The sequence below is a fragment of the Agelaius tricolor genome, unplaced genomic scaffold (genome assembly GCF_023055355.1).
Source record: "Agelaius tricolor isolate 1412-34295 unplaced genomic scaffold, bAgeTri1.0.p SCAF_29, whole genome shotgun sequence".
Taxonomy (NCBI): Eukaryota; Metazoa; Chordata; class Aves; order Passeriformes; family Icteridae; genus Agelaius; species Agelaius tricolor.
The window spans coordinates 7,310,783-7,371,730 of record NW_027269289.1 but is presented as its reverse complement, the minus strand read 5'-3'; the positions used below and the strand labels follow the sequence as shown (position 1 = coordinate 7,371,730).

Below are 60,948 nucleotides of genomic sequence, written 5' to 3'. Positions count from 1 at the left end.
TATGCTAATGTTAGCGGTATATTAATTATTATAGAGTGCAATTAACATAATGACACACAACATATTAAGTACGTATTGTATCATGGAGTATAATTATATGGTATAAAAATAGTGCATATTGTGTAGGTGCTATAGAGGTTTATATACATTATGTATATTTTTATATGCTATATATATTTTATAGAGCATATATATTTATATGTGCTATATATATATTTATATATGCTATATATTTATATGTGTTATATATATTTGTATATGTTATATATGTTTATATATGCTATATATGTTTATATATTTATATATTTATATATGTTATATATGTTTATATATTCTATATCTATTTCTTGCAGCAGAAAGCCAACCTTGCCCTGAGAGTATTTGGGATAAAAACCTCAGGAAGAAACACCTTTCTATCCTGAAAACAATTAGCTGATTTCTACATATTAGATACATTTTTTATTATGAAGGGTACTGAGTTTGCAGCAATTATTACCCAACTTTTTGAGATTAAATCTCCATGAGCTTGGCTTGAAAAGAGCAACCCCAGAAGAGAACAAAGCAGGGTTTCACAAGGTTTTTGTTTTTATTTGCATGGGCAGATGGTGGCAGGACAAGGGCGCTGGTTTCAGGCCTACAGAGGGGATGTGTAAATGGAATTTTGGGGAGGAATTCCTGCCCCATCCCTGGCAGTGTCCAAGGCCAGGCTGGAGCACCCTGGGACAGTGGGAGGTGTCCCTGTCACCTTGTAAAAATGACCTTGAGCATCCAGAATAAGTTCACAGACTGGTATTGACACCATTTTATAAACAATTTTATATCCCAGTCGTGTTCTCCACAAAAATCACCCAAGGAGTCAAAGCCTTGCAAAGCAGGAGTATTCCTCTGTGGTAAACAATAGTCTTGGAGAGAACATCACATCAATTAAGGCAGCTCCTCTTCCCTGCAAGCTGACATCCCCAAAAATTGGAACAGAAGGATCTGTGAAGAGAGAATATTGCACACAACAGATACCGCGAATTGTTGTGTACTGTGGGGGAGCAGTTGTTTGTGTTGGAGATATCAGCAGATCTTTATTCCTATTTAACCATATTTTAGTCCCTGATGTGGGAGTTTGAACTCCCGGGGTGGATCAGGGGAAGAGCTTGCATGGAAATCAGCAGAGGAAAAATCACCCCAAAGCCCCTCCAGCTCAGGGATGGGGCAGAATAAAGGAAAATCTGGGGACACCATTTCACCTGGAGCAGAATTCCTGAAATATGAGCTTTTCTCCTCAAAATACTTCACAGAGCAAAGACATCAAGAGTCTAGCCTGAATTTAGGCCTCCAAGTAATTTAAAAGCAGAATCATGGGTTTTATGATGAAAATCCAATGGAGACGAGTCCCAGGCATATCCAAATGGAATGAGGTGCTCCAAGTACATTACCTGACACATTTCCCTTTTTTTTGGCCATTAACAGAGGTTTATGGGCCATGCTTGTGCATTTAATATATAAAATAAAAAGGGGAAAAAAATCCCATCAATCAATAACTGAAGTGCAAGTCTCAGTTCCTGACTTCACTGGGTACTTGGCATAAAAGTGAGCAGGAAATTTGAAGTTTTCTGCCACATTTAAAAGCAGCAGCAGTGGAATCTGTCAAATTAATTCCACTTCTGCTATGCAAATATCATAAAAGTGAATTTTAACTATACAGGCATTTCACAAATATTAGACCCAGATTTTTAAACCACAAAGCAGAGTCCTCCCTTATTTGGAGGCTCTGGAAAAGGGGCAGAATTAGGGAATGCACCTCAGAATTCCTCCTGGCCAGAGGGGGATTGTTCTGTGCTCTGCAGATGTTTATGGTGATGGATAACAACACTATGCAAAATGACCTCAGATCAATATTCTTCACAGCCAGGCAATAAAAGCTGAGACAGTCCCTTGAAACATCCCTCTCTTTGCCACAGATTATTTTTAAAAGTCTTAATATAGAAGAAAAGTAAGAGTATCTCCCTCTCCTTTTTAGACAAGGTGGCTCACAGAGATATTCCTGTGCTCTGGTGATGTCACAAACCAAGCAGTGAGGGTGAAGTCATCAGAACCGGAGAGGTGAAATTACAGCCCAGAAATTCAGAATCTGAGCACCCAGAACTTGGACTTTATGGACTTTATGTCCATACCTGGAGCTCCAAGCTTTATCCTGGATTTCTCCTGGAGTTCTGCTGCCCACAGCCAGGGATGGCTCCTGCCCAGAGCTGGGAGCATTTGGATGTGGAGCTGTAGGTTATAGAAATAGCCAGGGAAGGGATGTTCCATTTCCTGGCCATGCCCTGTCACTCTGACTCACAGCTCACATGTCACCCAGCTGATGGCATCCCTGGGAGTCACCTGGCACTTGGGGGAATTCGGGAAATCTCCCATCCTTGAGCATAAAATGTTAAATTTAACATGCAGGCTTCCGTGTAAAAAACCATTCCACACTGCCAGTGTGCACTAAATGTCTCATTTTAATATTTTTAACCCACCCAGTCAGCTCTGGTGCTTCAATTCAAAGGAACAAAGGATTCTCAGCTGAGCAGAATCACAGAAATTAAAAGGAGTGTACAGAGTATATGAGGATTAATTGACTGTTCTCTTCCACTCTCCCCATGATGTCACTGGTCTCTGTTTTAATTTAAAATATTAAAGGTATTTAAAGCACCTCCATCACCCAGTGCCTCTAAATAACAGACACCAGCATCACTAATACCTGGCTATTTTAAAAGAACAGCTGTTCTAGTTGCTGCTTTTATTTATAATAATATTTATTCCAAGCCTCACCATCACATCATGCCCATTAATGCAAGTGTAAAACCAGTGTGTGCAAAATTAGCATAGAAGAGACTAAAACAAGAGGGTGTCTCATGGTAGCAAGCAATACAGGATTGTTTTAATTGAAAAAAATCCATCCCTCAGGCTGCTTTGATTTAAAAGAAGTAGGGATCTGCCTGGCAGGAATGTTCAAGCACACGTGCAAGCTCTGGGGAGCCACATTCCCTGCACATGGGTGCCCTGCCAGAGCCACACTCAGCACATCCACCCCCAGAGCTGCCTCTAAAGCATCAATGACCACTGGACTCACTTTGAAACTTAATAAAGGCTCCCCCATCCCCCAGAAGCAAAGAGCTGTCCAAAAAACCAACAAAAAAAAGAGCAATTTACAACTTTTTGCTCCTCTCTTTCCTTACCACAGGGAGCTCCTTGCCAGTCAGGGCTGCAGAAGACGAATCCACTGGAGCAGAACTGTGCTTTAATTTTCCTCTTGCTGAGAGGCAACTAAACAGGATTATGCTGATTGCCCACCAGGCAGGCAGGTAGGCAGTCATTCCAAGGGAAAAAAAAAAGGAATAATTCCATTTTTAAATCAGCCCAGAGCAGAGCTGAATGTTTCCCCAACATTCTTTGGTTGTGACTGGGTTTCAGGCACAGAAGAATAAAACTTGTAACAGAATCTCACTCTCTGACTCTGTGTTATGTCAGCTTCACATTTCTCCAAAAATATTGTGGAGAGGATAAAAATATGAGTAAAGGAGTGTTTCTATTTTTGCATAATGGTCTTAAGATGGTGCTGAAATGCAGTGAGAAAGAAAAAGATCCTGGAAAATTCTTGCTGTTGAGGCAGAAATCATTTTTTTTCTGGAACTGAATCCATCCTCTGCTTTGTTACCAAAGCTGGGATGGAGTCTCTGGGATTTACAACACCCAGGTTGTTTTGAGGCAGCTTCCCAGGCACATCTGGATGCTGAAATTCAGCCTTGAAACCTTTGGGCACCACTTTTGGAATGTCACCTTTGCCATCACCAGTCTGGGGGCCTGAATTCACTGGTGAGCATCACCCCCGGTCCCCAGGGCAGCTGCTGCCCCTCCAGGCCTGACCAGGATTTTCAGAGCTCTGCCTCATGGACCTGTCCTTGGTTTTTAGAGTTTTGATTGCTGCTGCCCTTGTGCTGCAGTCCGAATTAAAGCGATGTTAAATGATTTAAACACAAGATGCTGCTCCACAGGCAGGTTCTTCATGTAAAGCACTCAGCAATAAACGATGTGGGGGTTTTCATCTCCACATCAGGGTGAGGAGGCCCCAGGTTGGCCTGAATGCCACTGAAACCCCCCAGGTGGGACCAGGAGAGCATCCTCAGTGTGGCTTTAGCTCTGCTCACCCAGGTTCCCTCTCTGAGGAGGAATTTTTGGGTGACAAAGCAGCGGCTCTGTGCTGCCAGGAGCGGTGCCAGATGATGGAAGATGATGCATTTCTCTGGCAGATGTCTGCCATCTGCACAGCTGCTCCAGCCTCTCTTGGAGAAGGGCTGTGCTCGTCATGGAAGGGGAACAAAACAGCACAAAAACCTTTGCTAAGGCTCAGGGTCCTCTTTGAGGGCATTTTGATCCCAGTCAGGTGGGACAGTCGGGGACAGACACTGCCTTTGGCAGTCAGAGGGGCCCCCAGGGCCTGGAACTTGTGATAAATCCAGAGACAAAAACATCATCACCCTTGAACACAGCCCAGCTTGTGCAGCTTCCCTGCAATCCAGCAGCACCCCTGGCAAGATGCTGGAATTCAGCACATTCCCCCATTATTTCATATTTCTCATTTTGCAGAACTTGGTTTCCCCAAGTCCTCATTGTTCTGTAACCCCAAACTCGGAGCGTTTTCCCAGCACAGCCCCTGCTGAGGACACAGCCCAAAAAAGCTGAACAAAGTCACCTTAGCCGAGCACAGTTTGATTTAGTGATGTGTCTGTGGGAAACCTGTGGCCAAAGGGAGCTGAAATCAGAGCTCCCGAGCCTCAGCTCAAACCGTGGAGCACCAGGCCAATCCCGAACCAGCAGGATGGAAATAAATGCAAGAAAAACAAAATATCCCTTCCCCTCTCCCTCAAGCCCCTCTCCAAAGCTCCATTGCAGCAATGTGAGTAATTAACACCTAAGCTGGGATTTTTCCTTTCAAGTATATTTAATGTTACAAAGCCTCTGGAACTGTGGGATCTTGCCCCCTTTTTTTTTTTTTTTTTTTTTTTTTTTTGCCATTTCAAGTTTTGTTTCTTGTTATTCCAGTTCCAGATGAGAAGGGACGTAAATATTTTCCTTCTCAAAGCCAAGCTATTCTGCAAAGATGTTTTTCTGAATGAAAGTCACTGCCATTCCACAGCCCACACTCCCTTTGTGCTTCCCATCATTTTTTTTTTTGAAGCCTAAACCAGCCCCTTGGGCACGCTAGCACTCAGCAGTGGATCAGAGGAAATGACTCACAATTCCAGGGCTAATCAATATCCACACTGTGCTTCATTCCCAGCATGGCTGGGAGTCAGAGCCACCACAGCACCAGGCCATTAAACACAGCCATTTGAGCTGGGGTTAACTCTGAGATCAGCTTTTATCTTAGAAACAGTCAAACGCTTAACAGGGCTGCTGCACTGAAGGAAATCACTTTCAGTATTTCAAATCACTTGCAATATTTCAAATTTCCATCTTAGGTGTCTGACCAAGCCTCACTCCTGAAATAATCCCACCACAAAAGACCCTTCTGGCCCTGCAGGAAAGGATCCAGTCCTAGTGTCAGGCTGGTATTTCCTATTTTTGCTACCAAGATCAAAATATGCAGCAGAGGGAGCAAAGTTGTTTATTTGTAGGACCTTTAAAATGCATGTGGAACGTGCATCTTCCTGCAGGACTCTGGTTGAACACGTAAATTGCATTTTTAAACTCCATGAACTCCTTTTCTTCCTCCTCCCACTCTTCCCCAAGCTCTGTGCAATGTCTGGGAAGTCGCTCACACCATGGAAGATGGAAATGTGAGAAATGGTTTTTTCCCAGAAATGTTTTATATGATATAATCAAAATATATTTCAGAATTGGGAAATCTACATAAAAAAATAAAATCCTGCTTAATCACAGGTTCATCTTCTGCCCATTGCCCCTGTTTATGATTGAGCAGCATGGGAAAGCTGCAGAATAATTCATCTTGGCATAAAGGGAGTGTGGTCTCACTGCTGGCACAATGCAATCCTCCAAATTGTGCTCTCCATATAAATCACAGCACAAATGGAGCAAAGAGGAGGAAAATCCAATAGCAGAAGATTCTGTTTCATGTTTCTGTGCTGTGTTTCCGGCTCATTTAGGGCGTACACAGGGTGAGGTGAGCTGGGCTCATGTGGGGCACCTCTCCACAACTGGGGGAGAATCACATTTCTGATCAGCCAGGTGACAACTTGGTTATCTCTTGGGGTTTTTCCCTCACTCTTTTCTAACTTCATGAGGAAAAAAAAAAATTTCAGCAATAAGTTATTATGGAATTTGTCCCTGGATTTTTAGTTTGCAATCTGCTTCATTTAAGCTAAAAGTACAACTCACCCTATTTTTTCCTGTAATGCAGCCCCAGGGTTGGGGTTTTTTTTGCATAACAATCCTTTGTACATCAAGGCCTGGTTTCTACTTTCTTAGCTGAGGAGTAATTTTGTATTTCTGGCCTTTTTGGAATAAAATCCCAGTTGGAGATTGGTGCTTCCCCATGAATAGAGGCATCATTTTCCCTGCTGCCCCCCTCCACCCCCAGCAGCACAAAGTGCCCTTGTCAGGGCAGAGCTGGACGTAAACAAATCCCAGATGGGGGCTCCAACACATCCCTCCCTGCAATACTGATCCTGGAGCAAAGATGGCAAAAAAAACCCACCAAGGATGTTTTTATAGAAGGAAAGGGGGAAACCCTTCAAGGCGTGGGGTTTGTGTTTGGCACTGAGAGCTGCCAGCAGCCCCAGAGTGTCCCAGGCCCACAGGGAGGCTCAGGGTAATTACCTGCCCTGGGCCCCTGCCAGGGAAGGGATCAGCACCACCCTGCTCATGTAGGACATTAGGGGAGCTCTAATGCCATTAATTTATGGCAGAGGCCCAGGGTGGGAGGAACAGGGGGCTGTGCTCCATCAGGGTGACAGCAGGGACACAGCCGGAGGCAAAAGGTGGCACTGCCAGCACCACCAAAAGCTCTGCAGGCTCAGAGAGGCTCTGTCCTTCTGCTGGGAGCTTCACCTGTGAGAACCCACAGCTCCAAGCCCGGTAGAATTCCCTTCATTCTGCCTTTAGGAATTTGGAATTCCCTTTATTCTGCATTTAGGAATTTGGAATTCCCTTCATTCTGCATTTAGGAATTTGGAATTCCCTTCATTCTGCGTTTAGGAATTTAGAATTCCCTTCATTCTGCATTTGTTCTCCCCCCTGGTTTGTGGTTTGCAGTGGGGGCTGCAGTGCGGGCTCCCTGTCCCACTGCAGGGTAAATCCAGCACAGAACGTGGTGAATTCACACCAAACCAGGGCAGGTGGTTCTCAGCTCAGACTGGCAGCTTTAACCTCTCCAGAAAGAACAATTGTCATGGTCTCCTGGCCACAATAATCATTATTCACTTTGATTTGCTGTGGTTACAGGTGGGCAGACGGGGCTGGGGAGCTCGGGCTGTGGGATCTCAGAGGCTGAGCAGAGCTGCTGAGTCCTGGTGCTCACTAATCCATCGCTGCTGCCTTCTGCTCTGACCTTCTGCAGCTCTGCACAGAGCCCCAGCCTGCAAAATGTCCCCAGACTAATTAACCAAAGTGTTTAATAAGGAACGGGGCTACTGCTGGTAATTCAGCGTCTCATTTCTGATGGATGGCGTTACCGAGAGTATTCCTGAAATCAGCCATTAATTCAGGCAACACATTTTCTGCCTTTGGGAAGATAATGGCTCCCAATTTTCCTTGGTTTAACCTCCTGCAAATCTGCAAGACTTTCTGCAAGAATAATTTCCATTCGAACATTCCCTGTCTTTCCAGAAAAAACAATTAAAAAAAAAAAAACCAAACAAACAATAAAAAAAGCCCAAAATGGAGTTGAAAATGGAAGGTTTCTCTCTCCCAGCAGAAAATGACAGAGGCCAACTTGGAAAAGTGCAGGATTTGTTACAAGCAAGCTGCATCCTGGCAGTAAAACTCCTGGTCCTACTTGCTGCTTGCATCTGTCCCAAGAGGAGCTCAAAAGAAAGAAGAAAACTGAGATTTTACATTTACAGCCTACCTATGCCCCATTGTGTCTTTGTTGTTATCTGTGAGGGAAAAAGAATCCAATAAAATTTGGAGGTGGGAGATAAATAAATGCAATTATATTCCTGGATATCAGCAGCAAACTCCTGACAAAGTTTCAACCTTGTTTTGGTGCTGGGGATTAGCTGATAGTGTTAAAAAACAAGGCTGAAATAAAGAAACCTTTAACTGACAAAACACAGGCTCTCCCTTCCTGCTGCTACCTAATGTTTGGGAATAAAGGGTGTAAACTGTGATTAGGAGGCAAAATATTTGGCTCAGAGCAGCTCTGAAATTTACCAAAGGCACGGGTGAAAGTTGGAGTGTTTGAGTGCGAGTGGTGATTATGGTCAGTAATTACAGCCTTTCAGCCTGACAAAACACTGAAATTCCATTAAATTCTCTGATTTAAGGTGGGCTGGGCCAGATTTCCCATCCTGTTCATCATCTGGAAGCACCTGCAGATTAGGAAAAAAAAAAATCCTCACTTGAGGAAAACCCACAGCAGCACCTGGGCTCGGAGCTCTCTCAGAAGAGAGGCTTTTTTCTCCCGTTTTTTTATGATATTTACATTTCAGTTGTGGTTTCTTTTGATGAGTTCATTTGCCTTTGTGTGGTTTGTCTGATTGCGAGGCATTCCTCCACTGAAAGAACATAAATATTTACAGAGCACCCAACATCAGAAATGCCTTTTGTAGCGAGATTCCACCACTTGCAGCCTGCAAGGAAAACTTGCAATTAACTGCCACGGGCTGCTGGCATTTGCATCCAGGAGACAAACCCAATTTATTGGCTTTGAGAGCATCAGGACTGGAGGTTTTCTCAGGAAAAAGTGGAGCTTTCCTGCTCCAAAGGCAATTCTGGCCTGAATTCCCCACTGACCACGCTGTGATCAGGCAGTGAGAGGATATAAAAGTGAGAGGATATGAAAGTGAGCTCTGGAAAAAACTTTGATTTGGTGCCAAGGCGTGGCAGCTGATGGGACAAAGGGAACACCTGCAGGAGCCCGTCCCACACACCTCTGAGGCAGCTTCAAAGGCTGCTGCCTCCAGCTCCTGCTCCTCCTGCCACAACAGAGGCACCCAGGTGTGACAGCAGCTCCATCCTCATCCTCATCTTCGCGCAGCCCCTCCAAGCCCAGCCCAGCTCACACCAGGGGCATTTCACAAACCCAAAGCTCTCAGGGACAGGGTGCAGGACTCCCTGAATGCCTCTGGGTCTCCAAATATCCCCTCCCATGTCCCCATCCCGCTTTGTTGTCACAGGAGGTTTTGGGGTTGGTGAAGATCTCCAGGGAGGTTTGGAGTGCCCAACCCTGAAGGTGCCCAGGGAAGGGCTGGAGGTGGCACTCAGGGCTCTGGGCTGGGCACAGGTTGCATTCAATGGTCTCACAGGACTTTTCCAAGCTCAGTGATCCCATGGAAAAGTGATGCTTTAACCTGTCAGGATCTCTGGCTGCTCACAGTGATCCCAGATGTGTCACAAAGTCTCTTTTCCCAGCCCGGCACTTGAAGAAGCAGTCAGAGCTCTTCATTTCTCGGTCTCAAGGTTGTTCATTGTTTCTTATCTATAAAATTCTTTCTCCAGTCCTGCTGAGGTCCACTCAGCACGACAGTCAGAGGCATTCTGATACCCTCAGGGTGTTGTTATCTTTTTGTACTAAAAACTACCTGTACAATATTTACCATAACTTCCCAATACCCATCACCTGTGTTAGACACTGAGCTTCTACTCTAAACCAATCCCAAAGTGCCACCAGCACAGCAGAAGATGGAGGCCAAGAAGAAGAAGGAGAAAGGCTGGACACGCCCAGATTCCTCCATCTTGCCCCCTGAACCCCCATTCTAAAAACCCACAAAAATCTCCTTTTTCACCCTGTGATAAATTCACTGTCATTCTACTTAATTTGTCTGGCTGGACACACCCAGATCCCTCCATCTTGCTCCCCTGAACCCCCATTCTAAAAACCCACAAAAATCTATTTTTTCACCCCGTGATAAATTCACCATCATTCTACTTAATTTGTCGTGGCTTGCAGATCTTCACCTAAGGTTGGTGACTCGCTCCAGGGGTGACAATCAAACCTACAGGGGCATCCTGGGCTCCGTGCCAGGCTCTGGGCTGCCCAGGACGGACAGAGGGACGTGCAGGGCCTGCCATTCCCCGCCGGGCCGGAGGCTGCAGAGCAGCACGGCCGTGCCCAGCAGGCCCTGCTGTTGCCATGGCAATGTGGCACCGGGCTCCGAGCTAAAGTTCAGCTCAGCTGGGCTCGCTCTGGGCTTTCTCTGTGGGATCTGCTCGGTGTGGGTGGCTCCTGCCAGGGAGGGCACCCATGGCTGGGGGCAGCAGCGCTGCCAGGGCATCCTCCCCTCTCTGGGGTGAGCCTGTACCTGTAATTCATTGATTTAAGCGCTGTTCAAGAGCACATTTCTGGTAGCTCTGCACATCCCAGCCCCTCCTCAGTGTCCTTCACACCCTGCCCTGCAGCTCCTGCCTGCCAGCTCAGGGTGAAACCTCTGCAGCTCCTCTCTCCCCTGGCCAGGGGAGGCTGAGAGGGACAGGGGGTCCCAAAGCCCCTCTGAGGAAATTCCCAGTGCTGGGGTCCTGCAAGGGGCTTGGAAAAGGTTTGGAGAATTCTCTTTTTCAAAAACAAACAGAGAATTTTCTGCTTGCTGAGTGGAACAACGGGTCACAAACCTCCCCAAGGAAATCTGGGCACTCCAGTGCTGGGGTCCACAAGGAGGCTTGGAAAAGGCTTGGAGAATTTTCTTTCTCAAAAAAAAGAGAGGATTTTCTTCTTGGAAAAGGCTTGGAGAATTTTCTTTCTCAAAAAAGAGACAATTTTCTCCTTGCTGAGGTGGACAAAACCACCCTGAGGAAATTCCCAGTGCTGGGGTCCACAAGGAGGCTTGGAAAAGGCTTGGAGAATTCTTTCTCAAAAAAAAGAGAGGATTTTCTCCTTGGAAAAGGCTTGGAGAATTCTCTTTCTCAAAAAAAGAGAGGATTTTCTCCTTGGAAAAGGTTTGGAGAATTTTCTTTCTCAAAAAAAGAGAGGATTTTCTCCTTGCTGAGTGGGACAAAACCCCCCCCCCGCCCCATAGGAAATTCCCAGTGCTGGAGTCCAGCAAGAGGTTTGGAAAAGGTTTGGAAAATTCTCTATTTCAAAAATAAAGCACATTTTTTTCCTCCTTGCTGAGTGGGATAAGGGGTCACAAACCCCCCCTCCAAAGGAAATTCCCAGTGCTGGAGTCCAGCAGGAGGCTTGGAATAGGCTTGGAGAATTCTCTTTCTCAAAAAAAAAGAGGATTTTCTGCTTGCTGTCCACCCACCTGGCCCAGAGAGGATCCGATGTCGATGTGGTGTGGGTGAGGAATGCAGGGCCAGGAAAACAAACAGGCTCTGGTGATTAAAGCCAGCCCTGGGGGGGACACAGGGGGGGACAGGGGACAGGCTCTGGGAAGGGAAGTGGGAGCTGGCTCCTGTTCCTGGCCACTGCTCTGCTCTGTGACCTGGAGCACATCCCAGATCCTTTCTGGGCTGATTCGCTCTGGGTGGCGAGGGGAGCTGGCCCTGCCCAGGTTCCCAGGCTCAGAGAGGCACAGAGGGGCAGAGAGGGGCACAGGGAGGGTCAGAGAGGCTCAGAGAGGCACAGAGAGGCTCAGAAAGGCACAGAAAGGGACAGAAGGGCACTAAAAGGCACAAAAAGGCTCAGAAAGGCACAGAAAGGCTCAGAAAGGCACAGAGAGGGTCAGAAGGGCTCAGAAAGGGTCAGAAAGGCACAGAAAGGCACAGAGAGGTTCAGAAAGGCTCACAAAGGTACAGAAAGGGTCAGAAAGGGGCAGAAAGGCAGAAGGAGGCACAGAAAGGCACAGAGAGGCACAGAAGGGCTCAGAAAGGGTCAGAAAGGCACAGAAAGGCACAGAAAGGGTCAGAAAGGCAGAAAGAGGCACAGAAAGGCTCAGAGAGGCACAGAAAGGCTCAGAATGGCACAGAGAGGTTCAGAAGGGCTCAGAAGGGGCAGAAAGGCTCAGAGAGGTTCAGAAAGGCTCAGAAGGGTTCTGGAGCAGGAGAAGGGCACAGCTGCTGATGCGGGCATGCAGAGGTGCTGGCTCACACCCGTGCTGGGATGGGAGAGCTGACACCCGAGCTGCAGCAGCCACAGGGCGCTGGAAGGTGCCTGGCAGGGACATCCCTGCTGCTCAGAAGAACCAGGGCATTGCAGGCCTCTGTTTGTGGGAAATAAACCCAGAAGGGACCAGCAGAGCAGGGTGGGACCTGGAGGGTGTGTGTGTGTGTGTGTGTGTGCCCCATCCGTGCCCCTTCTGGGCCGCATTCCCAAAGCTGGAGGTGCCACCATGGGCACCATGGAGCTGGGAGAGGCCCAGCAGTGCCAGGCCCTGCAGGAAACACCTGAGAGAGCAGCAGAACATCCCTGGAGAAGATGGAGAGGTGGGAGGGCTCAGCCCTGGGGTGCTGGCCTGTCGCTGTAGGACACAAACAAACACGAGCACACACTGCTGCTCTCAAGGTGAAGGAAAGGGCAGTTTATTTTCTGATTCTAACATTTATTGTTTTCCAAGGGTGACAGTGGGTTGGAGGGTGACAGTGCCACCTCTCCAATGACACTGCACAAACCAACAGCCCATCCAATTTCTCCTCCTCCATAAAAAAATGCAAAGCAATGAGTTATTTACAGAAAGCGTGTGAGAAAGTTCACCACAAGAATGTCAGCATCAGAAGGCTTAGAAAATCTTAAAAAACCAGGGTGACACTTAATCCTCCACACCCTGAATGGTTCAAATACCTGACAAGTGACTGCCACACCTCTGGGGCTGTTTTCCATCTGCACACAGAGATGCTGGTTTGATAAAGGTTTGATAAAGGTTTGGATATGCTGGTTTGATAAAGGTTTGATAAAGGTTTGGATATGCTGGTTTGATAAAGGTTTGGAGATGCTGGTTTGATAAAGGTTTAGTAAAGGTTTAGAGATGCTGGTTTAATAAAGGTTTGGAGATGCTGGTTTGATAAAGGTTTGATAAAGGTTTGGATATGCTGGTTTGATAAAGGTTTAATAAAGGTTTAGAGATGCTGGTTTAATAAAGGTTTGGAGATGCTGGTTTGATAAAGGTTTGATAAAGGTTTGGAGATGCTGGTTTGATAAAGGTTTAATAAAGGTTTAGAGATGCTGGTTTAATAAAGGTTTGGAGATGCTGGTTTGATAAAGGTTTGATAAAGGTTTGGAGATGCTGGTTTGATAAAGGTTTCAAGGTTTCTTTTCCTTGTCTGGCAGAGAGTTTCCGTGGGAAAACAGCCCAGCTGCCTCCTGCACGCTGAGATGAGCACAGGGAATTCAGACCCAGGGGCAGAGAGGAGCCTTTCCACTGGAAATGCTTTTTCTGAGCCCAAGTCCTTGCTCTGCACCCCTCTCCTGACTGGCAGTGATGCCCCATTGAGTCCAGAGCATCCCTCAGCCCCTCCTGCCTGAGGAAGCAGCAGGGAGATCCATCTTCCCTCTCCTTAGCTGTGTTTTATAGCACCAATGCTCACCTCCACATTTTAATTGCCTGTATTTTAATTGCCTCTCCCCCCCACATGATCAATGCAAAGCTCACAGAACCCATTCAGGGGGGAAAAAACAAAGGACTGGCAATAAAACTGAAATTCATTTCCTAACGAATTCCTCCTCCCAGAGACTCCTGGCCTGCAAAAACTCCTCTCTCAGTGCAGGCAGGATTTGGAAGCATTCAGATCATGCACACCTTATCAGTTCGGGAAGTAATAAATAATAATAGCAATAATAATTAGCAATTACTTCCCGGGGTAATTTAGATTTTTAAAGAGGAGCTCCAAGAGCCCTTCCTGGTTCCTGAAGAGGCTGTGCCCCGGGCCCAGAGGGACTGGCAGGATTTAATTGTGGCACTGAGCAATTTCTGAGCTGCGCAGCTGAAGTGGAGCAGGCTGGCAGAGCCAGCGCTGGCTCAGGACCTTGCTGACACTCAGCTCTTGTGCCAGTAATTGTGGAGCAGGGAGGTGACTTTTTACCTGTGCCTTTTTACCTGCCCAGGGCTCACCTTGAGGGGTTTGAAGCCCCATCCTGCAGGCTCCCAGCCAGGCGGTAAAATTGCCAATTTCCTGCCTTTGAGAAGGAGCAAAGCAGGTGCTTTATGAGCTGCCCTTTGCTGGGAGTTTGGGGGAGGATGTGGCCTCCCCCCTCCTTTGTTTTTCACTTTCCTTTTCAGCAGAGGAAGCAGGATTGGCCTCTGAGGCATTAAAACCTAAGAGATTTGATATCTAGGGCTGCAGCTGCACCAACAGCCACTGCTTGAGCCCATTCTGAGTTAATTAATTTAGGGGTTGGCTTCTGTCCTGAGCCAGAAATGAGGGAGCCCCCATCTTTTAGGGGATTAGATGGGGGTGTCTGACAGGAGCTCCTGATTTAAGATCCTTGACCTTCTCTTCCTCCTCAACCAGAGACCAATCAATCCTGCTTTTATAGGAAAACTGGCTTTGCAGCTCTCTTCATTTGATTGCATTTCTCTATTAAAATGCGACATATCAACAAGATAAGATGAAACTCTTTTCTTACAGATGCCAAACTAAGGTTTCCACACAGCCATGGAAGACTGGGGATGTCTGGGGTTTAAATATCAGTGCAAACACTTCCTAGAGGCTTTCTAAAGATCTGAAGCACAAAATTCATCCTTAACTGCTCTGAATTTCTTTCTTCTGTCAGAAATGAGCCCTTTTTGCCGGGTGAATGCTGTGCTGGCTGCGTTTGTGAAGGGCACACATTTCCCCAGGTGAACACGAGGAGCACAGGGAGTATTTCTTCCCTGTTTGTGTGAAACTGGGCAAACTCCCCTCTCCCTTCCCACATCTGAGCAGCTCCTCCCCTGCTGAAGGTTGAGTGTGTTTGCAGCCTGACAGATTCACCTGCGTCCCTCAGTCCTGGGGAGAAGCTGGACACGCTGCAGAGTGAATAATTTTTCCTCCCTTCAGGGCCTCCTGAAGGCTCCCAGCTGCCATCAGACACCATTCCCTGAGATCCTGTCCCTGGTGACCTCAGATTTTTTATGGTTTTCATGATAGAAAGGTGGGAGGGCAGCAGAGAAACTGGGCTGCCAAAAACTGGGAAGGGGAAGAGACACGAGGAGTAAATTCTACTTTTGTGTGAATGTTCAACCCTTTCTTTACAGCATCACGGATCTTGGCAGGTGATCAGCTTGATGAATGTCCTTGCTGGATTGACAGATGATTCCAGATCGTTCTCTGCACTCCGCTGACCCACGGCAGCTGAAAATTCAGGGCAGCTGTTCCTGCCCAGCCTTGCTCCCCTCCCTGCTCCCTCCCCATCCTCATCACCCCTTTGGCTCCCAGGATCCTCCTTTCCCTGCTTTGTGGCCCAGTTTGCAGCACTATTTTTGAGAGCAAACCCTGCTCCACTCCCACGTTGGGATGGATTAAGAGCTTGTAATTGCTGCTGCTTTAAACTCCTCATTAAGGAGCTGCCCCGAGCAGGTTTAATCAAGGCAGCAGCGCTGGTGACAAGGAGCAGTGGCAGCTGGGGCCACATCCCTGCTACCTGGGGCCACATCCCTGCTACCTGGGGCCTCCCAGGGCACAGCAGGTGTGACAACAACGCTGCTGCCCACGGAGCTGCTGTCCCAGAGCAGCCTGAGCTGTGCTGGGCTTTTTCCTGAGCTTCCCTCCCAGCCCAGAGCTCTCCCTGCCAGCATCACTACAAGGGCTCCCCCAGGCTTGTTTGGCCACAAACACTCCCTCGGATTTTCCTGAAAAGAGAAAGAAAAGTGAACTAAAAGAAAAGAGAAAGAAAAGAGAGAGAGAAAGAGGAGAGGAAGAGAAGAGAAGAGAAGAGAAGAGAAGAGAAGAGAAGAGAAGAGAAGAGAAGAGAAGAGAAGAGAAGAGAAGAGAAGAGAAGAGAAGAGGCGGAAGGAAGTGGCGGAAGTGATGGAAGGAAGAAAGAAAAGAAAAGAAAAGAAAAAAGAAAAGAAAAGAACCCTTAAGACATTCTCATTCCAAATCTGCAGCTCTGAGAGATTTGAAGCCCTCCCACATCTCACTCTGCCAGGCTGGGAAGAGGCTGTGAAACCATGAATTCAAACAGGCCTTAAAGAGTATTTCTTCCCAAAACTCTTTGCCTGTGCTTTCCTTCCGACAGGACAATGCTGTGGATCTACACTAAGAGTAGCAGTTGGGTAATCTATACATCAAAGTCATCACCCAAAAGTCCAAGAGTGGGATTTGAATTTCCTCCCCAGATGCTCCATTTAGAAATGAAGATTCCATGCAGACTGGGCTGGCTAGAGATTTTTGTCCTGGGACATCAGTTGTGCAATAAGATGCCCAATGCTTCAGTCAATGCCCACAGTATTCAGACTTTCAGGAGCAGAGCCCTGCCAGCACCACTCCAAGTGCTCCCCCAGGCTCTGCAGGCTCCTCAGAGGAGGGGTTTGGCCACAAACACTCCCTTGGGTTTTCCTGAAAAGAAAGAAAGAAAAAGAAAACCCTTGAAACGTTCTCATTCTAAATCTGCAGCTCTGAGAGATTTGGAACCCTCCCATGTCTCACTCTGTGAAACTGCCCCAGGTCCCTGCAAGCAGAGCCCTTCCCCGGTGATTTCTGCACTCCCCAAGCCTTGTTTGATCCTTCCCCTGCAAGGATTTTTTGGCAGCTGCAACCTGGATTTGTGGCTTTAATTTCTGCTGGTTGCTGCTGCTCAATGTCTGTCTCCAGAGCAACCCTCAATTTCTGTGTGGCTCCAAATCCAGGTCTCTTGGCCAGCAATGAGAGAGCCCCAGGAATCTCTGCTCCTTGAAGGGCACAAAGTGAAGGAATCCCAGAGGATGGAAATGCTGCTCTCACACAATATGCAGATAAGGAACTCCTCACACTGAGTCCCAAATATGGCAAATTTGGCAAGGGAGCTGAGGCAATCCCACATTGGAGGTATTTAATGTCCTGTTTAAAAACAGAGCCTGACTTCCAGCCACTCTGAGCAGACTCCTCTCATCTCTCCTCCCTCCAAAACGAGGATTCTCATCCTTTTCCTTGGGCACAGGACATGAGCTGGGCTGGCCCCACAGGGTCTTGGTTTGGGACCCCCATGCCACCTTCCCCTCAAACAAAAATCCAGTTCATTTGCTTTAAAGAATGCTTCAGTAATAATGTTTCAGTTGTTTCTGTGGGAGGAAGCAAGGTAAGGACACCCTGGAAAGCTCCATCAGGCAGATGGGACCCCCAAACCTCCACATCAGGTTTTGCCAATACCAAACCTGTCAAAGCACTGAGGGAGGCTCAGTAATTGAGACTGGAGGAGTTTTAAGAAGGGAGAAATGTGTTTGAAACGATGGGATCTCAACCTTAGGATTGTGGTAGTGGCATTTCTGTAATTGGACAATTTGCACGTGCAGTTATTTTTATTCCCTGAAAGAAAAGCTCTGTTTCCTCCTCCCCTGGCTGCCATCAGCTCCCATCAGCAGCTCCCTGGCAAGGCACAGCAGCTTTGCAGTGCCTGAGTGTCGCAGACATCTTTTCATGAAAATCCTTTCCTTGGGATGTTTTTCCTCCTGAGAAGCTGAGAGGCCTCAGGAACAAAATGCAAACAATGGTTATCTGCTGCTGTGGAATGCAACAGGTGCATCTGGGATTGGGCTCATGTGGTTGTTTCTAATTAATGGCTGATCACAGTCCAGCTGGCTCTCTCTCTGTCCGAGCCACAAGCCTTTGTTATCATTCCTTTCCTTTTCTATTCTTAGCCAGCCTTCTGATGAAAACCTTTTCTTCTATTCTTTTAGTATAGTTTTAATATAATATATATCATAAAATAATAAATCAGCCTTCTGAAATATAGAGTCAAAATCCTCATCTCTTCCCTCAACATGAGAGCCCTGTGGACACACCTGAGCACATTTGGCTGAGCAGAGAGGCAGGAGGGAGCAGCAGGGAAAGCACAGGAGACCTGGAGCAAGGACACCCAGCCAGGGCCAGGGCCAGGAGAATCCTCCTGGAGAGCTCTCAGACGGACCTGGCAGCTGCCAGGGGGAGCACGGTGTGGGAACAGCCAGGTATGCTCAGCTCAGAGGGATTTTCTTGCCCTGACTCACTGGATATGGAGTGGAAAGGAAATTGGGCTGGCCACGATGCAAATCCACAGGGAGAGCAGCTCTTGCCAGGCTGGTTCCTGGGTAAAAACAACAAACATCTGCAGAACTGGGTACCACAGCAACGATTCTGCTCCAAGCCTTTCTCATTCAGCAAAACCCAAACCAAACCCGTGGTGAAATTGCTCCTGAAATCCTTCCTCTGGAAGGAAACCTGTCCGAGCTGCAAGGGCTGGTTGGATTAGGAACAGTCTGACTTTGAAAACCCCCAGTCTTCCTGGAAGGATGGAGTTCTCAATATTCACTAATTAACCTATTAGCTTGAATTGGATACCACCACAGCCACTTATTTTCCAATCTGGAAAACATTCCAGATGCAAAGGGGATGATTTCTTTTTCTCTCGCTCATTCTTTCTTTTCTTCCCTTATTTCTTTTTCTGCTTGGCGAAATGTTTAAATGCCTTGTCAACACAGAAGAAACACAGGGGGGAAAAAAAAGTGACACGATGAAAGATTCAGGAAAATGGGGGAGATTAACAAAGCTTGATGGGCAGGCAATTAAAATCGAAGTGAAGGATCGTTAGTACTCATTACCAGCAAACACGGGCAGGGAGGATTGTGCAGCTGCTGGAAATCCCCAGGATGTGCCTGGCCAGAAGTCATCCCAAAAACCCACTTGCTCTTTTGGCTGCTGAAGTCTCCCCTGGCAGTTAAGTGGATTAGCTGCTTTTTGTTGCCTCTTCACCCTTCACGCCTTATCTGGGCTAAGGAGCGTTTGAAAGGCCTTTGCAATGAGGTTCTTGTCAGGGCTCTCAGGGAGGTGAGATGTTTAAAACTCCAGCTCGGTGACAGGCACTGATTGCACCCAGCACCTCTGGAGCAGGAGAGAGGCAGGGACAGGGAGGGAGTTTGGGATTCGGGGCTCTCACTGTCCCAGGCATCACCAAAGACATGGAGGGAAGAGTGTGATGGTGTTCCCAGGATGAGGGAAGAGACGAGAATGTTGACTCCATGGTTCAGAAGGCTTGATTTATTATTTTATATATATTACATTAAAACTATACTAAAAGAATAGAAGAAAAGATTTCATCAGAAGGCCAGCTAAGAATAGAAAAGGAAAGGAATGATAACAAAGGCTTCTGTCTTGGACAGAGTCTGAGCCAGCTGGGCTGTGATTGGCCATTAATCAGAAACAACCACATGAGCCCAATCCCAGATGCACCTGTTGCATTCCACAGCAGCAGATAACCATTGTTTGCATTTTGTTCCTGAGGCCTCTCAGCTTCTCAGGAGGAAAAATCCTAAGGAAAGGGTTTTCCATAAAATGTGTCTGTGACAGAAGAGGACAGGAGCAGAGAAGGTGAGAAGGGTGGAGCCTGCAGTCGGTTCAGGCTCAAAGGCAGACAGGATTCCCAGTGTCTGTGAGAGGAATCTGGGGGAAAAGGGAAGAGGAGAGGGCACAGTCCGGGTACCTTTTCTGGGCAAAATAAGCCCGAAAAAGGACCCACATGAACAGAGGATTAACCCTTAAAAGCAACAGCCTGTTGCATATTCATACACCTCATCCATGATGCAGAAATTCCATTCAAACACAGGATTCTGGCTGGGCAGTGTCAGCTTCTTCCTCTGAATCCTGACAGCACCTTCAAGGTGGGAAGAAGTTCATTTCTTCTGATAAGGGAGCAATAAATTCTCTTTCTCTGAAAGATTCAGGTGTCCTGTGGCTGCTATCTCACTGTGAGTCCTTTCTTTAAAAAAAGTATCCTACATAGCATCGTTTCCATTTTAACATTTTTTACAACCTAAAACTATCTTTAACACACTGCTTAAGAGAATTAACACAGCATCACTTTCTAACACAACACATATAATATTCATTTGAATATTTGGGAAAAGCCAATCATAAAATACGCATTTTTCACACCCTGAAACAGCTCAAGAGCACAGCAAAGTTGTTTTGATGCAACATCTTCCAAGATTGGGAGACTTTGAGCCACTTCTTTCTGAGGGAAGAAGTCGAAGCTGGTCTGTTCCTTGAGGAATAATGAAGTGGATTAATTGATCCTTTGGGCTTCCTGTAGGTTCCTGAAAGTCTGTGGATGGAGGGAGAGGGATTTATAAACTTGTCTTTTAATGGCTGTGAGGAGCTGAAATTCCACCTGGAGTCACCTCCATCCCTAGGACATCACCTGAACTTTTCGTGGCTCCCAGGTAACTTCAGCAAACTTGTTAATCACCAAACAGGCTCTAATCACCTACAAGGGAGCCCTTAAACACCACGGCAGGGATGTCAGAACCCTTTGGGAAGCCTTTCCTGCCCTGAACTTGCGGCTGTGCTGCCAGGAGAGAGAAAATCCTGCCCTGTGCCCCAGGGAAAGCCCCAAGGCAGGGCAGGAGCTGCCCCTGGCAGCCGGGGCAGGCAGGGCCTGGCAGTGTCAGTCCCAGCCCAACCCCTGTGTCACAGACACATTTTATGGAAAATCCTTTCCTTAGGATTGTTCCTCCTGAGAAGCTGAGAATCCTCAGGAACAAAATGCAAACAATGGTTATCTGCTGCTGTGGAATGCAACAGGTGCATCTGGGATTGGCCTCATGTGGTTGTTTCTAATTAATGGCCAATCACAGCCCAGCTGTCCGGACTGTCTCGGTCAGTCACAAGCCTTTGTTATCATTCCTTTCCTTTTCTATTCTTAGCCAGCCTTCTGATGAAATCCCTTCTTCCATTCTTTTAGTATAGTTTTAATGTAAGATATATAAAATAATAAATCAGCCTTCTGAAACACGGAGTCAGATCCTGGTCTCTTCCCCAGCCCAAAAGCTCCTGTGAACACCAGCACACCCCTGGGCCTGGCTTCCCTGCCTCTCTCTGGGGACTCCTCCAGCCCAGGCACTGATCTGCTCCAGGCTCCTGGCTGTCATCTGATCAACCTGATCGTCTGTGATCTGACAGATCAGGGGGATTATTTAGGGCTGGAGCCCCAATTAATGGTGCTCCTGAGGGGCAGAGCAGAGATGAAAACTCCCCCTGGCTTTTCATCTCCCTGCTGTAAACACAAACTCTGCTCTAGGAGGGGTCTTGGAAGGAGACACAGCCTGGACCAAGCCCTGGAGCTGAGGGCACTTCAGCTGGAAGCAGAGGATGAAAGGCTCTGGAAAAGGGGCAGGCTTAATTCCCACCAAAAAAAAAAAAAATCTGCATTATTCCTGCTGCCCGTTGATGCTGCTGGTGGTGTTCACCCTTCTCCTTTCCCAGGAACTCCCTTGGACACCTCACCTTTTACAGAGCTTCTCTGCCAGGAGGGTTATGACAAACAGCAGGACACAAACACGGCTTTTCCACATTTGGTTTGGGTTCTTTTTTTGGTTTATTTTGCTTTTCTAGCATTTCAGCAGTGAGAGTGGAAGGGCAGTGACCTGCAGTGGCACTGCTGCCTTTGCTCCAGGTGGCTCCAGGTGCCTCTCACTGCCATTAATGCCTTCCCTGTCTGCCTGAGCCGTGCTCTGAGGCTGGGGCCGCACCAATTGGTCCCTGAGGAGGACAGTGATGTGTGGCAGGGCTGGTTTGCATCAGCCAAGCAGCAGCACCCAAACAGCCAGGCCAGCCCATACCCAGCAGGGCTCTGGGAGAGGAGCCTGAGCCTGGGGACAGGGACCCACCTGGGCCACCATTAAGGCACTGCTGGGGCTTTTCTGTGGGTGTTTTGGGATTTAAAACCTTCTCCATTTCAGAGCAGGTCAGGCTAAGATGGCTCTGCAGCCCAGGCAGAGGGTTCAGGCAAGAGGGGAAGGTGTTTGCATCACTGAGAACCTTTTAAAATTGCAAAGCTGCCTAAAAGATTCCTTAAATACTCTCAGGGCAGCATTAAATCAAATATCCTTCCCTGGCAGGCAGCTGGGGAGGGGATCAGTGTCCCAGGGCAGGCCCCTGCCCCCAGATCCATGGAAGATGCATCCCTGGGGAATGATGAAAGGTGCCCAGTGGTACCCAGGTGCCCAAACCCAGCACAGCCTGATTTAACCCCCGGGGTATCTTGGTTAGGAAGAAATCTCAGCTCTTTCACTGGGGACAGTCAAGACCAAGCACGGGGGCTGTGCCTGGAGCCCCCCTGTGGAACAGGAGGAAGGGTCCCCTGAGTTTTGCCCCCAGTGGATGTGAAGGTCCTGGCCCTCGAGGGTGAGGAGGATTTGTCCGTCTGTCCTTGCTGAGGGCTGAAGTGGGGCTGATCTGCCACGAGAACATTCCCAGCTCTGCCCAGGTTAATTCTGCTCCGCAACTGAGAGGGTGAGAGCTTCATGAACAGAGGGAAGGTGCAGGATTCCTGATTTATTCAGTTTGTTGCCTTCCCCAGCTGCTGTCTGGGCTCTTTGGATACGGAAGGAACCCCTCAGTAGATCCACAAGCTGTGAAAACCTGAACTCCTTCCTTCTGCCACCCCTCCCACCTGCCAGAACCCACAGCTCTGAGCTCTCCTCAACAGCATCACTGTTTCCTCTCCCTTGTGCTTCCTGTGAAAATCCACACGCCTGCCTTGCTGGATGAGCACCAGGACGTGCAACCCAAACCCCTCCTGCTCCACAGATGGAGATGCAGCCAGGAGAGGGGTGGGGATGGCTCCCCACAGCTCCTGGGGCTCTTTTTTTGCACTGAGGCTGCAAAGTTGGGTCCTTCCCTGCTCCATGTCCAGAGTATTACTGCAGCTCTATTCGCTGGGCCCAGGGAGAGCTCCCTGACAGGGTACCCTGTGCTTCTGTCCCTTTGATAGATGAGGCACCGTGTCCAGAGCATCTTCTTGATATCTCTTTCCTGGCCCAAAGCATCCAACACGTCCCTTTTTAATATCTGGGCTGAACTCTGCAGCTCGAGCAGCCCCAGCCAGAGCATTTCCCTGTTCATCACTCAGCTCCTGCTCCATCTGGGAGTGCCATCCATGCCCTGCTGGCTGCTCTCTTCCTGCCTCATATTGGTCACTTTATCACCACTGACAGCCCTGGGGATGCAGGGGAGGAATTCAGAGCTTCTGGACAAAGGTTTGAGCCCGGTGGCTCACAGCTCGTGCTTTGTATGCTGGGATAACCAAGGCTGTAGTTTTAGCTCAGTGCTTCTGATTTCCTTCCAAAAGTGGGAGAGAAATGCTCCCAGTAATTCCCAAACTCAGAGCCAAGGCAGAATTCAGGTTACCTGAACGTCCTGAAGGATCTCCCAAGTGAGGATGGTGCTGGTCCCCTCCGCCTCCTCTGCTCTGGAGGGTTTTTAACCCCTGAGCATCTGCCACAAGCACCTGTTCTCCCCTTTTCCCAGCTCTGGAAAGAATGCAGCTGGAATTGGAATTGCTTGGCCATTTGCTCCTGCCGGGCTGGCTGGAGAGCTCAGTGGAACCAGGAGCCACTCACACACAACAAAACCCCTCTTCATCCCCGGGGGGATCTGTGCCAGCTCATCCTCCCAGCGCCAGCAGCTCCACGTGATTCACCAGCAATTCCTGCAAAACAAAGCCAGGACCCAGCTCCTGGCTGCAAACCAGGAGCGGGGAAACTTCCCACAGATCCTGCAAGCCTTTGCAAGGGCTCGTGCTCAGCTGTGAGGGCTGTGCTCCCTGGGATGGGATCTGCTCCCTGCACCCCAAACAATGTCCAGCATCCCCGGGGAGATCTCTGGATCCAGGCTGCTCCCATGGGAAACTCGGGGTGCCTGGAGCTGCTCCTTGCAGGAACTGGCTCCTGGCTGCTCCTGCAATCAGCTGCCTGAGCTCTGGGCTGACTCAGCTCCCTGATTCATTTTTCATTGATGAATTGGGAGAGCTGCTCAAAAACAGAAACTTGGCAGCAGCGAGGCAAAAGCAACATCCCTTAGAATGAAAAAGTGAGAATGGAGGTGAGTGGGGCACGAGGTACAGGTCAGAACCTGTCTGATGCCATTGCAGGTGCTGTTTATCCCCAGCTTTTCCCCCAGCTGGATTGGATGGAGAAGGTGCTGGCAGGGCTGGGGTGGCAGAGCAGTCTCTGGGGTGCAATCCCCACCTGTGAAACCGGGAGTGTCGGAGCTCCTCTGCCTGGGGCTCCCTCCTGGGCTCTCCCTGGGCTGGCAGGGACGCTGAGGTGGGAAATGCTCCTTCCCAGAGCCCCTGATTGAGTCCATGGGAAATCTCCAGCTGGCAGGGAGGCTCAGCTGAGCTGGGCACAGCTCCCCAGGGAGCTCTGTCTGTAAGTTTAACTCCTGGAAGAAGTGTTTGCTCTTTCAGTGTTTGTTCTTCTTTCTCTTCCTCTTTCAAACCCCGAATAAAAGCAAATCTGCGTGTCAAGGCTGATGGGAGAAGTGAGGCCATCCCTACAATCCCTGCCTCAGTTCTCACCCTCCACTTTTAACACTTCTGCCTCAGCCTAATCCTTCTCATTGCAGCTCTGCCTCTGTTGCTTTTCCCCCTGGCAATTCCTCAGTGTTGTGTTTAGAGGAGGAAAAGGGGTGAATGCAGGTTGGATGAGCTGCAGCGCTGTCAGCAGGGCTGGGATGATTTACTCTGACCAAGCAGGAGCAGCTACGATCACTCACAGCTCCGTGCTGCTTCTGTCAGCCCGGGAATGTGCTCCCAGCCCACCACACGTGGGTTCCATTCCTGCCAAGGAACACGGAGGGAGAGCTGATTCCCCCTGCCCTGGGAGCTGATCCTGCTGTGGGACACACTGGGGACGCACCCTGGGGCAGGAGGTTTGGGCATCAGTTTCTACCTTCATAGAAACAACACTTCCCCTCAGTGCTGGCAGGCAAAATCCTCTTTTTCCCAATTTCAAGCCTTGCCCACGGCAAAGGTGTCATTCGAACCACTAAGAGGGATCTGCAGGTCTGGGAAAGGGGGGGCTCTGCTCCTCAATCCCACTTTTTTGAGCTCCAGGCACAGCTCTTCCAAGCCAAGCCTTGTCTCCTCGCCAAGCTGTCTGTTAAATATTGCGGAAATGTTCGGAGCAAACAACATATTTGTGCTTTCAGAGCAAATGATGGGTTTGTTTCCAAGCAAGCCCCCATTCTGCCGTGATTTATTCCTGCAGCCTGCACCTCTCATTCCCTTTTAAAAAACCCACTGAATGCAGGTGATGTATTTTTGACGTGATTGATTTTGACCTGCCTGGGCCTGAGCTCAATGAATCAACACTGGCAATTCCTGTGCCTGTGCCTGAGGAACAGCCCAGCGGATCAGGGCATCCTTCTTCCATCTGGAATGTTCCAGCAGTGGCCCTCGTTTTGCAGCTCAGGAATCATCTCCATCAATCCAAACTGCAGCTGGGAAAAGGTGGGAATGTCCCAGAGCAAAACCAGGGCTGTTTCTTACCCTTTGCATTCAGCTTTTGCTTGTTTTAAGGGACTTTAATCCAGGCTGACAGAGAAATTTAGGTGGGTTGATAGTGGCGACTTGTTGAAGCACCATTAATATTTCCATTAATGTTTCTATCTCAGCTTTCCGGTGACAAATCCTCTTGTCTTGCAGCACTTTCCCCTTCCCATTTCAGCCCTCAGAGGCTCAATTAAAGCAGCTCCACTCGCAGCTGCTTCCCCGAGCTCTCATCCTCGGGGCTTTTGTTTCCTGGCAAGCCGCACCTCGGGAATGCCCAGGTGTGCCCGGGTTTGATGTTTATCACTCAGTCACAAACACAGCCCTGCCAAAAATGACGGGTTTAGCAGGAAACAGCTCCTGGAGCCAGCCACTGGAGGGAGCCGCTGGAAGGAGGCTGGGCTCGGGCAATTTAAACCAGTGAAAATGTGATTTCCAAGGCCCTGGGGTCACAGTGGCTCCTGCCTGCCCACAGAGCTAAGGAGGGATGGAAATGTCCAAGTGATGGAGAGGGAGGGCTCCAGCCCAGGTGCCACCGTTCTGCAGACCTGCTGAGCCCCTCACGACCCACGGAAAACTCTGGAAAACCCATGGAAAACTCTGCAATGCGGTGTCAGAATGTGGGCAAGCACCCCGGAGTGGGGGTGACGCCAAGGCTGGAGGGAACCCCCACATTGGGAGCAGCAATGAACACTCACTCACAGTGATAAACCCTCACTCACAATAACCCTCACTCACAGTGATAACCCTCACTCACAGTGATAACCCTCACTCACTGCAATGAACCCTCACTCACAATGATAAACCCCACTCACAGTGATAACACTCACTCACAATGATAAACCCCACTCACAGCAATAACCCTCACTCACAGTGATAACCCTCACTCACAGTGATAAACACTCACTCACAGTGATAAACCCCACTCACAGTGATAAACACTCACTCACAGTGATAACACTCACTCACAATGATAAACACTCACAATGATAAACCCCACTCACAGTGATAACACTCACTCAGTGATAACCCTCACTCACAGTGATAAACCCTCACTCACAGTGATAACCCTCACTCACAGCAATGAACTCACAGCAATGAACTCACAGCAATGAACCCTCACTCACAGCAATAACCCTCACTCACTGCAATGAACCCTTTGGCTGCTCCCTTTGGTCCCAAACAGGTGAGAATGGACAGAAAAGGGTGACCAGATGAGCTGAGTCCTCGTGATGTCCAGCAGGGCTCCAGGAGCCCTTTCCTGGCCCTTTCCCACAGCCCAGGCTGTGCTCAGGAGCTCCTCATCCCCCTGGGCAGCTGCTGGGCTCCACAATTGGTTTCTTTCTCCTCAGCAGGTGCCAGGGAAGCCCTGGGCTGGGAGGGGAGGCTGCTGGCCCCCGTGACAAGTGACATGATGGAGAAAATTGCCCTGTCAGCCCTGATTAGGGACAGCATTTCCCTCCCAGCCCCAGCCCGAGCGGGGTCCCTGGGAGCTGGGGATCACCTGGAGCTGCGGCCCTGCCCAGGCGGGGATGTTGGGAGCACACCCAGGGCAGGCTGTGGGGCCTGGGGGATTTTGGAGCACATTTTCCTGCTTGACCTGCTCCTCACCCCTCCCTGTGCCAGGAGACAAGGGAACAATGAGCTCCTTTCTGAGCCAGGGTGCTGGGGTATTTTTGGCTGCTTCCTAGGGATGAGATCACGGAGGGAACTCGGGGAAAACAATTCCTTTTCCCCCTAATTAGAAACGATCAGCAGCTCTCACTCTCCCTAGGTCTATTCAAAACCATTTGCTGGCTCTTGCCAAGCCCCTTCCCAAAGGCCTGGTTTTAGAGACACAAGGCTGGGCTTTGCTGGCTCCAGCTCAGCTCTGCCAGTGTTTTTGGGGGGCTCTGGGGCATCATCTCCCTGTTCATCAGCCCCAGAGCACCTCTGCTGCCCCTTGGGTTAACTCCCAGTGCCTCCACACACTCTTTCCTCCCTTAGGCAGGAAGAACTTTGGAAAAATTCCCAAATACCACCCTAAAATCTGCATCCCAACCTCACCCAGGGAGCCTCTTCATAACAATGCATTTCCATCCCACCTGACAGGGCCCATAGGCAGCTGCCACCCCGATTATCCACAGCACAGAAATCTCCTTTGGCAGGTTTGGTTTCCTTATTTCCTCACTTTAATTGTTTCCTTGGGAGCCTGGGGAGAGCTTCTGTCCCAAGGAAAAGGAAGAGGTGGAGGTGAGGTGGGAGCAGCCCTGCCTGGGCTGTGGGCTTGGGCATCTCTGGGGTTTGCTGGGGTCCCTCGTGGCAGGGAGGAAATGGATCTGACTCCATGTTCTTAAATGGCTGTTATATTATATTATATTATATTATATTATATTATATTATATTATATTAATTATATTATAGTGTCATATCACGTCATATCACATCATATTACATGATATTACATGATATTATATAATATATCACATTATATCATATTACATTACATTATATTACATTACATCATATTATATATCATATAATATAATATCAACATATTATATTATATTATATTATATTATATTATATTGTTATGTTATATTATAATGTTATGTTATTTATGTTATATTAATTATATTATATTATATTATATCATATCACATTACATTACATTATGTTATGTCATATCACATCATATCACTTCATGTCATGCCATATTACATGATATTATATGATATTATATGATATTACATTATATTATTTTATATATCACATTATATCACATTACACTACATTATGTTACATTACATTACATCATATTTCCCTAAAAGGGAAAGGAATAATCCCCATCCCAGAGCAAAGAGATTAAAAAGGATCTTTAGTGTCTGGCAGTGCCACTAACAGCAAAGGAAGCTGCTCCAGGAGCCCCAGCATTGGATTTGTGTGGGGGAAAGGAGAACTTTTAAAACCCAGATTGCCCAGGGGAGGATCATTTGCATGGAGATTTTCCTCCTGGCTGATATCACATCTCCCTGCCTGGGAAACGAAGCCAGGGAGGTTTTTGCATGCTCTGCATGGAGGAGGAAACGGGAGATAGCGGAATCCCATCGGGCAGGTGAGAAATTGCCTCTCTCGCTTTCCTGCAGCCACTATCACCCCTCTGAGCCAGGGAGGGGGGGGCTGGACGCAGAAATTATCTCCAGAAAAAATAAAGCAGCTTTTAAAACAGCAGGCCTGGAGGAACAGGTAACTCATCTGCAGGAGCAGTGCAATACGAGAGGAAATCCAGATTAATATTTAGCAGGGGCAAGAAACTCCCAACACCACATTTTCCCCCAGAACATTCTTCTCTCCACTTCATTATTCTTTCCCTTGGAAAGCTTTGGAAACAACTCAGGTGATTCTTTGCAGGCTAAAGCAGGGATAAAAGGGTTTTTTTGTGTTTATATAATTTCATGTGCAGCTGATGGAGCAGATTGTTCTGCTGGTGCAGGTGCAGCTCCAAAATCCTTCCAGGTAATTGGGATTTTTTGAAGGAGCCATTATGGAATTTCTCATTCCCATCCCATCATTTGTGAGGTTGCAGCTCTTCTCTCTGTTCTGAGGTTGGGGTGGTTTTTTAATTGGGTTTTTAGCCACTTCAGAATCTTTGTTTTGGATTTCAATATGGTTTTAATTAAAATAAAGATGTTAATGGCACACTTAATGTTCTTGAAAGCAACAGCAACACTCCCCCAGTGACTCAGTTAAAGAAAGCACATCAGGCTGTGCCTTTATACTGAAATATCCTGGATGTGCTGTTTGCCCATTTTATCTCCTCACAACCTTGGAACGGACTGGGACTGAACTGAAATTCCAAACAAAGATCCTGAAATGGCTAAAACCCCACAAAATCTGACTTTCCCCCCTTCCCTTGGCTGGCAAAGCCCCTTAGCTGGGAGGAAAACAGGCCAATAATTGGGAATTCAGGGTCACCATGTGACTGCTGAGTGCTCTCTAAATATGGAAGGGAAACCCAAGGAACCTGGAATCAATATTTGGGGCTGCCCAGGTTCATCCTCTCACTGCAGTCACTCTGAATTCTCCTCTCCTTGCAAGCCCCCACTCTGCTGGCATCAAGAACAAATTAAAATATTCCTGTGTACTAAGCAGCTCTTAATAATGACACCAACCCTTAATTTGCTGCGACTCAATTAGTGCAGCAGCTCATTGACATTGTTAAGGTTAATAACTGCGAGATGCAGAGGACAGGACTCCTTACCAATCACACTGATTGTGGCAATTGTGCAGCAAAGCAGGGGAACAACAGGAAAATGTTATTTAGCAACACTCAGACAACAACTTTGCCAGCAGTCAAATCCCCTGGGAGAGCTGCAGAGCCCATGGATGCTCCATGGATGGTTCTGGGAAGTTCTGGCTGGGAAATTTAAGCAGTTTGGGCTGGGAGGGTCTTTCCTAAATCCTGGGGGATTTCTCCTTGTGCTGGAGGAGCCAGGTTTTGGATCCAGTACAGCTGGGCTGGTAAAAAATTGCAATTTTTCTCAGCCCAGTGGTGTGTCTGGACCACAGCAATCTCCCTGAGGGGAAATCCCAGTGGAATATTGCCCCAGCAGTGGTTTGACCCTTTGTTCTGAGCATTGCTTAAATAATTCTGCTTTTCCTCCTTCAGAGCTGCGGCCAGGCAGGACCACTCCTCTCACCACCACCACTGAGCACAGGAGTGATGGTTTAATGTATGTGCTGGAGTGACTCCTCAAATGAATCTTAATCACATGGGCTAATTGGAGGCTGTGTTTGTTAATCAGATGTGAATAGCAGGCTGATTTCTCTATTTAGATAAACGTCTGCTGCAAAACCTCTTGGCAGATGGGCCAATGTTTGCTCCCCCCCCAGCCTAAGTGGGCATTTTAGCAGGTTGCAAACATCGTTTCATAGCTAATTAGGGACAAATGGAAACAGCAACGCTGGTGTCCAGCACAGGGCCCAGGCCCTCTCCTGTGGTGGGAGGCAGGGAGGTGTGGAGTGCTGGAATCTGCCCTTGCAATTCCTGGGAACTCCTTGGGGTCCTGGGCTAAGCCGTGCGCAGGAGGACTCAGATCTCTCTCCCCCACAAAATAAATCAGGGTGGGATTTACTTGCAGGCTTCACAGGGTGACAGGAACCGAGCTGAGTTCTTGGGGCTGCCCTGTGCAGGGCCAGGAGCTGGACCTGGATGATCCTCATGGGTCCCTTCCAGCTGTAATTCCATGATTCTAAATAAAACTGAAGCCTGGAGAGCTGATCTCGTGGCTAACCCAACTCCAACCCAAGCTTCTGATGCCCTCAAGCCCAGAAACCAAGGAAAACAGGTGAATTTAGCCTTAAAAGGCGCCTGGGATCTGTTCCTTTGCCTTCTGCCAGCTCTCCCCTCTCATCCCCCATGGATCCTCTCCAGAGCTCTGGGCTGGCTCTGCCTGGGGCATCCCCTCCCTCCTGCCTCCTCCAGTCTGCAGCTGAAGCTCAAATGACATTTTCAGTGTGTTTGGCTTCCCTTGCACTCTCCAGAATTACCCTGAAGAGTATTTAAATATCTCTCCCCATAATTACACCAAGTTCCCTGGGCCCATATTCCCAGCAGCTCCTCTGCCAGTGCAAGTGCTGAGTTCTCCTGCTTTTATCATTCCTACCTATGGATTACAAATAGATCTTATTAACTGCTCCAAGCTGACACATCTATTGGAATAAAGGGGCTCCTTCCTTCGCAGGCAGCAGAAGAATCTTCCTGTTATGCTAATAAATGCAGGAATTTGCATAAATCTAATCAGAGGGGGAGGCTCAGATGGAGCCCAGCGCTCCTGCAAGGGAATTGAGGGGGAATCGTCCCCACCAGTTGGAACTGGGCAGGAACTGGGAGGGAAGGAGGTGAGAGTTGTCTTTCCATCAGCCCAGCTCAGTTTCCAGGGGATTGTGGTGCAGAGCCCATCCTGGCTCTCCCAGCCTGTTGTATCATGCATCTTATGCATTAAATGTTGTACTGGAGATAAGAAAAGGCAATTTGCTGTGAGCCCTGGTTGCGCTGGACCATCCCTTTGGGTGAGTAATGAGTGGCACTGCTTTGTGCTGCTGGGATGTGCAAGTGCAGCACCCCAAAACCCCCTCAAACACCCTTTGCTCTGGTGGTGAACAATCCCTTTCCCTCCAACCCCACCCAGATAAAGAAACCATCAAAAATTCCTGAGAGAAGTTGCTGGAAGGATTTGTGACATCCCTGGCCTGGGGTAGGGTTTTGTGTCTTGGACAGCTCTGGCCCAGATTGGGCTGAAGCCTGAGGGTTTTGGGGGCAGTCCTCTGCCCCCATGTTTGCCATGTGTTGGAAAATAGGGTAAAAACCCCTCAATTCAGACCTTAAAAAAGGGGAGGATGGTTTAATTCCCACACAGAATCTTTGAGCAGCACCTGCTCCTTGTACAACACCTGTAGAGCAAAACATTTGAGATGGTTTGGGCAGCCCCTGCTCCTTGTACAACACCTGTGAAATGAAATGTTCCCACCCAGATGGGCTGGGCAGCAGCCCTGTGTGCAGCACAGAGGGTGGGACGCAGCCACTTGGTTTGTTGTGGCTGAATTTTGGATTTTAGAAGCCTTGAGCTGCCCATCGCTGCCCCAGCAGAGCCCTCCCTGGAGCACTCACAGCTCAAACAAACAAGAGCAGCACCAATGTGGGTGAGGGAAAAGCAGCCCTGGCACCCAGAGCCCCGCAGGACCCAGCCCAGCCCAGCCAGGTGATTTATCCCTGCAATGATCTCTGCAAATTCCATCCTTTGGTGCAGCTCCAAGAGGCTCACAGAGCATCCAGGATGCAGAAAGGGACTTCAGGCACTCCAGCAGGGCAGGACCCTTGGAGGAACCTGGAGGTTTTCCTGAGAACCTTCAACGTGGCCCTAAATCAGGCCATAAAGTGTAAGTGCTTTTTAGAGGCAATCTTGCACAGTAGGGCCTGCATTGCCAGAGCTTCCTGGTGATTTAAAGGTTCTCCTTCCTCGTGGCTCCTGCAAAAGCTGCAACAAACGGGAGCCTGGCTGCTGTGAAAAATACCCCTGCCTGTAAATCTAGGGGAAAAGCTCTCTCTCTCTATATATATATACATAAATATACCTATATATAAAAATATATATATAAAAATGTGATAAACATCTATAACCCAGAGCCATAAAACTGGGAGGCTGGGAAGCACTGTCAGGGGAAGAGCAAATCTGGATTTTTGCTTGGCTGCTGCTGGGATGTTTTTCCATGGTGTTCCCTGTAGTATTTACTTTTTTTTTTTTTTTTGGAGGCTCACACTGGCTGCTTTGATCAAGAGAAAATCCCACAGTGCTGAAGTGGCTCATTTGTCATCAAGCTGCTTTTTGGAGTTGTTTTTTGGGGTTTTTTTTGTTCTTTTGGTTTTTTGTGTTTTTGTTCTTTCTGTTACGTCACTTGGGTCTCCCTTGCTGGTTTCCAGCATTTCCTCAGGGTTTCCTTCTCTAACTTTTCTTGTGGGAGGGATGGTGCTGTGGGATGGGACCTGGGGGCTGGGGCTGTTCTTCTCCTTTTGCTGCTGTCCCCACCTGTGCCTCCTTCCACTGCTTGACTTCAGGTTTGTCCCCCTTGGTGGTGGTGCTTTATTCAGATCTGTTTGAATGCCAATCTTGTGTTTTGTTTGCTTAAGCAGGGCTGTGGGGAGCTGGGTCCTGCTCTGCCCCAGCAGAACCAGGGAGTGAGGAGCTGGCTGCACTGGCTGCTGCAGGGTGGGCAGGAGCTCAGTGATTTGCACACCAAGCACTGAGATAATGAAAAAGTCCAATTAAAACCATAAATCAGGTAAATCCTGGCGGGACTGCATTGTCCCCTCCAACAGGAGGTGGCTCTGCAGTGAGGGGGCTTTGCTGGAGGAATCCAGGTGGATTCTCACACCCAGGGCAAACCCACACTGGGCTTTCCCTTTCCCTTTCCCTTTCCTTTCATTTTCCCTTTCCTTTTCCCCTTTCCCTTTCCCTTTCCCTTTTCCCTTTCCCCTTTCCCTTCCCCTTTCCCTTTCCCTTTTCCTTTCCTTTTCCTTTCATTTTTCCCTTTCCTTTTCCCTTTCCCTTTCCTTTTCCTTTCCCTTTACCTTTCCTTTCCCTTTTTCCTTTTCCCTTTTCCCTTTTCCCTTTCCCTTTCCCTTTCCTTTCCCTTTTCCCTTTCCCTTTCCCTTTCCCTTTCCCTTTCTCTTTTCCTTTCCTTTTCCTTTCATTTTTCCCTTTCCCTTTCCCTTTCCCTTTTTCCTTTTCCCCTTTTCCTTTTCCCCTTTTCCTTTTCCCCTTTTCCTTTTCCCCTTTCCCTTTTCCCTTTCCCTTTCCTTTCCCTTTCCCTTCTCCCCTTGGTTTTTGCAGCACCTTGGACCAGAAGCATCTCCTGTTTCCACATCAGGACCGAGTCCAAGGATGGTGTCGGTGCTTGGTGTTCAGTGCCAGCTCTGCAATGTCTTGATTGCAAAACCTGCTCTTTTTCCCAGGTTCCTAAATCTTCCTTTCTGGAGGTTTTAATTGGTGGTGAGCAAAGTAATGATCTGTCAGCCAGGCAATCCTTGCTCTATTCATCTTGCCAAAAAGGGGAAAAAAGCTGAATTAAAGGAGAAAAGAATGATCTTGGAGGCGTTGTGCAGGTTAATGATTCTGTGATGCTGCAGAGGGGTGGCCTGGCTGCAGAGATGTCCTGGAGCTGTTGTGAAGCAGAATCCAAGGGCAGGATCTGGAATGGGAAATTCAAATGCTGATAAGAGCATTTCTTGGTTGAACCCAATTTCTGTTCAATATTCCTCTGCTGTTATCAGCTGGGTTTGTCAGGGCAGCCCCGGCTGCTGCATCTGCCACAGCAAAATCCCAAACTCCTGCCTGTGCCTGCTGGGCCTTGGGGATGGTTTTTGGTGTTTTTCCCCACAAACAAGTGTATCTGAGCCCTGCAGGGCACAGGGCAATGCCCCCCCTGCTTTTCTGCTGATAACATGGCAGCTTTCTCACAGGCAGCAATTTGGGAATTGCACAGATCATTTCATTTTCTTGCTGTTTTGTCCAGGCCCTGCTCTCCTCATCTCTCTCACAAATGCCCCTCTGTAGAGAAAACATAATAGAAAAGAGCCTGGGGAGAAAAGCAGAATATTCAGTGATTCAGGGATCCTCAGGGAATGGTTCTGCTTTTACTGCAGAGTCACCACCAGGAAAAATTGTAAATCACTTCTCTGCCTTCCTCTCATTGCCTTGCTATTTAAAAATGTAATTAGATCTGCATGTTCCTTGGTTTTAATTTTCATTTTGTGTCTGGAGCTGTGTTGTTAAGGTTGTTTGATGTTGGCTCCTAAGTGAAAATAACTCTGCTCCATCCTGAATATCCCTGCACTTGATTCCATTTTGGATCAGGGAAATGTATTATTTTAAAGATAATAACTACCAAAAAAAAAAAAGCTTTTGAAGATATTTAATTCCTATTTTCCAAAGGGTTTCTGGTTAGAGCAGAGGCTGGTGTTATCTGCAGAGTTTGATAACAGACACGGAAAAATTCCCTGTGCTCTCCTTGGCTTTTTGTTTGGATGTGTGGATGGAGACCTCAGGGGTTGTAGACAGAGGATCGATGCTGAGACTTTAAATGGGACAAACAGGAGCCAAACTATGGATGTGCCATCCCTGGAAATGGCCAGGGACAGAGGGTGTGGGAGCTGCTCCTGTGGGTAAAACCCCTTCCAGAAAGGCCCCACGTCCCCAGTTCTGCAGTCACCTTCTGAGTCTGCACACACAGAAAAGGCAGAGCTGCTGAGTTCCCCACGCCATGGCTGCAGCTGAAAATTGCTTTATTTGATGCAGGGAGTGCAAAGTGCTCTGGGCTTTGCCCCTGGAATGTTCAGGAATTAGGAGCTCTTTGGGAAAACACAGTTCTGAGTGGGTGACTCTCAGAACAAGGTGTTTAAGGGAACCACCTTCAAATCACTACAGTGAAAAATGAAATAAAAACAAGAAATAAACCCTGCAGGGGAATGCTGTGTCCCCCCCAGTCCCAGTTCCCAGTTCCCAGTCCCAGTTCCCAGTTCCCAGTTCCCAGTCCCAGTTCCCACTCTGGCCCTGCTCTCTCTGCCCTGCAGCACACCCAGTTTATCCATCAGGGAATTTCCATTCCTGCAATGGGAGCTGTGCCCTGCCCATCCCCAGGAGTTCCCCCTGCAGCCCCGATCCCCAGGCACACAGAGTCCCATTAATACCTTCATTAATGAGCTTATTCCAAGATCACCCAAGCAAGGTGAAAATTGCTTTGCTCACCTGGTGGGAGCCCAAGGAACCTGAGGTGGTTCTGCTCAAAGAGAGGTTTCATCCTGGCTTCACCAGGAGGATTCTGCTTTAAACCAGGATGGAATAAAGGAGCTGTAAATGCACTGCACACTCTGGGATGTTTGTGCTGCTGGCAGTGGTGCAGGGTTTGTTTTGCGTTGCTTTGCTTTGTTTCGTTCTGTTTGTTGATTTATTTTTTCTGTAAACACAAACAGTGAGAGGGCAGCAGACAGTTCAGGGATGGATCTGAGCTGTGAGCTCTCTGCTCCTCTGCTTTCAGAGCAGGGACTGGGAACTGGGGCCTCTCAGCACAGGGCAAAGCCCTCACCACCCCCTCTGCAGCCCTGCAGGGAGAGGAGCCCAGGACCTGGGTGGGCTTTCTGCAGAATTCCACAGCTTGGGACACCAGCAGCCTCTCCAGGGCCCAGCTGTGCTTCGGAGAGGCCACAGCAAAGCTCCTCTCTCATGTCCAGGACCCAGCCTCGTTTCTTTGCCTGATTATTTGGGTGCAAACCCTTCTGCTCATCCCAATCCCCTGTTTTGCCCGGGGACCTCCCTTAACCACACACAAAATATTTTAATAAAACATTTTAATGTTTTCCTCTGCTGGTGGCTCAAATCTCTCCCTTACTCTTTGATGCTCTTTATGGGTGAAGTTTTCCCCAAATCCTTTCAGGTTTCACAGCACGGGGACTCCTCTGAGTTGTCCTGGGGCTGTCAAAGGTGCCTCTCTTGCCCCCTTTACAGAGAATCATACAGAGACCTTTTCCTCCTCAAATAAGGACCTTTTCCTCCTCAAATAAGGACCTTTTCCTCCTCATACAAAGATCTTTTCCTCCTCAAATGAAGACCTTTTCCTCCTCATATAAAATCTTTTCCTCCTCATACAAAGATCTTTTCCTCCTCATATAAAAACCTTTCCTCCTCATATAAAAACCTTTCCTCCTCAAAACCTACGGCCTAGGAAACAGAATTGAGACTTGCACGAGGCATTATAGAGAAAAAAAATTTGGCAAAATTTGATATGATGCTTCTAGTTCAGGCATTTGTGCTTTGCACAGATAAAATAATCAATTTCCACCTCCCAACAATTCCTCCTGGAGCCCTGGGCAGGGAAGGGAGGAGCCTGAGGTCCCTGTGCTGCTGCTCTGGGCTGGTGCCCACTCCTATAACCTCTCAGAGCTGTCTCCTGTCTCCCAGCATTAAATTTCTCATTATCTGCCTGCTCAGAGACCAAGACTTTGCGGGCCGGGGCTGCTTGACTCAGAGTTTGTCCAACAACTGATGAGAGAAGTCTTTGCTCTGCTTGGGGTTCTCTGGGGAATGAATTTCTCTGGACTTGGAGAGGAGTGGTGGTGGAAAGGTTGATCTAAGATTGAATTAACTGGGATAACTCTTGATTAGCAGCAGCTCTGGGACATCAGTCTGTGAGTATTCAGGTGCAAAGGTGTATTCTCCCTAAAATTTTCACCTCCTCTTTATGGCAAGAAGGAAATGGGAGAGAGAAACTCCTTTTGGCGCAGGTGTCATTCTCAGAAAATGGAAATTATTCTGCAGCATTTGCAGGATGAAACTTTCCTAAGTGACAATTAACATGAAATATCTGATGGCTTTCTGTGCAGAGTGACAGGCAGGAAGTTTCCAGCTGCAGCCAGCCAGGGAACTTTGCTCTTCCCCCTGGAGCCATGTCACAGCAGCTCAGTGATTTCCTGGGTCCTCTGTAATGATTCCTGCCTTGGCTTGTTCCTCCTCCTCCCCTCTCACTCCCCCAGCACTGAGGGCAAGTTCTGTCCTTTTATTTTGTGATGAAAACAGTTGGAAATGGAGCTCAGCAGGAAAAACTCTGAGTTTTTTCCCAAGCAAGGCCAAACCATGCAGAGCAAACCATTTTTGTCTCCCAAGGAGCAATCCTTCAAGGGCCAGGTGCCTCCAGCTCCATCAATTCTGGTGTCAGCAGAGCAGTGACTTGTGAAAGATCAACTCCAGAGCAGGCACAGCACTGGGGGACATGGAAATGCCTCTGCCCTGCCCATCCATCTCTCCCAGAAAGCCAAGTGGAACATTGCTCCTCCCTGCCTGCGCTCCTGGAGAGCCCAGCGAGGATCTGCCGGTGGAGAGAGGGATCCCAGCCCTGGCACGGCCATCTCCAGCTCACATTTCCTCCTGGAGCACCCAGAGGAGAGCCTGCAGCTCCTGCTCTGCTGTACGGGAGTCTGGGACTCCCTGGTGCCCCTGAGAGACCCAAACCCACCCACTGGGGTGTGAATTCCTCCTCCTGGTTCACCCCCGGTGCTCCCTGCATCCCTCCCTGCTGGGGCCCTTCCACCTGCACCTGCAGCAGCTCCAGAGCTTTCCCTGCAGCACAGATGGGATCAGGATCATGGGGTTCCTGTGCAGAGCTTTCCCTGCAGCACAGATGGGATCAGGGCTGCCATGGGTTCCTGTGCAGAGCTTTCCCTGCAGCACAGATGGGATCAGGATCATGGGGGTCCTGTGCCAGGCTGGGGCTGCAGCACAGATGGGATCAGGGCTGCCATGGGTTCCTGTGCAGAGCTTTCCCTGCAGCACAGATGGGATCAGGGCTGCCATGGGGCTCCTGTGCAGAGCTTTCCCTGCAGCACAGATGGGATCAGGATCATGGGGTTCCTGTGCCAGGCTGGGGCTGCAGCACAGGTGGGATCAGGGCTGCCATGGGGTTCCTGTGCAGAGCTTTCCCTGCAGCACAGGTGGGATCAGGGCTGCCATGGGTTCCTGTGCAGAGCTTTCCCTGCTGCACAGATGGGATCAGGGCTGCCATGGGTTCCTGTGCAGAGCTTTCCCTGCAGCACAGATGGGATCAGGGCTGCCATGGGGTTCCTGTGCAGAGCTTTCCCTGCAGCACAGATGGGATCAGGGCTGCCATGGGTTCCTGTGCAGAGCTTTCCCTGCAGCACAGATGGGATCAGGGCTGCCATGGGGTTCCTGTGCAGAGCTTTCCCTGCAGCACAGATGGGATCAGGGCTGCCATGGGTTCCTGTGCAGAGCTTTCCCTGCAGCACAGGTGGGATCAGGGCTGCCATGGGGTTCCTGTGCAGAGCTTTCCCTGCAGCACAGGTGGGATCAGGGCTGCCATGGGGTTCCTGTGCAGAGCTTTCCCTGCAGCACAGATGGGATCAGGGCTGCCATGGGGTTCTTGTGCCAGGCTGGGGCTGCAGCAGTGCCCCCAAACCAGGGCCAGACACGAGCTGGGACATGAGGATGCTGCAGACAGCATCCACCAAAGCAGAAATCTGTCACCACCACATTTCCTGAAAAATCCCCTTTGCCCAGGATTCTTCTCCTGGGAAGCTGAGAAGGCTCAGAGAAAAAAGAAAACAATAATTATCTGATTGGCTTCTCCTGTGTTTTGCTGCTCTGGAATGTGGTTGGAGACTGTTTATCCAACAGGTGCATGTTTGATTGTTTTCATGTGAATTGTTTTGACTTAATGACCAATCAGGGTCAGGCTGTGTCAAGACTGGAAGGAGCCAGGAGTTTTTCATTATTATCTTTTAGCCTTCTGTCTGTATCCTTTCTGTATTCTTTAGTATAGTTTTAGTATAGCATAATATAATGTAATGTAATGTAATATAATATAATGTAATATAATATGATGTAATATAATATAATGTAATGTAATGTAATAATATAATATAATATAATATAATATAATATAAATCAGCCTTCTAAGAACATGGAGTCAGATTCATTCCTTCCTGCCACCCCAGAAAATACCACAGAAATCCCGATTTTTTAATGCTTCCCCCCAGCTCTCTGTACCACAAGGGCAGGGAAGAAGGAGACACAAGCTATCCATGCCCAAACCCCATTTTTTTACCATATTTCCACCGTGCCTTTGTTTTAGTTCCCCAAATCCTGCCTGGCTGCTCCAGTTTATCAGCCCCATCTCAGCTGCAGTGGATGCTGGCCAAGGCTTTATCATTTAATTTTGCTACCATCCCTCATTCCTAATTCATAACCCAGCTCTCTGACAAATTGAATTTGTGCAACACAGTAAACAAAAGGGCCTCCACTCCAGGTTCCTGCCATGGACAAACCTTGTTGGGAGCAGGCATGGAGTGGAACGGGCAGGGCTGGGGAAAGGGCTCAGCCCCCCCTGGGCGCCCAGCCTGGTTATTGTGCAGCCAAGCCAAGAGGAGTTTGCACCTGCTGTGCTCATTTTAAATGATATTAATTACCTCCCAAGCCTTCTGCAAGGAAATGGGGGGGAACCTCTGTGTGCAGTGACAAACAACAGGTGAATTCAGCTTTGTTCTTGATAAAGGGGGGGGTTTGCACAGCCTGGGCCCCGAGGGGCTGAGCAAAGCCAGGAGTGATGGAGATGAAACAGAATTTCAGAGCTCCCTGAGCTCACCTGTGTCCAGCTGTGCTCCCTCCACAGCAGCTTAAAACCATTTCTCTTCCCAACACTCAGTGATTTGCTGTGTCCCACTCCTCCATGCTCAGCATGTCCCTGTCCCTCTGTTTATTATTTTCTCCCTTTTCCCACTCCTCCATGCTCAGCCTTTTGCTATCCCTCTGTTTATTGTTATATTCCCTTTTTTCCCACCCCTCCATGCCCAGCCTTTCCCCAATACCTCTGTTTACTGTTATTTTCTCCCTTTTCCCACCCCTCCATGCCCAGCCTTTTGCTATCCCTCTGTTTACTGTTATTTTCTCCCTTTTCCCACCCCTCCATGCCCAGCCTTTCCCCAATCCCTCAGTTTATTGTTATTTTCCGCCTTTTCCCACCCCTCCATGCCCAGTCTTTTGCTATCCTTCAGTTTATTGTTATTTTCTCCCTTTTCCCACCCCTCCATGCCCAGCCTGTCCCTATCCCTCTGTTTATTGTTATTTTCCGCCTTTTCCCACCTCTCCATGCTCATCCTTTTGCTATCCCTCTGTTTATTGTTATTTTCCGCCTTTTCCCACCTCTCCATGCTCATCCTTTTGCTATCCCTCTGTTTATTGTTGTTCCCTCCCTTTTCCCACTCCTCCATGCCCAGCCTTTTGCTATCCCTCTGTTAATTGTTATTTTCTCCCTTTTCCCACCCCTCCATGCCCAGCCTTTCCCCAATCCCTCAGTTTATTGTTGTTCCCTCCCTTTTCCCACCCCTCCATGCCCAGCCTGTCCCTATCCCTCTGTTTATTGTTATTTTCCCTTTTTTCCCACTCCTCCATGCCCAGCCTTTTGCTATCCCTCTGTTTATTGTTATTTTCCCTTTTTTCCCACCCCTCCATGCCCAGCCTGTCCCTATCCCTCAGTTTATTGTTATTTTCTCCCGTGGGAGCAGCCTGGAGGTGGCTCAGCTCCCTGGCTGGGATGGCAGCAGCTCCACTGCCCTCCTGATTTACACCTGGGCTGCTGATCAATCTGGCACCTCAAAATGCATTTTTCCCCCCCACCATTTTTCCTCCCATTTCTGTCAAAAACCCGAGCAGCTCCCATCCTATAAGTGTTGATTATAGAGGAAAAAAGAGAGAGAGAGAAATTCCTGTCACTCCTTTGCATCCAAACACGGCATCCAGGGAGACAAAGTCTAATTTTAGAGTGCATCAGAGACAGCAGCATCTGAGGAAACTCAGCTCTGTCTCTCCAGCTCTGCCCCTGGGGAGGCTGCGTGTGTACCTGCAAGCAGCTGATAATAAATAACTCTGCAAGGTGCAAACAGAAATAAGCAAGAGATCCTTCTCCTTTTGAGCCCAGCTTGCTCCCAGGCCCATTTCCAGGGGGCTCTGGCTGGAGGCAGGGCTCAGTTGGTGCTCTTGAAGGGATGTTTGAAGAAGGAAAATGCCTGTGTTGCCTGCAATAAAAAGGGCAGGGTTTGGATGGCACGTTCCTGTGGCAGATCAGCATCACAAATCCTGCTCCCCTCTGAAATTTATCTCTTCTGCATTTTCTTCTCCCTTTGAGGCTTTCATTTCAAAGCCTTGTGGGGGAAAAAAATAATAATCCTGACAATGGAGAAGAGATATTGAGCCTTCCCAAATACCTGAAAAACAAGGTTTTCCTTCTGGGATTTGCAGATTATTATAAATATACACATTTGTGGCTGGGCTGTTGAGAAAAGAGGAGAGGTTTGACCCAGTGAGGCAGCAGTGTCACTGTGCAGGGGGGGGGAATAACTCCTTGGAGTGAAATCCAGCTGGGCTGAAAATCCAGGGAATGAAAATCCAGGGGAATTCTAGGTGGGCTGAGAATCCAGGTGGGCTGAGAATCCAGGGGCATTCCAGGTGGGTTGAAAATCCAGGGGCTGAAAATACAGGGGCATCCCAGGTGGGCTGAAAATCCAGGGGTATTCCAGCTGGGATGAAAATCCAGGGGCTGAAAATACAGGGGCATTTCAGGAGGGCTGAAAATCCAGGGCTATCCCAGGCAGAACAAGGGACTCTTTTTGTGGCGGAAGGCACAAACCTGGTGCTCAGGGGTGGGAAAACAGCTGGGGCAGAACCGGGCTCAGGGATTGTCCAGGGGATGGGCAGAGCTGGGGCAGAGCCGGGCTCAGGGATTGCCCAGGGGATGGGCAGAGCTGGGCAGAGCTGGGGCAGAGCCAGGCTCAGGGATTGCCCAGGGGATGGGCAGAGCCAGGCTCAGGGATTGCCCAGGGGACAGGAGCAGCCTGGGCTGTGGCGCTGAGCCATGGCCACGCTCCTGGCAGGAGGATGCTCCACAGCCCCCCTGGCGCCTGCCAGCCCCTGCCACCCCTCCCTGGGTGTCCCTGGTGTCACCAGGGGCCGTGCACGGCGCGGTGGCACAGGGGACAGGGACAGGCTGTCAGCCAAGCCCCGGTGGCGCTGCAGATTCCACCTGCAGGAGCAGGATGCATGAGGCATGATGGCCAATTTAAAGCAGGAATGGATTATTGTCTGTGCCATCATCCCTCTGGATGACACTTGAAGAAGATGACATTTGAGTGAGGTTTGCTCTTAAAATAAGCAGGAGTAATTCCCATTTTTGGACATTGGAATAAATCTGTTTCCTTAAAGGACTCTGGCAGGGCAGAGCTGCTGCTCTGCTTCCCTCTGGCTGCTCCAGAGGCTCCTGGGAGCCCCAAACCCCTCCCTGCAATGAGCTCCATGATCTCAGTCACTGGTGGAAACCCCTGGTGCTGCTGAACTCCTGCTCCCAACAAGCTGCCAGGTTTATTTTCCATCAGGGGCCCCTGGGGAACAGGAGATGCTGTGAGTCAATAAACACCTCTGCTGCTCCAGCCCCACGCACACCAAACAGGCAGAGCACAGCCCCGCTCCCCTGGCCAGGGATTCCTCTCTTTCCTCTCAGTCCAGGGATACCCTTAAATACCCTTCCAGCATCCCAAAGCCCATCCAGCCTGCCTTGGACACTTCCAGGGCTGGGAGAATTTCCCTGCTGGGCCTTGGCAGCTGCCCTGAGCCAGCCCTGCTTCTTCTGCCTTTGGTGAAGCACAGCTCAGACAGGACAGGGACGGGCTGCTGGAAATGCCTCGGGGAGGGGTTATTACAGACCTGTTCTCAGAGTTCTCTTCTCCTGGAGAACCTGTTCCAGGGCACTGCTGGAACATCTCAGCCTCCTGTTTTAAAGGGTCTTTAAATATTTTGGGGGAATTAAAGAAAAAAATGCCCCTGGCAAGTCCAAGGAAGTCCTGCTGAGCATCCAGAACCAGAATAAAATGTATTTTCTCATGTTCCATCTCCCCAAAGGAGCAGGGCCAGGGGCTGGTGGGAGCTGCTGGTGATTGCAGGATCCCAAGGGTGTGATTACAATTTGTCTCCATTGTGAACACTCCAGTTTAGGAATAATCACTTGTTTAGCTCCAGCTCTGTCCCTTTGGCTCTGCATTTAAAAACACCCCAGAATATTTTGGAGCTTCAGATCCACCAGTCCCTTGCAGAGGAAGGGCACAGAGTGGGGTCAAACACACCCAAAATCTTTGCTGAAATCTGGATTTTCCATCAGCCCAGCAGCAGCAGCACTGGGGTAGTTCAGTTAAAGCCATTAATTGAATTAACAGCCCTGTGCAATGCTCTGCCTGCTTTTAGGAACACGAGCTTCCATCCTGGTGGTTTCTGCAGGCATTGATTTGTTCTCAGCAGCAGCAGGGATTTTGCCACGTGGCTCTGTGAGAGCTGCCCCAGACATTTCCGACAGAGGAAATCAGAGAAACTTCTGCAGCTTGAAAAAGGACACGAGTTATTCTTGCTGCAGACCTCAGTCTGCCTTCCCCTTCCACTGGGGCAATAAACACATCATTTACTGATTAACTCTGTGCCTCTGGCTGCTGGCTGAGTGCTCTGTGGCTTTCCTCTCTCCCTCCCTCCCCAGTTTGCTCACTTGCCTCCAAGTGAGAGCTGCTCCAGCCACCCAGCCCATAAATGCCACTGGAACCCAGCTTAAACCTTCAGGTTGTTGGGAAAAAGAAACAAAAAAAAAAAATAGATAAAATAGAAAAAGAAACAAAAAAAAAAATAGATAAAATAGAAAAAGAAACAAAAAAAAAATAGATAAAATAGAAAAAGAAACAAAAAAAATAGATAAAATAGATAAATGCCCGCCTTTCAGTTTTAGAGCAGCCAGTGCTGGCTGCTCCAGCAGGAGATGGAGCCAAATTGGGTTTTCTCAGCCTTGTGCTGTGCCTGCACCTCCTTCCCGTGCTCCTGGAGGAATCTGTTTAAAACCTCAGCCCCAGCTGCTTTTGGAACCTGCAGTCCTGCCCAGAGCCTTCACTCCCTGCCTCTGCTGCTCATTGCACATCTGGGAAGGCAGATTTTGTTGTCAGAGAGAATCAAGGAGTGCAGGAAGAAAGCATTAAAAATAAATCTGCAGCTCATGGCAAGGGGCTCTCGCTGCCCATGCCCTGGGTGAGAGATAAATTGAGTTGTTCTCTCTTTTTGCCTCACTCTCTCTTGCCCACGCTTTGCTGGTTTTCTCTCCCTCTCAGTTTTTCCTCTTTCATATCCAATTTACCTGTTCAAAGGGGCTTGTCCAAGGTGAGTTATAGAATCTCCATTGCCCCAGGGCTCCCAGGTGTTTGCAGCCTGGGAGCTCTGCAATATTTTCTGCTCCACTTGCCCAGGGCTGCAAACCCTTGGTCCAGCCTGTTAGGCCTCATCTGTGTGGAGCAATCTCCCCAAGCATTCATTTAATTCAATATTTATTTCATTGCCCCCATTTTTCTGCTCTTTTGAACCTTGGATATCAAGAGGGCTGACAGGAAACCTGTGCATTCTGCCTGTAGCTGTATTTATTACAGGTTTTGGCGTTGTCTGGGGGTTTTTCACAGCTTTAACTGCCCACCACTGGCAGGTTCAGCAGGGAATTGAAAGAAATTTAAGATTTCCTCTGCTAAAGACCAAAGCTGCCATCAGAGCAGGCCCACCATGGCAAGTGGAGTGTTTTAATCTCTAGGATTGATGAATCCAAGCTGGAATTATGGTACGGAGGGGAAATCAGAGCAGCACAGAAACAGGTGCAAAGCAGGAGCTGCCTTGTGCCACCCTCATCTAACTGGGAGCTCTGAGTTTCTGTTTGAACTGAGCAAAGCAAACGCTCTCAACCCAGGGAGGAAAATGCCAGGAGACTCCTAAACCCAGCAGTGTTTGCATGGGGAATTTTAACTGGCACTTTACAGCGTGGCATTTCCTCCCCGTGCTCCAGGCAGCAGAAAAAATCCATCCCCAGGTCGAAAAACACGAGAGGAAAAAGTGGATTTTGGTAAAGCAGGGCATGAAACCAGAGAGTGAGTGTGGACAGAACTGAAACAAACTCAGAGATCCACAGAGAGCTTTTCCTTCCCACCCCACACCTGTAGCTGCAGTGTGCTTGTGCTCATTCCCCAGGAATTGACTGATTCTGGAATATTCAGAGATCCTGCAGCCACAGCCTTTACCTGGGCACTCCCACATCTCCCAAAAATTAACAGGAGCTGATGTTAAATATTCCTTTATTAAATATTCCCCTTCTCTGATATTAAATATCTCCCTTCTCTGATATCAAATATTCCCCTTTGATCTGCCAATATTAGAACGAGCAGTGGGCCTGGGCAGAACTTTGGGCTCCAGATCCCAAACCATTCCAGCCTGGCTGCACAGAGGAATTTTCTTCCTGTCTCTCCTTTCTATATTTAACTCCCCAAGGCTCATTAACCACGAGCCTGCACCTTGTTACCACATCAATCCCACCGAGTTATTTTTCTGCTGCAGTTATGCTTCAATTTGGAGTATTAATTTCCTTTAACTCTTGCCCTATTAATCACTTTAACAATCAAATTAAGACAATTATTTTAATGAGTTAATGGATTAGAGGGAGCAGACGATGCACATTCATAACCACTCGTGCCAGGGCGCTTTTACCAACGTCAATAAAATATGAGATCATAAAGGAGCTCCTATAGGGCTGAGCTTTCTGTCTGACTGATTTAAACCCGTCTGTCTCAGCTCTCAGGGAGCTTTTATGTGCTCTGGGCCTGTTAAAATCAAGAGGCAGGCCCTGAGAGGCAGAGCTGTTATTTTTTCCCGGGATGTTAATGCTGCCTGGCAAGGTGTTCTCTTTCACAGCCCCTCCAACGTGCCTGCTCTGGATCTGTCATGGCAATGGGGCTTTTTCCAGCACCTTTTGTCGCGTGTTTTCCCCAGGAGATGCTGCACTGGGAAGTTCCATCCTCCCCACAGTGGTTCACAGCTCTCTGCTCCCCAGGTGGGAATTCTGGCCTGGGGAATTCAGGGAATTATCCAAGTCCTGACACTTTTCCTGTTTCCCATGTGATTCCTGGTGGGATCAAGCTGGCATTTCCAGGAGATGGAAAGAGGAAGAGTGGAGGCACCAAACCTACCTGTGCAAGAGTTTCTGGATGTGTTTGCATCCCATGGCTCAAGGTGGGTTTGGAAAGGCTGAGATTTTGTCATTTTTGAGGCTGAAGAGGTAAAATTTTAAGGTAAAAATGTCCTGGCCATGATCAATGGACACCAGAGCATTTAGAGGCTTTGGAGGGGGAACAGAGAATGACCAGGACAGGGGGAAATAATGGTGATGGTACCTGGGGAAATGACACCTGATGGCACCTGAGGGCAGCCTGCAAGGAACAAGGAGAGGGATTTTCCCCATTCAGGACGAGGGGAATGGTTTCAAACTGAGAGGGGAGGTTTGGGTGGGGTTTTGGGAAGGAATTCCTCCCTGCCCAGAGCAGCTGTGGCTGCCCCAGCCCTGGAAGTGCCCAGGGTTGGATGAAGCTGAAACACAAAGTGGGGACTCACACTGAGGCACTTTTGTCTCCTTTGGACCAACTTCTGAGCCTAAATCCTCTCCCTGCAAAGAGCAGGTGCCTGATAAGAGGGAAATCCCTGCTCTGGGTGAGCAGCCGTGGCCCCTGAGGAAGGATTCCCTGCCAGGGGCAGGAGAGCCCTTCCCCGTGGATTTCCAGCCCCTGGCACTCCAGACAGAGAGGAGCTGCTCCAAATGCCTTTCTGATGGCCCAGATCCATCAGCAGGGCTTTGCTCTCTGCAGGGCTGTGCTGGATCTCCCAGTCCCACAGCACAGGAACCCATCCATAGTCCCTGAGCAGCTCCTGCTGAGATAATCCCTCAGCTCCCTGCCCATCCATCCCAATAAACCCCAGGGATAATAATAAACTTACAGCTCTATTGGGATTTCCCAGGGGATGTGCTCACAAGGAGATGAATGACAACTTTCCAGTCTGGAGCATCGATCCCCAGGGTGAAGGGATGAGCTCCTGCGTGGGACAGGGAAATGCATCAGGGAGATGGAGATGAAAAATCCAAATGACCTGGGCTGAGCTGGGATTTGGTATTTTTGGGGTCCCCAGGACGAATTGAGAATCTGACTGTATGTTCTTAGAAGGTTAATTTATTATTTTATGGTATTATATTATATTACATAACATAACATTACATTATACTATATTACATTACTTTATATTACATTACATTATATTATACTATATTATATTATATTATATTATATTATTACATTACATTACATTACATTACATTACATTACATTATATTATATTATTACATTATATTATATTATATTATATTATATTATATTGCATTATATTATATTATATTATATTATAATTATATTAATTATGCTATACTAAAACCATACTAAAGAGCAGAGAAAGGATACTTACAGAAAGCTTAACAAGACACTAAAGAAAAATTCGTGACTTCTTCCAGAGTCCCAACACAGCTGGACTGCGATTGGTCAAAAAGTAAGAACAATTCACATGTTGGATAAACAATCGAGCTGCCAGGAGAACTGGACACCCCCAGTTTGTGTGGGGATCAATGCTGGCACCCCCAGTTTGTGCTGGCACCCCCAGTTTGTGTGGGGATCAATGCTGGCACCCTCAGTTTGTGTGGGGATCAATGCTGGCACTCCCAGTTTGTGCTGGAGCCCCCAGTTTGTGTGGGTGCCAGTCCTGCAGCTCCCTGCACAGCCTCAGCCCCTCTCACTCTCCATTCCCAGGTTTAACCATTCCCAGGTTTAACCATTCCCAGGCTCCAGCCAAATCCACATTAAAGCAGCCCCGGAGCCAAAGCTCCGGGCAGGAATGTGCTCCCAGTCCTGCTGCAGAGCAGGGGTTGCTTCTCCTGCTGCTCCTCTCACTCTCCCATTTCTCTGGAGATTGGGATTGTTCAGCCAAGTGCCCAGCACTGGCAGCTCTCCCCAGCCCCACAAAAAGCAACAGGAGTGTGCAAAGGGACCCTGGCCGGAGCGCAGAGGCCAGGGCAGGCATCTGCCACCACAAACACTGGGGAATTCAGGGAATTCTGCATCCAGCAGGAATCCCCAGAGCCCGGGGCACAGCAGAGCTCACTCTGTGTCCCTCACACCAGGGCTGCTCCACTCCCTGACAGCACAGGATGGGCTCTGCTGGAAACTCAGAGTTTTGCCTCTTGCACAAAACCATAAATAAATCACCATCAGATTCCAGAGGGTTCAGACCAAACCCTTTGCCAATGCAGAGCTCAGTGATTTTAAAGTAACTGCTGAGTCCAGTAATAAATTTTAGAGGGAGAAGTCGCTGACCTTTGGAACAAAATTCAACTCCTACATCTGTTGAATTCCTTTCCAAGGTTTTCTGTGCCTAAAACGTCCGCAGAATGGAAAAGTTTAACTCAGAGAAGAGTTTTGTTCAGCAGGGCAAGTGATGGAGCTGATGAGCAGCTGCCCCTCCTGCAGACAGAGATTGGTGTGCAGGAAGCAGCTCTGGAAATAAACCAGGAGAAACAAGGAGGAATAAGGAGAAACAAGGAGAAACAAGGAGAAACAAGGAGAAATAAGGAGAAACAAGGAGAAATAAGGAGAAACAAGGAGAAATAAGGAGAAATAAGGAGAAATAAGGAGAAACAAGGAGAAACAAGGAGAAACAAGGAGAAATAAGGAGGAATAAGGAGAAACAAGGAGAAATAAGGAGAAACAAAGAGAAATAAGGAGACATTTATCCAGAAGTCCTTCAAAGTAGCAGCAGCTTCTCCTTGTGTTGTTCCAGGCTGCAGGCACACTGCTGACCCGTGCAGGCCAGCTCATAAAAATAAACTTGTGGTCTGAAAAAGTGCCAAATCTCCCTCCCAGTCTGCCCCAGCAGAGACCTTGGCTGTTGTTCCTGCAGACACATCCATACATCACTGCCTGTCCTTTCATCAGGGCTGCAGGGCCTCGCTGGCCGTCCCTCACTTTGTGCAATCCGCAGAAAAGCACCAGGTTTAGGCTACGAGCATGAGAAGAACATTTATTTTTTTTCCTCCCCCTGTGTTCTGTTCATTGGTGCCTTTCCAGTTTTGGAGCTCCCAGCCCGAGTGCCTGCTCATCTGGAACACATCAGGCTGCTGGGGAAAAGCTGCCCAGAAAGGCCCTGCTGGAGTCACTCGTTCACAGAAATCCCTCCCAAAGTTCCTCCTGGCTCAGCACCGTCCTCTGAAGCTCATCCCACCCCGCCCTATGTATGGAATTAGGCAGCCAGGAAACAAGGAATTCCTTTCACTTTCTTTTACAGGCTCAGCCTGAGCTCTTAATACCAAGTTCAGCTTTTAGGGTAGCTCAGATCCTTTGGAAAAGGCCCACCTGTGATGCAAAGAATAATTTTATATTTGTGGTGGAGGGGAGAGGAAAAGAAAGAAAACAAAACCCTGATTAGGTTTATTAAGATTCCTGCTTCTTACAGCATTTACAGGAGATCCTTTACAGTTGACCAGGACAAAATTTTGGGGTCTAAAGAATGAAGGGCAGCTTTAGGATGCATTAGTGCACCTTGCAAAGCACTGTGGAAAGGCTGGTGCCCCTGATGGAGTCAGGTATTGATCTAGAGCTGACACACAACAGCCTCATTTCCTTGCATTAGGGGGCAGCTGTTGAGTTCTGGTTGTGAATCCTCCCTTTCAGCCAGTTTGGGATTTATCTGCTTCTAGCAAAATCACTGGGAGAAAAAAAAAAAAGCAAAGCACAGCCTGACTAAGCAAATGTTCTCCCTGCTGTGATGGCAGCATCCACAACAAATTCGGGGGGAAAAATGCAATAATCACAAGCAAAGCAAACTCCAGGGTCTCTGCAAAAGCTGTTTTCTAATAAAACATCATCCCCTCAGGAAATTAATTTGTATGCTTAATTGGTTCAGAGAAATAATCTTCAGCAGGATCCCTTAAGGACTTTGCCTTAATCTTCCTTTATTTCCCCATGTTTGCTGCTAGGACCTGGAGCAGCTCCTGCTGGCTCTGGGCATCCCTGTGTGCCAGCATTCCCATTTCCTTTGGGACCAAACCGGCCCCGCTCACCTTGTGGGGCTGTTGTGCAGCCTTGGAGGGGGCAGAGGAACCCGGCATTCCTGGCCGTGCTCCATCCCCTGCAGGAGCTGGCTCTGGCTGTCAGAGCCCTGCTGCCAGCTGGGAGCACTTCCAAGCCCCTGTGCCCTCCTTCCCTGGTGCCAGGATGTGTCAGGAGCTGAGGGATCATCCCAGGCACAGCTCACAGGGAATTCCAGGCTGCCTCCAGCAGGGATCCTTGGCTTTGCTGGCTTCCATTCCTCCATTGCTCTGAGATCAGAAACCTCCCAAGAGGGGCTGCAGCCCCCCCAGGCTGGGCTCTCCCTGTGGATAAACCCAGCCTGGAGAAATTCCAGAGCTCTGGATAAACCAGGCTGGGGAAATTGCTGAGCTCTGGACAAACCAGGCTGGGGAAATTGCTGAGCTCTGGATAAACCAGGCTGGGGAAATTCCAGAGCTTTGGATAAACCCAGCCTGGGGAAATTCTAGAGCTCTGGATAAACCAGGCTGGGGAAATTCCAGAATTCTAGATAAACCCAGCCTGGTGAAATTCCAGAGCTCTGGATAAACCCAGCCTGGAGAAATTGCTGAGCTCTGGATAAACCCATCCTGGTGAAATTCCTGAGCTCTGGATAAACCCAGCCTGGAGAAATTCCTGAGCTCTGGATAAACCAGCCTGGGGAAATTCCTGAGCTCTGGATAAACCAGCCTGGGGAAATTGCTGAGCTCTGGATAAACCAGCCTGGGGAAATTCCTGAGCTTTGGATAAACCCAGCCTGGGGAAATTCCTGAGCTCTGGATAAACCAGGCTGGTGAAATTCCAGAGCTCTGGATAAACCAGGCTGGTGAAATTCCTGAGCTCTGGATAAACCCAGCCTGGAGAAATTCCTGAGCTTTGGATAAACCCAGCCTAGGGAAATTGCTGAGCTCTGGATAAACCAGCCTGGGGAAATTCCTGAGCTCTGGATAAACCCAGCCTGGGGAAATTGCTGAGCTCTGGATAAACCAGGCTGGGGAAATTCCAGAGCTTTGGATAAACCCAGCCTGGGGAAATTCTAGAGCTCTGGATAAACCAGGCTGGGGAAATTCCAGAATTCTAGATAAACCCAGCCTGGGGAAATTCCAGAGCTCTGGATAAACCAGGCTGGTGAAATTCCAGAGCTCTGGATAAACCAGGCTGGTGAAATTCCAGAATTCTGGATAAACCCAGCCTGGGGAAATTCCTGAGCTCTGGATAAACCCAGCCTGGGGAAATTCCAGAGCTCTGGATAAACCCAGCCTGGTGAAATTCGAGAGCTCTGGATAAACCAGCCTGGGGAAATTCCAGAGCTCCAGTCTGGCTGGACAAACCCACCCTGGTGAAACGGTGAAAATCCAGAGCTCCAGTTTGGCCCAATAAACCCAGCCTGGGGAAATCCCAGAGCTCCAGTTTGGCTCAATAAACCCAGCCTAGTGAAACAGTGAAATCCCAGAGCCCCAGTCTGGCTGGGAGCTGTCTCAGGGAGCAGCAGGTACCAGATCATTCCCAAGGGTCAGTCCCTTCCTTGCTTGGGATTCTGGAATTTAGATCCTGCCAGAGGAGCCTCTGCTGAGTTCTGGCTTTTCCCAGCTCTTACAGGATGAGTTTTACCTCAGGAATTGCTGGAAATTATGAAACAAAAGCAGATTTTGGTGCAAACTCCACACGGTTCTTTCTGAAGTGCTGCAGATTCAGAAATTATCAATTCTGTTATCAGCAGAACAGCTCCCTCCTCCTCAGATCCCAGGGTTCTTATTTAGGCTCAGCTTTGTCTCATTCCCTTCTCCAGAACGCAGCCCCCCTGCACCTCAATCACAACAGCAAGTCTGGCTTTTATTAAATTATATAAAAGCAAGAAGCTTTTATTTCTTTCACATTTTTTAGAGGATTGTTCATAGCCCACACAGCATCTGTTGGAGAGTGAGATGAAGTCACAGAAATTCCCTTTATCACTGGGAAACTGGGTGATGCTCACGAGGGAATAAAAACTCGCCCTGAGAAAAGAGACTGGGAAAAAGCTGTTCCTTGGATTTCTGCTCTGCTGGAACCACAGCAAGGGCTGCTGGGTTTGAGGGAATCATTTGTGACAGCAAACACCAGCTCTGACAGACCTGGAGTGCAGGTTCCTGCAGCTCCTCACGTGCTGGCATTCAGATTTCAGCTCCTAAAAAAGAAAAGGTGGAAAAAGGGAGCAGAGAAACCAAAGCTGATTCCAGCTCGCAGGATTTGGGAGAGAATCCCAGAGCATGCAGGACACGTTTCATCTGCACCACAGCTGGCCTCTTTCTCCTATTTATAGGTCAAGAAAATAACATTTTGGAATCCAGGAGTTGAGGCAGTTGCCAGGGGAAACTCGATATTCTAGAGGGAAAATTGTTCTTACATTTGCAAAACTTGGGGGTTTCTGTAACAACTAAATGTAAACCAAATGTGACATAAGGAGGAGGAGGAGGAAAGAGTGGGTGGAAGAATGGGAAGATGAAGTAGAGAGCCAGCTCAGGGTTTGGTGTGGAGCCCTGGGGTGAGTTTTGTCCCTTTCCAGGAGGAATTCTGCACCCTGAGCTCTCAGAGCACGCTGGCAGCTCTGTGCTGGAGCGCTCCAGGGCAGGGCTCTGCTTTTGTGTGGCACAGGAACCACAAAACCGCGCCAAGGCTGAGGCATGGGGCTCCTTCAGGTCAGAGTTCTCCAGCTGGGCCGAGTTCCTGAGCACCCAGAGCTCATGTGCAGGCAGCCCTGCAGGCAGACGTGAGCTCAGGCTGCTGCTGCAGAGCCTGCACAGACCGAGCAGCCAAACCCAGGGGTGCAGAGCCCACCCCACCCTCCCTCATGGGCAGCTCTGTCCTGAATCCAGCTCGGGAAATGCTGGCACTGCTCTTCACAACATCTCTGCTTTGGGGTTTGTGGGTTTTTTTTGGGGTTTTTTTTGACTTCCAAACAGAAGAAAATGGATATTTTACAAAGAACAGATGAGAACCAGACAATGCCTGTGCACCCACACACAGCACATGGGCACTGAGCTGCTCTGGACAGGGAGAGGAGTGGAAAATCCATCTAAAGGCACAAATATTGGCTGCTCTTTGCAGGGGTGTGCCAGACCCATCAAGGCAGGAGGGATGGTCCAGCGGCCACCCAGGAGCTCCACAGGCTGCCCCAGCCCTGCCTGGCTCCCTTTGAAACAGCAGCAGCTGCCCAGGTATGGCTCTGCAGGACCAAAACCTGGCCAGAGCTGTCCCTGTGTCCCAGAGCTGTTCTGTGTCCCAGAGCTGTTCTGTGTCCCAGAGCTGTCCCTGTGTCCCAGAGCTGTCCCTACGTCCCAGAGCTGTCCCTGTGTCCCAGAGCTGTCCCTGTGTCCCAGAGCTGTCCCTGTGTCCCAGAGCTGTTCTGTTCTGTGTCCCAGAGCTGTCCCCATGGCTCAGAGCTGTCCCTGTGTTCCAGAGCTGTCCCTGTGTTCCAGAACTGTCCCTGTATCCCAGAGCTGTCCCTGTATCCCAGAGCTGTCCCTGTGTCCCAGAGCTGTCCCTATGTTCCAGAGCTGTCCCTGTGTCCCAGAGCTGTTCTGTTCTGTGTCCCAGAGCTGTCCCCATGGCTCAGAGCTGTTCCCATGTCCCAGAGCTGTTCCTGTGTCCCAGAGCTGTTCCTGTGTCCCAGAGCTGTTCCTATATGCCAGAGCTGTTCTGTCCCTATGTTCCAGAGCTGTCCCTGTGTCCCAGAGCTGTCCCCATGGCTCAGAGCTGTCCCTGTATCCCAGAGCTGTCCCTGTGTCCCAGAGCTGTCCCTATGTCCCAGAGCTGTTCCTGCATCCCAGAGCTGTCCCCATGGCTCAGAGCTGTTCCTGTGTCCCAGAGCCCGGGGCTGGCACAGCCTCTGCCCGAGGCAGGCCAGGATTTTCCATTCTGTCCCCAGTGTCCATCGATCTCCCCAGCTCTGGGGCTGTTGCTGGCTGCAGGGGGATTGATCAGGAGCATGGGATGGGCAGGGTCAGGCGCTGCCCCTGCTCACGAGGACCGGGAGCTGTGCCCTGTCTGAGCCCGGGCTGGGCTGGCACTGCCACCTCCCTGGCAGGGGACAGTCCCCACAGCAGCTGAGCACAGGCTTTGGCTGATGCCTGAGCTGTTCAGCTTTTGTGCTTTTCAGGTTCTGTGCTGCATCCTGAGCAGTTTGCTGGTTTCTGTTTTCCAGGTTCTGTGCTGCATTCTGAGCTCTGCTAAAATGCTGCTTTTAGCTCTCCTCACTTTTTGGGCAGAATAAATCCTTCTGGGCCTGGGAACAAGGTCACCATGACAGCCCCAGGCCCAAAAAGGACAAACAAAAGTGAACCAGAGGGAGAAGCAAACGGGGCAATGGGACTTCATTACCTGAAGCTGTAATTGGACATTAACCCCTGATATACAAACAGACCTAGCTTAGATCTGCCCCAAAATCTCGTGGCTGTGTCCATCATGGGCAGACATTAATCCTGGCAGGTTTGTGGGGACACAGCCCCCAGGAGCTGCTGCTGCACCCTCAGCTGCTCCTCTGGCACGGAGATGCTGAGGTTTTTCCCATTTCACTCTCCATAAACGCTCCCCTGCCTGCTGGAATTGATGTGTTGTAAGAATTGGTGTCAATTCTGACAACATTCCCCATGCTCACCACGGGGGTGAAGTGCCTTCAGTGTCAAAACATCCTGTTGTGATGTTTGCAGAGCACTTGGAGGGGCTCCTTTCAGGAGGCTGTCTCAAAATGGGATTTGTTTTGTCAACATTGCAATCATCTGAAAAATTCTGACAGTCTGGAGATTGTTGTGGTGGATTTTGGAAACTTTTTCACTCCCTTCGTGCACAGAAATGTGAAGGTTTTAATTGCTGCCTTTCTAAAGAAAGGAAAAATCAGCCTTCCCCATTTCCTTCCCCTCCCATCTGAAGGTAACTGCATCAAAAAACATTTCTTGCTTCAAATTTGTTTGCTGTCCTCTCCTACTAATGATGTTTCCCTCCCTGTGTCTCACACCATTTATGTGAACAAATTAATCTCTAGAGCTCCCAAGATGCAAAAACAAAAAAAAAATAAAAAAGAAAAAGAGAAAGAAATATTTGACAGCTGGAAAGCCAAGAGATTAAGGAGGAGATTTTGGTACCTAAAGCCAGGTAAGGATGGGATGCTGTTTATAAGGCAAGGTCACAAAGATTGCATCTTCAGGCATCAAACCAGCTTTGAAATCTGCCTGTGACTTGCACAGAAATCCAGAATAAGGCTGAAAACAGATCTTTCAAAAAATCTTCAGAGGTGGAACCGCCTCTGCTCGTGGCAGCTGAATAAAATATTTCCCCTTGGAGCCAGGAGAGCAGGGAACAGAGCCTGGGATGTCTGGAGTCCTTCCCACAGGGATTCCATCCCCCACGGACCCTGCACAGGCTGTCAGAGGCGTTGGGTGGCACTGATAAAGATTCCTGATAGGAAATCCCAGCTTGAGCCCCTCACTCGCTCCAGCAGCTGAGCTCAAACCATCCCATGTTGAGGAAAATCCCCTCTGAGCCCCTTCTGGAGGCCAGCAGCCCGGATTGCCTGGATTTAATTTGCTCCCAAATTTACCTGGACAGTGATTTGTCCCCAGAGAGCCCCAGTGCCAGAGCCTGTGCCCAAGGTCAGCTCTCAGAGCCCAGCCCTGACTGTGCAGCACCCCCAGACAAATCCACTCCTGTGCATTTGGGGAGCACTGAAAGCTTGCTGGACAAGGAGCCTGTAAAACAATAGCTAAAAAAAAAACAATAGCCAAAAATTAACCAAAAAAATCCCATGAAGTTTCAGTGGTTTCTATACCAGCAAATTAAAAAAAAAAAAAATGAACTGCTTGTAGCACAAAGAAATTAATGCAGGGTTTTAAGCAAGAAATCCAGGCTGGGTGATGCTGCCCCATAAACATTTCAGCTGGGCACAGGCAGAGCATTAATTCTGGTGATTCTCCAGGCCACAGGGCAGCCAGGGAATCTGGAGTTGTGTGTGATGAAATCTGATGGTGGGGGAGAGAGAATCCCTGCCCATGGATCGGGGCTGATTTATGGCAGCCCTGGCACTGGAGGCAGGCCCAGCTCAGTTCATGTGCTGGGTGATGTTCACAGTTAATGCAGCTGGAATTACAGGCCCTGGAGCTGCTCCCACTGAGCTGGGGTTACCTCCAGGGCCTGAGCAGAGGAGGTGGCGCAGCTGGCAATGATATTTATGCTTTTGACACAATCCTTAAATGCTGGCTTGTGACCCAATCCTTAAATATTATATTTTAAATATTATATTTTAAATACTATATTTTAAATATATCTTGACCCAATCCTTAAATACTATGTATTAAATATCTTTTGACCCAATCCTTAAATATTATATATAAAATGCACTTTGACCCAATCCTTGAACATTATATATTAAATATTATATATTAAATGTATTTTGACCCAATCATTAAATATTATATATTAAATTTATTTTGACCCAATCCTTAAATATTATATATTAAGTATATCTTGACCCAACCCTTAAACATTATATATTAAATATTATATATTAAATATACTTTGCCCCAATCCTTAAATAATATATATTAAATATATTTGACCCAATCCTTAAATATTATATATTAAATGTATTTTGACCCAATCATTAAATATTATATATTAAATGTATTTTGACCCAATCCTTAAATATTATATATTAAGTATATCTTGACCCAACCCATAGACATTATATATAAAATATTATATATTAAATATATTTGACCTAATCATTAAATATTATATATTAAATATATTTGACCCAATCCTTTAATATTATATATTAAATGTATTTTGACCCAATCCTTAAATATTATATATAAAATGTATTTTGACCCAATCCTTAAAAATATTATATTAAATATATATTGACCCAATCCTTAAATATTATATATTAAATATATTTGACCTAATCATTAAATATTATATATTAAATATATTTTGACCCAATCCTTAAATAATTAAATCCTTAATCCCAAGGGCTGCTGGAGGTCCCAGCTGAGATTCTGAACCCAGAAGGATTCCCAGGAGGGAGGAACACACAAACTGTGCTGCCAAAGGGAGAGGAGGGAGCGTGGAAAATGCCTTGCAGCCTGTGCTTTTGCAGGGAGAGGCTTCCCCTGCTCCACTTCCCCGGAGCTGCTGGGTGCCACAGCGAGCAGAAAATAGCTTGGAGCAGCTTGTGACAGTCTGCCGGGGAAGGGGAGCAGGGTTTTCCTGCCTGCTGCCAGGCTGCAGGCGCTGGGACAGGGGAGGGCTGTGCCTGGCACCCGCAGGGGTCAGGCAGGCTCCGTTCACACCCCAGCCCCAGCCAGACACAGCATTTGGAGCAGCAGAGGCAGCACCATCCGTGGCTGCTCCGAGCAGGGATGGCAGCAAGGCTTGGGTGAAGCTCTGCAGAAACAGCCTGAGACAACCCTGCTGGCCTGCTGCTCCTGCCGGGGCCAGAGGCTGCCAGAACCTGCGGCTCTGCTGCGGCTTCCCTGCGTCTGTTTGGGGCAGGGCTGGGCCCACCTGGCCAGGTAAGGGTCAGGGAGTGCCCCACAGAATTGCTTTGATGTCCTTCTCCCATGGAAAGGAGAGGAATCAGAAAATAGAGATGGGGTTTGATTTTGAGGAATTAGAAGATGGAGTCTGGGGTTTGATTCTGAGGAATCAGAAGATGGAGTTGGGGTTTGGTTTTGAGGAATCAGAAGGCAGAGCTGGGGTTTGGTTTTGAGGCTTTTCTGCCCCAGAAAGGAGAGGAATCAGAAGGTGGAGATGGGGTTTGATTTTGAGGAATCAGAAGGTGGAGCTGGGATTTGATTTTGAGGAATTAGAAGGTGGAGCTGGGGTTTGATTTTGAGGAATTAGAAGATGGAGTTGGGGTTTGATTTTGAGACCTTTCTGCCCCAGAAAGGAGAGGAATCAGAAGGCGGAGCTGGGGTTTGATTTTGAGGCTTTTTGGCCCCCAGAAATTAGAAGAATTAGAAGGTAAAGCTGGAGTTTGATTTTGAGACCTTTCTCCCATGGAAAGGAGAGGAATCAGAAGGTAGAGATGGGGTTTGATTTTGAGGAATCAGAAGGTGGAGCTGGGGTTTGATTTTGAGGAATCAGAAGGTGGAGCTGGGGTTTGATTTTGAAGCCTTTCTCCCCTGGAAAGGAGAGGAAATAGGAGGTAGAACTGGGGTTTGACCTGCGGAAATGGGGTCAGCCCTGCAGACCTGCAGCTGGCAGCCCCTGTGGCCGTGTTTGATCCCCTTTCTCTGCAGAAGGGATGCAGGATCCCCACAGAAAGAAGCCATGAAATTGTAAAGAATTCAGCAGGAAAAATCCATCTCCCTCGTGGCAGCATCCCTGCAGCAGGAGCAGCCAGAGCAAGGTTTGGAATGCAGATGCTGTGGAGATTTTGAATGGAGATTTTAGGGAGCAGGGAGCACTTTCCCAGGTCGCACTTTCTGGCTGTAAATGAGGATTTCCCTCTTTCAAGGGTCTCATTTCAATGTGTCTCACTTCCTCCTTTTTTTCCTGGAAGAAAAATTTTCATTGGAGGCCACGGCTGGAAAACCCAGCAGACTGGGGACTTGCACAAATGTCATTTATTTCCCTTTATGCAGAAAACAACAGAACTGCTGTGGGGAGCTGGGTCCCATTACTCAGCTCTCTGCGTGGTGTTGGACTTGATTTAAGTGGCAGAACCCTTAATTAGGGCTCTGAACAGGCCCCTAATGGAGCAGCTGGGGGAGAAACATTTGTCTGATCAAAGCAAACAGAATTGGATTCCTTTCCCTGAGGGAGCAGGGAGGGAAAGGGGATGACAGAGTGAAGACACCGAGTCCAGCAGGACACAGCTGGATTTTCCCTCTGGTGACCTCTCTGTCTTTGGAAACATCTGCCTTGGAAGCTCCAGATGCAGATGAGCAGCTGCAAGGGGGGGTCTGGAGAAGAAATGGAAAAGCTGCATCCAACCTGGGCTCCTGGTCCCCATAAGAGCAAAAACAAAGGGGTTGTTTCAGAGAAAAAAAGCTGTGAAAGAACTCAGAGGGAAATCTCAGGAATAAAATTATCCTGGTCACTCACAGAGGCCACATTCTGCAATGTTCAAAGCTTCTGCTTGAAAAGGCTTTTAGAAAATGGATATTTTAATACAACCCGTGAAGCTTCAGTGTTGACTCTGCATAATAAAACATTGCAGAGGGTCTGCAGGTCCCCTCCATGCAGAGGAAAAACTCTCCCTTGCTGCAGTACTGAGGAGAGCGAGGTGCAGGTCGTGGAAGGCTTGGGATGCTGAACCCCCCGACGTGGGATGGAGGTGAAATTTATGTTAAAAAAAAAATTGCTCTATGGGGAAATTGTGTGCTGGGCCCAGCCCCAGTGCCTGGGACAGGGAAAATCACCAGCTGAGGGCAATGGGGGCATTTATTGATGTGTTTTCCAGGAGGTATCATGGTGATCATCCCCCAAAATCAGTGTCCTCTACTCCTGTGGAACTTTATTCCCTGCAGCCACACAGTTTGTGCTTCAGCTGTGGGAAGGGACAATCCCAGGGCTGAAGACATCTCAATGTCTGGCTCTAGAGCTGCTGAAAATTTGGGTTTTTTTAGCCCCAAAGAGCCTTTGAGACACCAGGGATGGGGGAAGCACAGGTTTGGTGTAAATTGCAGTGTGAGCAATGCCAGGAGGAGCTGGGAGCACAGGGCAGCTGCCAGAGCTGGCACATCACTGGAATTAGTGGGAAAAGGCCTGGTTGTATTCCTGAAAGTTCAGTGTGAAGTTGTTGTGGGCAGGGTGAGCTGAGGAGAGCAGCGTGTCTGATGGATGTGCCCAGGAGCCCAGGGAACAATGTCAACAGCCCTGTTTGCTCTGCTAGGGCCTGTACACAGCAAATTAAAATCAAATATTGGTTCTGCAGCAGGGACTCCGAAGGGGAGAGGGGTTTTTTGCTTGATAAATAGCTGGGTTGGTGTGGGGATTCATCTCAGGCTCCACACAAACAAACCCAAACTCAATATTTGCCCATCTGGGGTGGGCTGACCCCGGCTGGGGGAGATCCCTCCCCGTTTGCTGTCATGGGCAAAACAGCCTCCACTTGGGGAAAACTAATTTAATTTATGACCAATCCCATCAGAATAAATAAAACCCCATCCTAAAACACCTTCCCTCCCTTCCAGGCTCAGTTTCACTCCCATTTTTCTGAAGCTCCTCTCCCCCAGCAGCCTGGGGGGACAGAGAATGGCCTTGGGCTCAGTTTTTCCCACCTTGCTTCTTTGAGAATCCCTGTTTTCCTTTTCTCTAAGTGAATGAAAAACACCCAACCCAACAAACACCCAGAAAAAGGGAAGGTCTG

At 48.6% G+C, this 60,948-nt stretch overlaps 2 long non-coding RNA genes across 2 annotated transcripts; both read right to left on the bottom strand.

Annotated features, from left to right (window-relative positions):
- Window positions 1-562: 562 nt before the first annotated feature.
- On the bottom strand, window positions 563-11,479 carry LOC139601020 (uncharacterized). The gene is made up of 2 exons (XR_011682746.1): window positions 11,397-11,479; window positions 563-981 (listed from the first exon to the last, which is right to left on the bottom strand). It is a non-coding gene; the product is annotated as an uncharacterized lncRNA (long non-coding RNA).
- Window positions 11,480-16,379: 4,900 nt separating this feature from the next.
- Window positions 16,380-23,543, bottom strand: LOC139600981 (uncharacterized). The gene is made up of 2 exons (XR_011682741.1): window positions 23,368-23,543; window positions 16,380-16,566 (listed from the first exon to the last, which is right to left on the bottom strand). It is a non-coding gene; the product is annotated as an uncharacterized lncRNA (long non-coding RNA).
- Between the last annotated feature and the right edge of the window lie 37,405 nt (window positions 23,544-60,948).